This window comes from Oncorhynchus keta, chromosome 24 (genome assembly GCF_023373465.1).
Source record: "Oncorhynchus keta strain PuntledgeMale-10-30-2019 chromosome 24, Oket_V2, whole genome shotgun sequence".
In the NCBI taxonomy this organism is placed as follows: domain Eukaryota; kingdom Metazoa; phylum Chordata; class Actinopteri; order Salmoniformes; family Salmonidae; genus Oncorhynchus; species Oncorhynchus keta.
In genome coordinates this window covers 1,996,655-2,068,743 of record NC_068444.1, presented here as the reverse complement: position 1 = coordinate 2,068,743, position 72,089 = coordinate 1,996,655, and the positions used below count along the sequence as shown (strand labels likewise).

General features: G+C 46.2%; 2 protein-coding genes across 2 annotated transcripts; one reads left to right on the top strand and one right to left on the bottom strand.

The window, feature by feature from the left end:
* Nucleotides 1–22,166: 22,166 nt before the first annotated feature.
* LOC118381767 (BTB/POZ domain-containing protein 3-like) lies at nucleotides 22,167–37,196 on the bottom strand. The gene is made up of 6 exons (XM_052477452.1): nucleotides 36,863–37,196; nucleotides 34,256–34,346; nucleotides 32,769–32,887; nucleotides 31,856–32,057; nucleotides 25,305–25,499; nucleotides 22,167–23,249 (listed from the first exon to the last, which is right to left on the bottom strand). The coding sequence occupies exons 1-6, from the start codon at nucleotides 37,183–37,185 to the stop codon at nucleotides 22,614–22,616; spliced, it is 1,566 nt and encodes a 521-aa protein (XP_052333412.1). The 5' UTR covers nucleotides 37,186–37,196; the 3' UTR covers nucleotides 22,167–22,613.
* Nucleotides 37,197–37,290: 94 nt separating this feature from the next.
* LOC127911257 (uncharacterized) lies at nucleotides 37,291–39,051 on the top strand. The gene has a single exon (XM_052477420.1). The coding sequence runs from the start codon at nucleotides 37,291–37,293 to the stop codon at nucleotides 39,049–39,051; it is 1,761 nt and encodes a 586-aa protein (XP_052333380.1).
* The last annotated feature ends 33,038 nt before the right edge of the window (nucleotides 39,052–72,089 follow it).

Sequence of the window (72,089 nt, the reverse complement as noted above, 5' to 3'; positions counted from 1 at the left end):
CTTTCATTTACCAGGACCCAATTCTTCAATCACATTAAACACTACCAGGACCCACTGGATTCTTCAATTACATTAAAGACTACCAGAACCCACTGGATTCTCCAATTACATTAAACACTACCAGGACCCACTGGATTCTCCAATTACATTAAACACTACCAGAACCCACTGGATTCTTCAATCACATTAAACACTACCAGGACCCACTGGATTCTTCACCATTACCCATTAAACACTACCAGAACCCACTGGATTCTTCAATCACATTAAACACTACATGGACCCACTGGATTCTCCAATTACATTAAACACTACCAGAACCCACTGGATTCTTCCAATTACATTAAACACTACCAGAACCCACTGGATTCTTCCATTACATTAAACACTACCAGAACCCACTGGATTCTTCCATTACATTAAACACTACCAGGACCCACTGGATTCTCCAATTACATTAAACACTACCAGAACCCACTGGATTCTTCAATCACATTAAACACTACATGGACCCACTGGATTCTCCAATTACATTAAACACTACCAGAACCCACTGGATTCTCCAATTACATTAAACACTACCAGGACCCACTGGATTCTCCAATTACATTAAACACTACCAGAACCCACTGGATTCTCCAATTACATTAAACACTACCAGGACCCACTGGATTCTCCAATCACATTAAACACTACCAGGACCCACTGGATTCTCCATTACATTAAACAGGACCCACTGGATTCTCCAATTACATTAAACACTACCAGAACCCACTGGATTCTTCATTACATTAAACACTACCAGAACCCACTGGATTCTTCAATTACATTAAACACTACCAGAACCCACTGGATTCTTACCAGGACCCAATTCTTCAATCACATTAAACACTGGATTCTTCAATTACATTAAAGACTACCAGAACCCACTGGATTCTCCAATTACATTAAACACTACCAGGACCCACTGGATTCTCCAATTACATTAAACACTACCAGAACCCACTGGATTCTTCAATCACATTAAACACTACCAGGACCCACTGGATTCTTCAATCACATTAAACACTACCAGGACCCACTGGATTCTTCAATTACATTAAACACTACCAGAACCCACTGGATTCTCCAATTACATTAAACACTACCAGGACCCACTGGATTCTCCAATTACATTAAACACTACCAGAACCCACTGGATTCTTCAATCACATTAAACACTACCAGGACCCACTGGATTCTTCAATCACATTAAACACTACCAGGACCCACTGGATTCTTCAATTACATTAAACACTACCAGAACCCACTGGATTCTTCAATTACATTAAACACTACCAGGACCCACTGGATTCTCCAATTACATTAAACACTACCAGAACCCACTGGATTCTTCAATCACATTAAACACTACCAGGACCCACTGGATTCTCCAATTACATTAAACACTACCAGAACCCACTGGATTCTTCAATCACATTAAACACTACCAGAACCCACTGGATTCTTCAATTACATTAAACACTACCAGAACCCACTGGATTCTTCCATCACATTAAACACTACCAGGACCCACTGGATTCTTCAATTACATTAAACACTACCAGGACCCACTGGATTCTTCAATTACATTAAACACTACCAGAACCCACTGGATTCTCCAATTACATTAAACACTACCAGGACCCACTGGATTCTCCAATTACATTAAACACTACCAGAACCCACTGGATTCTCCAATTACATTAAACACTACCAGGACCCACTGGATTCTCCAATTACATTAAACACTACCAGAACCCACTGGATTCTTCAATTACATTAAACACTACCAGGACCCACTGGATTCTCCAATTACATTAAACACTACCAGGACCCACTGGATTCTCCAATTACATTAAACACTACCAGAACCCACTGGATTCTTCAATTACATTAAACACTACCAGGACCCACTGGATTCTCCAATTACATTAAACACTACCAGGACCCACTGGATTCTCCAATTACATTAAACACTACCAGGACCCACTGGATTCTCCAATTACATTAAACACTACCAGAACCCACTGGATTCTCCAATTACATTAAACACTACCAGAACCCACTGGATTCTCCAATTACATTAAACACTACCAGAACCCACTGGATTCTCCAATTACATTAAACACTACCAGAACCCACTGGATTCTCCAATTACATTAAACACTACCAGGACCCACTGGATTCTTCCATTACATTAAACACTACCAGAACCCACTGGATTCTTCAATTACATTAAACACTACCAGAACCCACTGGATTCTTCAATTACATTAAACACTACCAGGACCCACTGGATTCTTCAATCACATTAAACACTACCAGGACCCACTGGATTCTTCCATTACATTAAACACTACCAGAACCCACTGGATTCTTCAATTACATTAAACACTACCAGGACCCACTGGATTCTTCAATTACATTAAACACTACCAGGACCCACTGGATTCTTCAATTACATTAAACACTACCAGAACCCACTGGATTCTTCAATCACATTAAACACTACCAGGACCCACTGGATTCTCCAATTACATTAAACACTACCAGAACCCACTGGATTCTTCAATTACATTAAACACTACCAGGACCCACTGGATTCTCCAATTACATTAAACACTACCAGGACCCACTGGATTCTCCAATTACATTAAACACTACCAGGACCCACTGGATTCTCCAATTACATTAAACACTACCAGAACCCACTGGATTCTCCAATTACATTAAACACTACCAGAACCCACTGGATTCTTCAATTACATTAAACACTACCAGAACCCACTGGATTCTCCAATTACATTAAACACTACCAGGACCCACTGGATTCTTCAATTACATTAAACACTACCAGGACCCACTGGATTCTTCAATTACATTAAACACTACCAGGACCCACTGGATTCTCCAATTACATTAAACACTACCAGAACCCACTGGATTCTTCCATTACATTAAACACTACCAGAACCCACTGGATTCTTCAATTACATTAAACACTACCAGAACCCACTGGATTCTCCAATTACATTAAACACTACCAGAACCCACTGGATTCTTCAATCACATTAAACACTACCAGAACCCACTGGATTCTCCAATTACATTAAACACTACCAGGACCCACTGGATTCTCCAATCACATTAAACACTACCAGGACCCACTGGATTCTCCCATTACATTAAACACTACCAGAACCCACTGGATTCTCCAATTACATTAAACACTACCAGGACCCACTGGATTCTCCAATTACATTAAACACTACCAGGACCCACTGGATTCTTCAATTACATTAAACACTACCAGGACCCACTGGATTCTCCAATTACATTAAACACTACCAGAACCCACTGGATTCTCCAATTACATTAAACACTACCAGAACCCACTGGATTCTCCAATTACATTAAACACTACCAGGACCCACTGGATTCTCCAATTACATTAAACACTACCAGGACCCACTGGATTCTCCAATTACATTAAACACTACCAGGACCCACTGGATTCTCCAATTACATTAAACACTACCAGAACCCACTGGATTCTCCAATTACATTAAACACTACCAGGACCCACTGGATTCTTCCATTACATTAAACACTACCAGGACCCACTGGATTCTCCAATTACATTAAACACTACCAGGACCCACTGGATTCTTCAATTACATTAAACACTACCAGAACCCACTGGATTCTCCAATTACATTAAACACTACCAGGACCCACTGGATTCTCCAATTACATTAAACACTACCAGAACCCACTGGATTCTTCAATTACATTAAACACTACCAGGACCCACTGGATTCTTCAATTACATTAAACACTACCAGGACCCACTGGATTCTTCAATTACATTAAACACTACCAGGACCCACTGGATTCTCCAATGACATTGAATGAACTACAGGGCAAAATAAAAACCCTCCAACCCAAAAATGCCTGTGGTGTTGATGGTATCCTCATTGAAATTATAAAATGTACAGATCACAAATTCCAAATGGCTATACTAAAACTCTTTATCATCATCTTCAGATCTGGCACCTTCCCCAATATTTGGAACCAAGGACTGATCACCCCAATTCACAAAAGTGACCCCAATAACTACCGTGGGATATGAGTCAACAGCAACCTTGGGAAAATCCTCTGTATTATCATTAACAGCAGACGCGTACATTTCCTCAGTAAAAACAATGTACTGAGCAAATGTCAAAATGGCTTTTTACCAAATTACCAAACTACAGACACCCTGCATTCACCCTGCATTCACCCTGCACACCATCATTGACAAACAAACCAAAACAAAGGTTAAGTCTTCTCATGCTTTGTTTTTTTAGAAATGAAAAACTGCCCACCCTAATCACACCCTGACCTAACCAAATAGAGAAATAAAAAAGGCTCTCTAAGCCTTAGACATCCTTTAAGTGAGGATCACCACTTTATTTAAAGAATGTGAAGTGTCAGAAGTAGAGAGAATTATTTATTTCAGGTTTTATTTATTTCATCACATTCCCAGTGGGTCAGAAGTTTACATTCACTCAATTAGTATTTGGTAGCATTGCCTTTAAATTGTTTAACTTGGGTCAAACATTTCGGGTTGCCTTCCACAAGCTTCCCACAATAAGTTGTGTAAATGTTGGCCAATTCCTCCTGACAGAGCTGGTGTAACTGAGTCAGGTTTGTAGGCCTCCTTGCTCGCACACGCTTTTTCAGTTCTGCCCACAAATTTTCTTTAGGATTGAGGTCAGGGCTTTGTGATGGCCACTCCAATACTTTGTTGTCCTTAGTAAGACATTTTGCCACAACTTTGGAAGTGTGCTTGGGGTCATTGTCCATTTGGAAGACCCATTTACGACCAAGCTTTAATTTCCTGACTGATGTCTTGAGATGTTGCTTCAATATATCCATTTTCCACTCTCATGATGCCATCTATTTTGTGAAGTGCACCAGTCCCTCCTGCAGCAAAGCACCCCCAGAACATGATGCTGCCACCCCCGTGCTTCACGGTTGGGATGGTGTTCTTCAGCTTGCAAGCCTCCCACTTTTTACTCCAAACATAACAAGGGTCATTATGGCCAAACAGTTCTATTTTTGTTTCATCAGACCAGAGGACAATTCTAAAGAAAAAAATATATTTGTCCCCATGTGCAGTTGCAAACTGTAGTCTGGCTTTTTTATGACGGTTTTGGAGCAATGGCTTCTTTCTTGCTGAGAGGCCTTTCAGGTTATGTCGATATAGGACTTGTTTTACTGTGGATATAGATAATTTTGTACCTGTTTCCTCCAGCATCTTCACAAGGTCCTTCGCTGTTGTTCTGGGATTGATTTGCACTTTTCACACCAAAGTACGTTCATCTCTAGGAGACAGAATGCGTCTCCTTCCTGAGCGGTATGATGGCTGCGTGGTCCCATGGTGTTTATACTTGCGTACTATTGTTTTTACAGATGAACGTGGTACCTTCAGGCGTTTGGAAATTGCTCCCAAGGATGAACCAGACTTGTGGAGGTCTACAATTTTATTCTGAGGTCTTGGTTGATTTCTTTTGATTTTCCCATGATGTCAAGCAGAAGCTTCTAAGCTTTGACATAATTTTCTGGAATTTTCCGAGCTGTTTAAAGGCACAGTCAAGGCTCCGTCCCTTCCTTTCTCCCTCCCTTTCTCCTCCCTTCCTACCTCCCTCCCTACCTCCCTCCCTGCCCACCTCCCTCCCTCCCTACCTCCCTCCCCCCTCCCTACCTCCCTTCCTCCCTCCCTCCCTCCCTTTCGCTCTCCCTTCCTTCCTCCTTCCCTCCCTTTCTCCCTCCCTTTCTCCCTCCCTCCCTCCCTTTCGCTCTCCCTTCCTTCCTCCTTCCCTCCCTTTCTCCCTCCCTCCCTCCCTCCCTCCCTACCTCCCTTTCGCTCTCCCTTCCTTCCTCCTTCCTCCTTCCCTCCCTTTCTCCCTCCCTCCCTCCCTCCCTCCCTCCCTCCCTCCCTCCCTTTCGCTCTCCCTTCCTTCCTCCTTCCCTACCTCCCTCCCTGCCCACCTCCCTCCCTCCCTCCCTCCCTTCCTACCTCCCTTTCGCTCTCCCTTCCTTCCTCCTTCCCTCCCTTTCTCCCTCCCTCCCTCCCTCCCTCCCTTTCGCTCTCCCTTCCTTCCTCCTTCCCTACCTCCCTCCCTGCCCACCTCCCTCCCTCCCTCCCTTCCTACCTCCCTTTTGCTCTCCCTTCCTTCCTCCTTCCCTACCTCCCTCCCTGCCCACCTCCCTCCCTCCCTCCATTCCTCCCTCCCTCCATTTCCATGGAGGTCTCCATGTGGTCTCCATGTGGTCTCCATGTGGTCTCCATGTGGTTTCCATGTGGTCTCCATGTGGTTTCCATGTGGTCTCCAGGTAGCCTGCATGTGGTCTCCATGTTGTTTCCATGTGGTTTCCATGTGGTCTCCATGTTGTTTCCATGTGGTCTCCATGTTGTTTCCATGTTGTCTCCATGTGGTCTCCATGTGGTCTCCATGTTGTCTCCATGTGGTCTCCATGTAGTCTCCATGTGGTCTCCATGTGGTCTCCATGTTGTTTCCATGTGGTCTCCATGTGGTCTCCATGTGGTCTCCATGTTGTTTCCATGTGGTCTCCATGTGGTCTCCATGTTGTTTCCATGTGGTCTCCATGTGGTCTCCAGGTAGCCTCCATGTGGTCTCCATGTTGTCTCCATGTTGTTTCCATGTGGTCTCCATGTGGTCTCCATGTGGTCTCCATGTGGTCTCCATGTAGTCTCCATGTTGTTTCCATGTGGTCTCCATGTGGTCTCCATGTGGTCTCCATGTGGTCTCCATGTTGTTTCCATGTGGTCTCCATGTGGTTTCCATGTGGTCTCCATGTGGTCTCCATGTGGTTTCCATGTGGTCTCCATGTGGTCTCCATGTGGTTTCCATGTGGTCTCCATGTGGTCTCCATGTGGTCTCCATGTGGTTTCCATGTGGTCTCCATGTGGTCTCCATGTGGTCTCCATGTGGTTTCCATGTGGTCTCCATGTGGTCTCCATGTGGTTTCCATGTGGTCTCCATGTGGTCTCCATGTGGTCTCCATGTGGTCTCCATGTGGTCTCCATGTGGTCTCCATGTTGTTTCCATGTGGTCTCCATGTTGTCTCCATGTGGTCTCCATGTTGTCTCCATGTGGTCTCCATGTGGTCTCCATGTGGTCTCCATGTGGTTGATACCATTCCATTGACTCCATTCCAGCCATTATCGTGAGCTGTCCTCCCCCTCAGCAGCCTCCACAAAACAGACAACCTTGACTTATGTGGAATATTACCTATTCAGTTTAAACAACATTTCTTTTAAGAAATGCCTTACAGTACAGTTTCTACACCACTGCAGTTGATGACATGTACAGCTCACATTATTCACGAGTTGAATGGAGTCAAGCTGTCATAGCTGTTTTCCAGCATAATAGTAGTTGTAATACTGCCTGGTTCCCCATCTTCATTCATCAGTATCTCCTCAATGATCGTATAATCTAGTAGTTGGAGTCTACTCATCAATAGAAGCATTATCCAATAAGCCATTTGGTTTTGTCTCCTTTAGAGAGAAATGCCAGCTCGACAGGGAGTCAGCACAGTTCTCACAAAGCTGCTGCGGTGATGGTCTTTCCTGAGTCTCTGATACACCCAGAAACACAAAGACTTTTCTTCAGAGGAGAATTGTCTCTGTGGTTTCTGGAGAAATACATGGAGTATTCAGGTGTAAATGTGTCCTTTGTGTATCGCCCCAGGTGGTGTAGTCTAGTTTTGCTAACGTGTTCCCTCGCCTCTCGAGCCTCTCCGTGGTGCAACATATAGCTGCTTTACTTGCCAACCTGCTTTAATGACCTTCCTTCCCCTCCCTACTGGTTCTCCCTTTGACTGTATAGCCTGTTTTCTGCAAGGACAATGAGTACATTACAGGGTTGTACCCTGCTCTCACAGTGTGTGAGACTAATATTACTTACCTATACAATGGCTGTATGTCCAACAAACATGGGACGTCCTGAGGACATTTGGCGTTCCCATTAGTTCCTTTAAGGGTTTTGTTGCGACATTATCCAAATCAAATCAAATCAAATCAAATTTATTTATATAGCCCTTCGTACATCAGCTGATATCTCAAAGTGCTGTACAGAAACCCAGCCTAAAACCCCAAACAGCAAACAATGCAGGTGTAAAAGCAGGTGTATCCCACTGATGTTCTGAGAACGTTTTAAGAAAGTTATATCACGATCCCAAGGGACTGTTCTCTGGGGGTCCTTTGTCTAGATCCCTGTACATCACTTAGGTTCTGAGGACTTTCATTTTATTATTCCTTAGGATGTTGTGTCATGGTCCTCTGGAGGTTTTGTCTACTTACCGGTTTGTCCCAAGGACGTTTTGAAGAGGTTCTTAGGACGTTGTGTCATGGTCCTCTGGAGGTTTTGTCTAGTTCCCGGGTTTGTCCCAAGGACGTTTTTAGGAAGTTCTTGGGGCGTTGTGTCATGGTCCTCTGGAGGTTTTGTCTAGTTCCCGGGTTTGTCCCAAGGACGTTTTTAGGAAGTTCTTGGGGCGTTGTGTCATGGTCTCCTGAACGTTCTTGGGGAGTTTTGTCGTAGTACCTGAAGGTCTCCTGAACGTTCTTGGGGAGTTTTGTCGTAGTACCGTGAAGGTCTCCTGAACGTTCTTGGGGAGTTTTGTCGTAGTACCCTGAAGGTCTCCTGAACGTTCTTGGGGAGTTTTGTCGTAGTAACCTGAAGGTTTTTGTTCATGGCTGGAGTGGAATGACTGCAATGGTATCCAGCACATGTGTTTGATACTATTCCATTCACTCCATTATTATGAGCTGTCCTCCACTGGTCAAATATATAGATATTTTTTCATGAACCTCTATTTAACTAGGCAAGTCAGTTAAGAATTTATTCTTATTTACAATGACAGCCTACCGGGGAACAGTGGGTTAACTGCCTATTTTTAACAGATTTTTACCCTGTCAGCTCGGGATTCAACCCAGCAACCTTTTGGTTACTTTTCTTTTTTTTTTGCTCTAACGACTAGGACACCTGCCGCCCCCATATGTTACTCTGGAATCACTATGATAAATATAATAGTTTTTCTTCAGTGTATTTTTAACCGAGATGAGTTACTTTGAAGTGCAAAGTAGGCCTTTCAGGTTAAATCATTGATACAGACACGGTGGTGTAGCAAGAGGTTGTGAGTTCAAATCCCAGGTGAATGAAATACACCATGTAATCATGTACTGTTTGTAGGTCAAATATGTAAGTTAAACGTATAAATGTTATGTGTGTGTGGTTGACCCTAGCATAGCCTAAAGACAAAGAGCTGCGACTGGACAAGTGGTTCACCAATCAGGGCCTTGATGGTTTTTGCAACAGTAACAAGGGGTGATGTGGAATGAAACAGCAGTAGCACAAATGCCTTCTCGGCTACGTTTGCCATATTGTACATTGTTCTTCGATATTTTTTTGTTGTTGTAATGTCATTAGCACAGTATACAGTTGAAAGTCGGAAGTTAACATACACCTTAGCCAAATACATTTTAAACTGAGTTTTTCCACAATTCCTGACATTTAATCCTAGTAAAAATTCCCTGTCTTAGGTCAGTGAGAATCACCGCTTTATTTAAAGCATGTGAAATGTCAGAATAATAGTAGAGAGAATGCTTTAGTATTTGGTAGCATTGCCTTTAAATTGTTTAACTTGGGTCAAATATTTTGGGTAACCTTCCCATTGTCTGGTATGAGAACGGTAGCCGCTATTTGCAAAAGCAGGTTGTCTGCGGAAAGCTGAGTATCTTGGCTATTGATCGATACCTTCAAAATCTTGCTTTTTGGCAAAAGATTTTCGGCGAAAGCATAAGAAGCTATTATCTGATGTTAGCACAACAGTAAACAAAGAGGGTAGCATATTTCAACCCTGCAGGCGCTACACAAATACAGAAATAAAATATAAAACATGCCTTACCTTTGATGAGCTTCTTTTGTTGGCACTCCAATATGTCCCATAAACATCACAATTGGTCATTTTGTTCGATTAATTCCGTCCATATATATCCAAAATGTCAATTTATTTGGCGCGTTTGATCTAGAAAAAAACAGCTTCCATAATGCCCAACGTCACTACAAAATATTTCAAAAGTTGCCTATCAACTTTGCCAAAATATTTCAAACTACTTTTTAAATGTTAATAATTGATCAAATTGAAGACGGGTCTATCTGTGTTCAATACAGGAACTGTAACGGCATTCTAGGTGTGGTGAAGGAGAGTCGGACCAAACTGCAGCGTGTAAATTGCGATCTATGTTTAATGAAAACACAAACGTAAATACTAATAAACACAAAACACTACAAAACAATAAAGGTAATGAAAACCGAAACAGCCTATACTTGTCAACTAAATACAGCGACAGGAACAAAGACACTAAGGACAATCACCCACGACAAACTCAAAGAATATGGCTGCCTAAATATGGTTCCCAATCAGAGACAACGATAAGCACCTGCCTCTGATTGAGAACCAGTCCAGACAGCCATAGACTTTGCTAGATAACCCCACTAGCTATAATCCCAAATACATACACACCAAAACCCCAAGACAAAACACACCACAATACAAAAACTCCATGCCACACCCTGGCCTGACCCAATACATGAAGAAGAACACAAAATACTTAGACCAGGGCGTGACAGAACCCCCCCCCCCTAAGGTGCGGACTCCCGAACGCACCTCAAAACAATAGGGAGGGTCCGGGTGGGCGTCTGTCCATGGTGGCGGCTCCGGCGCGGGACGTGGAACCCACTCAGTCATTGTCTTAGTCCGCTCTCCTCGCGTCCCTGGATAGACCACCCTCGCCGCCGACCATGGCCTAGTAGTCCTCACCCAGAACCCCACTGGACTGAGGAGCAGATCGGGACTGAAGGACAGCTCGGGACTGAGGCAGCTCGGGACTGAGGGGAAGCTCGGGAGTGAGAGAAAGCTCGAGAGTGAGAGAAAGCTTGAGAGTGAGAGAAAGCTCGGGAGTGAGAGAAAGCTCAGGAGTGAGAGAAAGCTCAGGAGTGAGAGGAAGCTCAGGAGTGAGAGAAAGCTCAGGAGTGAGAGGAAGCTCAGGAGTGAGAGGAAGCTCAGGCAGGTTGATGGATCTACCAGATCCTGGCAGTGTGGCGGTTCCGGCAGATCCTGGCTGACTGGCGGATCCTGGCTGACTAGCAGATCCTGGCTGACTGGCGGATCCTGGCTGACTGGCGGATCCTGGCTGACTGGCGGATCCTGGCCGACTGGCGGATCCTGGCTGACTGGCGGATCCTGGCTGACTGGCGGATCCTGGCTGACTGGCAGATCCTGGCTGACTGGCGGATCCTGGCTGACTGGCAGATCCTGGCTGACTGGCAGATCCTGGCCGACTGGCAGATCCTGGCCGACTGGCACTTCTGGCGGATCCTGGCTGACTGGCGGATCCTGGCCGACTGGCGGATCCTGGCCGACTGGCGGATCCTGGCCGACTGGCAGATCCTGGCCGACTGGCAGATCCTGGCCGACTGGCACTTCTGGCGGATCCTGGCTGACTAGCAGATCTGACAAATCCTGGCTGACTGGTGGATCCTGGCTGACTGGCGGATCCTGGCTGGGCAGACTGGCGACGCTGGGCAGACATCGCTATTATTAAAATCATCATCATCATCATTATTGATACCAGCATTATCATTAATACTACCATCATCACCATCATCATCATTATTACTACCATCATCATCATCATTATTATTCAAATCATCATCATCATCATCATCATCATCAGTATCATCATCATCATCATTATTATTACTACCATCATCATCATCATTATTATTCAAATCATCATCTTCATCATCAGTATCATCATCATCATCGTTATTATCAAAATCATCATCATCATCATAATCATTACTGCCATCATCATAATTATCATTATTACTACCACCATCATCACCATTATTAGCACCATTATATCATTATTATTACTACCGTTATCAGCATCATTATTACTACTATTACCATCATCATCATTATTATTAAAATCATCATCATCATCATCAGTATCATCATAATCATCGTTATTATTAAAATCATCATCATCATCATCATCATCATCATCATCATCATCGTTATTATTAAAATCATCATCATCATCATTACTACCATCATCATCATTATCATTATTACTACCACCATCATCACCATTATTACCACCATTATATCATTATTATTACTACCGTTATCAGCATCATTATTACTACTATTACCATCATCATCATTATTATTAAAATCATCATCATCATCATCATTACTACCACCATCATCATCATCATTACTACATCTTCATCATCATTATTGTTACATCTTCATCATCATTTTTGTTATTACCATCACCATCATCATCATCATTATTATTATTACTGCCATCTTCATTATTACCATCATCATCAGTCTTTTTCCTCCCAGTAACATCATCAGTAGTCCTTTTCCTCCCTGTAACATCATCACCAGTCCTTTTCCTCCCAGTAACATCATCACCAGTCCTTTTCCTCCCAGTAACATCATCACCAGTCCTTTTCCTCCCAGTAACATCATCACCAGTCCTTTTCCTCCCAGTAACATCATCACCAGTCCTTTTCCTCCCTGTAACATCATCACCAGTCCTTTTCCTCCCAGTAACATCATCACCAGTCTTTTTCCTCCCAGTAACATCATCACCAGTCCTTTTCCTCCCAGTAACATCATCACCAGTCCTTTTCCTCCCAGTAACATCATCACCAGTCCTTTTCCTCCCAGTAACATCATCACCAGTCCTTTTCCTCCCAGTAACATCATCACCAGTCCTTTTCCTCCCAGTAACATCATCACCAGTCCTTTTCCTCCCAGTAACATCATCACCAGTCCTTTTCCTCCCAGTAACATCATCACCAGTCCTTTTCCTCCCAGTAACATCATCACCAGTCCTTTTCCTCCCAGTAACATCATCACCAGTCCTTTTCCTCCCTGTAACATCATCACCAGTCCTTTTCCTCCCTGTAACATCATCACCAGTCCTTTTCCTCCCTGTAACATCATCACCAGTCCTTTTCCTCCCTGTAACATCATCACCAGTCCTTTTCCTCCCAGTAACATCATCACCAGTCCTTTTCCTCCCAGTAACATCATCACCAGTCCTTTTCCTCCCAGTAACATCATCACCAGTCCTTTTCCTCCCAGTAACATCATCACCAGTCCTTTTCCTCCCAGTAACATCATCACCAGTCCTTTTCCTCCCAGTAACATCATCACCAGTCCTTTTCCTCCCAGTAACATCATCAGTCCTTTTCCTCCCAGTAACATCATCACCAGTCCTTTCCTCCTGTAACATCATCAGTAGTCCTTTCCTCCCAGTAACATCATCACCAGTCCTTTTCCTCCCAGTAACATCATCACCAGTCCTTTTCCTCCCTGTAACATCATCACCAGTCCTTTTCCTCCCAGTAACATCATCACCAGTCCTTTTCCTCCCAGTAACATCATCACCAGTCCTTTTCCTCCTGTAACAGTAACTTTTCCTCCCTGTAACATCATCACCAGTCCTTTTCCTCCCAGTAACATCATCACCAGTCCTTTTCCTCCCAGTAACATCATCACCAGTCCTTTTCCTCCCAGTAACATCATCAGTAGTCGTAAACCTCCCTGTAACATCATCAGTAGTCCTCCTCCCAGTAACATCATCAGTAGTCCTTTTCCTCCCAGTAACATCATCACCAGTCCTTTTCCTCCCTGTAACATCATCACCAGTCCTTTTCCTCCCAGTAACATCATCAGTGGGCGAAACCCTCCCCTGTAACATCCAGTGGGCTTTTCCTCCCAGTAACATCATCACCAGTCGTAAACCCTCCCTGTAACATCATCACCAGTCCTTTTCCTCCCAGTAACATCATCACCAGTCCTTTTCCTCCCAGTAACATCATCAGTAGTCCTTTTCCTCCCTGTAACATCATCAGTAGTGGGCGTCCTTTTCCTCCCAGTAACATCATCACCAGTCCTTTTCCTCCCTGTAACATCATCAGTGGGCGTAAACCCTCCCAGTAACATCATCACCAGTGGGCCCCTCCCAGTAACATCATCAGTAGTGGGCGTAAACCCTCCCTGTAACATCATCACCAGTCCTTTTCCTCCCTGTAACATCATCAGTAGTGGGCCTAAACCCTCCCTGTAACATCATCAGTAGTGGGCCTTTTCCTCCCTGTAACATCATCAGTAGTGGGCATAAACCCTCCCTGTAACATCATCAGTAGTCCTCCCTGTAACATCCAGTAGTCCCTCCCTGTCATCAGTAGTGGGCCTAAACCCTCCCATCATCATCAGTGGGCGTAAACCTCCCTGTAACATCATCAGTAGTCTTTTAAACCCTCCCAGTAACATCATCAGTAGTGGGCGTAAACCCTCCCTGTAACATCATCCTAGTGGGCGTAAACCCTCCCTGTAACATCATCACCAGTGGTAAAACCCTCCCTGTAACATCATCAGTAGTGGGCCTTTTCCTCCCTGTAACATCATCAGTAGTGGGCGAAACCCTCCCTGTAACATCATCAGTAGTGGGCGTAAACTCCCTGTAACATCATCAGTAGTGGGCAAACCCTCCCAGTAACATCATCAGTAGTGGGCCTAAACCCTCCCTGTAACATCATCACCAGTCCTTTTCCTCCCAGTAACATCATGGGTCCTTTTCCTCCCTGTAACCTCCTCCTTTTCCTCCCTGTAACATCATCAGTAGTCGTAAACCCTCCCTGTAACATCATCAGTAGTCTTTTTCCTCCCTGTAACATCATCAGTAGTGGGCGTAAACCCTCCCTGTAACATCATCAGTAGTGGTCGTTTTCCTCCCTGTAAACATCACCAGTCTTTTCCTCCCAGTAACATCACCAGTCCTTTTCCTCCCAGTAACATCATCATCAGTCCTTTTCCTCCCAGTAACATCATCAGTAGTCCTTTTCCTCCCAGTAACATCATCAGTAGTCCTTTTCCTCCCAGTAACATCATCACCAGTCCTTTTCCTCCCAGTAACATCATCACCAGTCCAGTAACATCATTTTCCTCCCAGTCCTTAACATCAGTAACATCATCACCAGTCCTTTTCCTCCCAGTAACATCATCACCAGTCCTTTTCCTAAGGGTAATCATCACCAGCCTTTTGTTAATTTAACATCATCACCAGTCCTTTTCCCAGTAACATCATCACCAGTTTTCCTCCCAGTAACAACAAAGTAGTCCTTTTCCTCCCAGTAACATCATCACCAGTCCTTTTGCTCCCTGATTTTTCATCCCAGGCCCCAGAGGTAACATGAAGTGTGGTTTTATTAGTAAAAACCTTTTTCCTCCCAGTAACATCATCATGCATGTCAATTTTGTTTTCCTCCCAGTAACATCATCAGTAGTCCTTTTCCTCCCAGTAACATCATCACCTAAACTTTTCCTCCCAGTAACATCATCACCAGTCCTTTTCCTAGAAGTAACATCATCAGTAGTCTTTTCCTCCCAGTAACATCATCACCAGTCCTTTTCCCTAGAACGTAACATCATCGCTATATCATTAGTGTAGTTTTCCTCCCAGTAACATCATCACCAGATCCTTTTCCTCCCAGTAACATCATCAGTAGTCCTTTTCCTCCCAGTAACATCATCAGTAGTCCTTTTCCTCCCAGTAACATCATCACCAGTGGTGTAGTTTCCTATAGTAACATCATCAGAGATCCTTTTCCTCCCAGTAACATCATCAGTAGTCCTTTTCCTATAGTAACATCATCACCAGTCCTTTTCCTTTTCAACCTCCCAGTAACATCATCAGTAGTCCTTTTCCTCCCAGTAACATCATCACCAGTCCTTTTCCTCCCAGTAACCATCAGTAGTCCCTCCCAGTAACATCATCACCAGTCCTTTTCCTAGTAACATCATCAGTAGTCCTTTTCCTCCCAGTAATCATTAGTGTTTATCCTCATAACATCATATCAGTCTTTTCCTCCCAGTAACATCATCATCATTAGTCTTTTTCCTCCCATAACATCATCACCAGTCCTTTTCCTCCCAGTAACATCATCACCAGTCCTTTTCCTCCCAGTAACATCATCACCAGTCCTTTTCCTCCCAGTAACATCATCACCAGTCCTTTTCCTCCCTGTAACATCATCACCAGTCCTTTTCCTCCCAGTAACATCATCACCAGTCTTTTTCCTCCCAGTAACATCATCACCAGTCCTTTTCCTCCCAGTAACATCATCACCAGTCCTTTTCCTCCCAGTAACATCATCACCAGTCCTTTTCCTCCCAGTAACATCATCAGTAGTCCTTTTCCTCCCAGTAACATCATCACCAGTCCTTTTCCTCCCAGTAACATCATCAGCAGTCCTTTTCCTCCCAGTAACATCATCAGTAGTCCTTTTCCTCCCAGTAACATCATCACCAGTCTTTTTCCTCCCAGTAACATCATCACCAGTCCTTTTCCTCCCTGTAACATCATCACCAGTCCTTTTCCTCCCTGTAACATCATCACCAGTCCTTTTCCTCCCTGTAACATCATCAGTAGTCCTTTTCCTCCCTGTAACATCATCAGTAGTCCTTTTCCTCCCTGTAACATCATCACCAGTCCTTTTCCTCCCTGTAACATCATCACCAGTCCTTTTCCTCCCAGTAACATCATCACCAGTCCTTTTCCTCCCAGTAACATCATCACCAGTCTTTTTCCTCCATGTAACATCATCAGTAGTGGGCGTAAACCCTCCCTGTAACATCATCAGTAGTCCTTTTCCTCCCAGTAACATCATCACCAGTCCTTTTCCTCCCAGTAACATCATCACCAGTCCCTTTCCTCCCTGTAACATCATCAGTAGTCCTTTTCCTCCCTGTAACATCATCAGTAGTCCTTTTCCTCCCTGTAACATCATCAGTAGTGGGCGTAAACCCTCCCTGTAACATCATCAGTAGTGGGCGTAAACCCTCCCTGTAACATCATCAGTAGTGGGCGTAAACCCTCCCTGTAACATCATCAGTAGTGGGCGTAAACCCTCCCTGTAACATCATCAGTAGTGGGCGTAAACCCTCCCTGTAACATCATCAGTAGTGGGCGTAAACCCTCCCTGTAACATCATCAGTAGTGGGTGTAAACCCTCCCTGTAACATCATCAGTAGTTAACATCATCGTAGTGGGCATAAACCCTCCCTGTAACATCATCAGTAGTGGGCATAAACCCTCCCTGTAACATCATCAGTAGTGGGCTAAACCCTCCCTGTAACATCATCAGTAGTGGGCATTTAAACCCTCCCTGTAACATCATCAGTAGTGGGCGTAAACCCTCCCTGTAACATCATCAGTAGGGGCGTAAACCCTCCCTTAACATCATCAATAGTGGGCGTAAACCCTCCCTGTAACATCATCAGTAGTGGGCATAAACCCTCCCTGTAACATCATCAGTAGTGGGCGTAAACCCTCCCTGTAACATCATCAATAGTGGGCGTAAACCCTCCCTGTAACATCATCAGTAGTGGGCGTAAACCCTCCCTGTAACATCATCAGTAGTGGGCGTAAACCCTCCCTGTAACATCATCAGTAGTGGGCGTAAACCCTCCCTGTAACATCATCAGTAGTGGGCGTAAACCCTCCCTGTAACATCATCAGTAGTGGGCGTAAACCCTCCCTGTAACATCATCAGTAGTGGGCGTAAACCCTCCCTGTAACATCATCAGTAGTGGGCGTAAACCCTCCCTGTAAAAATCATCAGTAGTGGGCGTAAACCCTCCCTGTAACATCATCAAAGTGGGCGTAAACCTTCCCTGTAACATCATCAGTAGTGAACGTAAACCCTCCCTGTAACGTCATCAGAGTGGCGTAAACCCTCCCTGTAACATTTCAGTAGTGGGCTAAACCCTCCCTGTAACATCATCAGTAGTGGGCGTAAACCCTCCCTGTAACATCATCAGTAGTGGGCGTAAACCCTCCCTGTAACATCATCAGTAGTGGGCGTAAACCCTCCCTGTAACATCATCAGTAGTGGGCGTAAAACCTCCCTGTAACATCATCAGTAGTGGGCGTCAAGCCCTCCCTGTAACATCATCAGTAGTGGGCGTAAACCCTCCCTGTAACATCATCAGTAGTGGGCGTAAACCCTCCCTGTAACATCATCAGTAGTGAGCGTAAACCCTCCCTGTAACATCATCAGTAGTGGGCGTAAACCCTCCCTGTAACATCATCAGTAGTGGGCGTAAACCCTCCCTGTAACATCATCAGTAGTGGGCGTAAACCCTCCCTGTAACATCATCAGTAGTGGGCGTAAACCCTCCCTGTAACATCATCAGTAGTGGGCGTAAAACCTCCCTGTAACATCATCAGTAGTGGGCGTAAACCCTCCCTGTAACATCATCAGTAGTGGGCGTAAACCCTCCCTGTAACATCATCAGTAGTGGGCGTAAACCCTCCCTGTAACATCATCAGTAGTGGGCGTAAACCCTCCCTGTAACATCATCAGTAGTGGGCGTAAACATAATAACGATCATCTTCTTTGTCACCGTTAACGGGTCAGTTGGAAATCATGCAGCGCCTTGTGTCACATCGCAGATTTTAGATAAACAACAAATGTCGGTTCAAATAAGGGTATTATATTGGTTGAAAGCCTAAATTCTTGTTAATTTAAATGCACTGTCCAATTTACAGTAGACATTACTGTGAAAAAATGCCATGCTATTGTTTGAGGAGAGCTCCTAACAACAAAACCCTTTTTTCACCGCTATAGGTTTGATAAATTCACCTCTGAAGGTGAAACATTGTGATATCTTGCTCTGATTTTTCATCCAAAGGGCCCCAGAGGTAAAATGAAGTGTGGTTTTATTAGATAAAAACCTTTTTCATATTCTAAAAAGATCTTTATATAGCATGCATGATCAATTTTGTATTTCCACTCCTTCAATTTGCAAAGAAAGATATCTGTGAAAATCTCACCCTAAACATTGTTTCAACCAGTCAAATGATGTCCGTATGTATTCCTCAGAGATCCTAGAACGCAACCAGACTTCGCTATATCATTAGGGGTGTAGTATATCCTATAGGACACCATATCAGAGATCCTAGAACGTAACCAGACTTCGCTATATCATTAGGGGTGTAGTATATCCTATAGGACACCATATCAGAGATCCTAGAACGTAACCAGACTTTGCTATATCATTAGGGGTGTAGTATATCCTATAGGACACCATATCAGAGATCCTAGAACGTAACCAGACTTCGCTATATCATTAGGGGTGTAGTATATCCTATAGGACACCATATCAGAGATCCTAGAACGTAACCAGACTTCGCTATATCATTAGGGGTGTAGTATATCCTATAGGACACCATATCAGAGATCCTAGAACGTAACCAGACTTCGCTATATCATTAGGGGTGTAGTATATCCTATAGGACACCATATCAGAGATCCTAGAACGTAACCAGACTTCGCTACATCATTAGGGGTGTAGTATATCCTATAGGACACCATATCAGAGATCCTAGAACGTAACCAGACTTCACTATATCATTAGGGGTGTAGTATATCCTATAGGACACCATATCAGAGATCCTAGAACGTAACCAGACTTCGCTATATCATTAGGGGTGTAGTATATCCTATAGGACACCATATCAGAGATCCTAGAACGTAACCAGACTTCACTACATCATTAGGGGTGTAGTATATCCTATAGGACACGATATCAGAGATCCTAGAACGTAACCAGACTTCACTATATCATTAGGGGTGTAGTATATCCTATAGGACACCATATCAGAGATCCTAGAACGTAACCAGACTTCGCTATATCATTAGGGGTGTAGTATATCCTATAGGACACCATATTTGGTTAGAGAGTGACGCCTTCATGGCACACCGACGACGTGGGCGGTCTTCACTTGAACCAATCGGGGTCAAACAAAGCTAGCTAGATAGCCAATGGGCTGTGATTTACGGGAGTATCCGGAAACCATGTGTCTGTCGTAAAATGTAGCTACTAACCTTGTACGACAGCATGCCTTTTCCTTTTGGACAAACATTATAAGGATATTCAGAGTTATGAAGTTATAAAAACTGGTTGTTTTGCAAATGCTGATCTTATAATATGGCCACTAATACTGGAAAAGCTGAATCAAAGTCCAAGTACACAGATTTGACTATATTGTTATAGAAAAGTGTAATATGAATGCAAATGTCTGCTTCACAATTTGCCCAAATGTAACCTGGGTGAATTCACGCTAAAATCTCATGTAGTGCGCTCATACTTCAAGTCATCCGTCTGAAACTTTGCACATACACGGCTGCCATCTTGTGGACACCATTGGAATTACAACCAGAGTGATGGCTGTTCTGCTGCATTTCAAAGAAGGTGGTTGGTTTTTTTCTTTGTATTTTCTTCTCCCAGATCTATTGTGTTATATTCTCCTACATTTAATTCACATTATTCTCCTACATTCAATTCACAAACTTCAAAGTGTTTCATTTCAAATGGTACCAAGTATACAAATTTCCTTGCTTCAGGGCCTGAGCTACAGGCCAGTTAGATTTGGGTTTGTCATTTAGCTGAACATTTAATAAATGGTGCTACAGGCCAGTTAGATTTGGGTTTGTCATTTAGCTGAACATGTAATAAATGGGGCTACAGGCCAGTTAGATTTGGGCTTGTCATTTAGCTGAACATTTAATAAATGGGGCTACAGGCCAGTTAGATTTGGGTTTGTCATTTAGCTGAACATGTAATAAATTGGGCTACAGGCCAGTTAGATTTGGGCTTGTCATTTAGCTGAACATGTAATAAATGGGGCTACAGGCCAGTTAGATTTGGGCTTGTCATTTAGCTGAACATTTAATAAATGGGGCTACAGGCCAGTTAGATTTGGGCTTGTCATTTAGCTGAACATTTAATAAATGGGGCTACAGGCCAGTTAGATTTGGGTTTGTCATTTAGCTGAACATTTAATAAATGGGGCTACAGGCCAGTTAGATTTGGGTTTGTCATTTAGCTGAACATGTAATAAATGGGGCTACAGGCCAGTTAGATTTGGGCTTGTCATTTAGCTGAACATGTAATAAATGGGGCTACAGGCCAGTTAGATTTGGGCTTGTCATTTAGCTGAACATGTAATAAATGGGGCTACAGGCCAGTTAGATTTGGGCTTGTCATTTAGCTGAACATGTAATAAATGGGGCTACAGGCCAGTTAGATTTGGGCTTGTCATTTAGCTGAACATTTAATAAATGGGGCTACAGGCCAGTTAGATTTGGGTTTGTCATTTAGCTGAACATGTAATAAATGGGGCTACAGGCCAGTTAGATTTGGGCTTGTCATTTAGCTGAACATGTAATAAATGGGGCTACAGGCCAGTTAGATTTGGGTTTGTCATTTAGCTGAACATTTAATAAATGGGGCTACAGGCCAGTTAGATTTGGGCTTGTCATTTAGCTGAACATGTAATAAATGGGGCTACAGGCCAGTTAGATTTGGGCTTGTCATTTAGCTGAACATGTAATAAATGGGGCTACAGGCCAGTTAGATTTGGGCTTGTCATTTAGCTGAACATTTAATAAATGGGGCTACAGGCCAGTTAGATTTGGGTTTGTCATTTAGCTGAACATGTAATAAATGGGGCTACAGGCCAGTTAGATTTGGGCTTGTCATTTAGCTGAACATTTAATAAATCTCTCTGTACATGTTATGATATTTAATCCGATGACCCTCTTCAGTTTATGCTCTGATGAGATGTTAGAGACTATTTTTTAAGATTAAGAACTAATTGGCACAGAGTGGGAGACCATCTAACAGCACCAAAACAGAATCCTCAATTACGTGTTTTCAAATTCCCAAATTAGATATCTGTTGTTTCGCACGTACAGAAAGAGAGAAGTCCAAATAATATTGACACAATGTACAAAGAAAATATCTGTTGAAGACAGTAATGAGTCCACTATCCTAAAGACTTCCAGCACCTGCAAATAAATTATCACCTAGAAACGAAATCCATTCTCAGACACCATGGACACATTTTGACCATCCAACCATAAGACGCTTTAGTACGGTGAGCTAAAACAGGGTCACACAGAGTATTTATTGGTAGCAGTAAACACATCTACGAAGGTATACACCTCACACACATAGTTATGGGCTGAAAAAAGACACCTGTATCATGTCAGACATCGAGTTGAAATGTATTACATTTTGAGTTTGCATCCCAATATTACAATTGATACACGTCACAGAAGACTGAAATATCACAAAACCACTTGACAATTATGCAATTAAAAAAATATTCATTACATTCCACCCATGAGGCCACTAGGTCATTTTACTGCCAAACTAATGGTATGGTCCATAACTCATACCTTCCTCTTCCGCACTAAAGGCCAATCAAACCAAATATTGCAATATTGAACGTTCCCCTCCCGTCCGCACATCTTCATGGGATACTTTTCCAAGGAGGTGAGTGGACGCGGAACCAGACATGTGGATGGTCACAGAAGGTACACATTAGGCATTGGGTTCATTTATGTGTAGAAGATGAGTTCAGGTATCTGTCCCCCCTGGACTCCGGTTCCGTTGGTACTGTCTGACGAACACTGGAACTGAAACGTCACCTTCCCACACTGCACCTCAGTCATGCCTTCCTGTCCAAAGTAACTCAACTCGCTCCCATCCAGCACCACGCTGGCCGTGTAGAACATATCCGGTTCTATCTGCACAGGGTACTCAAACCACACAGGGAACGTGTTGCTGGAACCATCAGAGAAGTATTTACTCAGCTTCTGTCCGAGGAGAAGGCCCTGGCGTTTGAGCTCAATCTTAGCCAAGTACTCCGTCGATCCGCAGCTGGAGCCATAGAGGCCAAACCCAGCGATGAAGATGCGTCGGTCCACTGTGAACTGAATGCTGTCGCAGCGTCCCCGGTAGCGCCACTGGTTGCTCCGGTAGGCACAGGACTGGAAACGGTGGCATTGCTGAGGAGACAGGCCCTTCCGTGGTTGGCTGGCGAACAGGAGGTCTGGTTTCTTGGCTGCGGTGTACCACAGGAAGATGTCGTTGGTTTCGTTCAGGGTCAGGACGCCTGATTGAGCGACACCATTGGCAAAGTCATCCAATGTCATGGTGGGGATGCGAATGAGGAATACGGCCTTGCCCAGCACCTACAAAAGAAAGAGGGTTGATTCATTCATTTATTCCAAAAAATATATACAGTTGAAGTCGGAAGTTTATATACACCTTAACCAACTACATTTAAACTCTGTTTTTCACAATTCCTGACATTTATTGCTAGTTAAAAATCCCTGTCTTAGGTCAGTTAGGATCACCCCTGTATTTTAAGAATGTGAAATATTAGAATTATAGTAGAGATAATAATTTATTTCAGCTTTAATTTCTTTCATCACATTCCCAGTGGGTCAGAAGTTTACATGAGTATTTGGTAGCATTGCCTTTAAATTGTTTAACTTGGGTCAAATATTTTGGGTAGCCTTCCACAAGCTTCCCACATAAGTTTGGTGAATTTTGGCCCATTCCTCCTGACAGAGCTGGTGTAACAGAGTCAGGTTTGTAGGCCTCCTTGCTCGCATACGCTTTCTCAGTTCTGCCCACAAAAAATTGTTTGTACAGATGAACGTGGTACCTTCAGGCATTTGGAAATTGCCCCCAAGGATGAACCAGACTTGTGGAGGTCTAAAATAAATTCTGATGTCTATGCGGATTTCTTTTGATTTTCCCATGATGTCAAGCAGAGAGGCACTGGGTTTGAAGGTAGGCCTTGAAATGCATCCACAGGTACGCTCCAATTGACTCAAATGATGTCAATTAGCCTATCAGAAGCTTCTAAAGCCATGACATCATTTTCTGGAATGTTCCTTGCTGTTTAAAGGCACAGTCAACTTAGTGTATGTAAACTTCTGACCCACTGGAATTGTAATGCAATGAATTATAAGTGAAATAATCTGCCTGTAAACAATTGTTGGGGGAAAAAAAGTAGATGTCCTAACCGACTTGCCAAAACTACAATTTGTTAAGAAGAAATTTGTGGAGTGGTTGAAAAACGAGTTTTAATGACTCCAACCAAAGTGTATGTAAACTTCTGACTTCAACTGCATATATTAAAACCACACCTGGTAAAACCCAAATACTTAACACACTAGAAACTGAGGAGCCATACAAAGTACTGCTAAACATATATCAGTATAAGATATCATGAATAATTACATTCATAAGAGAATGTAGTGACCTTCACCCAACACTCATGCTGCCAAAAATAAAACTGACCATCCTACCTGTCCTCGACTTCGGCGATCTCATCTATAAAATAGCCTCCAACACTGCTCAACAAATTGGATGCAGTCTATCACAGTGCCATCCATTTTGTCACCAAAGCCCCATACACTACCCACCACTGCGACCTGTACACTCTCGTTGGTTGACCCTCCCTTCATACTCGTCGCCACTGGCTACAGGTTATCTACAAGTCTCTGCTAGGTAAAGCCCCGCCTTATCTCAGCTCACTGGCAACCCCACTCGTAGCACGCACTCCAGCAGGTATATCTCACTGGTCATCCCCAAAGCCAATTCCTCATTTGGTCGCCTTTCCTTCAGTTCTCTGCTGCCAATGACTGGAACGAACTGCAAAAATCTCTGAAGCTGGAGACTCACATCTCCCTCAGTAGCTTTAAGCACCAGCTGTCAGAGCAGCTCACAGATCACTGCACCTGTACAAAGCCCATCTGTAAAACAAAAAATCCTACCTCATCCCCATACTGTATTTATTTATTTATCGTGCTCCTTTGCACCCCAGTATCTCTACTTGCACATTCATCTTCTGCACATCTACCATTCCAGTGTTTAATTTCTACCTAATCTAATTGCCACTATGGCCTATTTATTGCCTTAACTCCCTTATCTTACCTCATTTGCACTCACTGTATATAGACTTTTTGTTTTCTTTTTTTCTACAGTATTATTGACTGTTTGTTTTGTTTATTCCATGTGTAACTCTGCTGTTATATATGTCGAATTGCTACGCTTTGTCTTGGCCAGGTCGCAGTTGTAAATGAGAACTTGTTCTCAACTAGCCTCTCTGGTTAAATACAGGTGAAATAAACATTTGAAAAAACACCTAGCAACCTCGTCAACCTCTTGCCATAATGGCTAAAATGTTGGGTTGCTAGTTACTGTCATTGTTGCTGTAATCTAGTTAGTAATACCTTTCGTTTGTTGTCGATGGAGGTGGTGAGGTCCTGTCTCTGACACTCTGCCTCGGCCCAGCTCAGAGCTGCCTCAAACACCACCTCCTCTTTGGCATTGAGGGTCTCTCTCTGGAGGATACTCTCTAGTGTCTGGGAGTCGATGTCAGTGAAACCCTCCGACCGCAGGGCCAGCTCTGCCTGGGCATCAATCACCTGGTGGGATGAGGACGGACAGCGTGAATAATCTGTAGGCTGCATCCTTCTTCAGCATGCAGAGACAACACACTGGTCAAATTGAAGATAACAGACAACATCAATGATAAACGCATTTCAGCCCAAAATATACTAATCAAAAATATAAACACAACATGTAAAGTGTTGATCCCATGTTTCATGAGATGAAATAAAAGATACGCACAAAAAGCTTATTTTTCTAAAATGTGCACAAATTTGTTTACATCCCTGTTATAGGTAGCATTTCTCCTTTGCCAAGATAAACCTTCCACCTGACATGTGGCATATCAAAAAGCGGATTAACCCCCTAAGGTCGATGTTTGCACCCCCGAGGAAATCTAATTTGCATATTAAGCTAGATGCTTCTCTGTTCACTGGATCAGTCTGAAAGGTTAAAGAGATAGAGGTCTTTTAGGTGTTTATCAGACCATGAGTCCCTAAAAACGGCCTTCTCACAAAATCGTCTGTAGCATCCGAACAGTTCGTTCTCCATTTTGCCCTACGACCCCAACAAGAGTCTTGGGACTCGTCTGAAGTCAGTACAGCCAATCCGCCAACTTCTGTCTGTAGCATTCAAACAGTTGGTTCTCCATTTTGCCCTACGACCCCAACAAGAGTCTTGGGACTCGTCTGAAGTCAGTACAGCCAATCCGCCAACTTCTGTCTGTAGCGTTCAAACAGTTCGTTCTCCATTTTGCCCTACGACCCCAACAAGAGTCTTGGGACTCGTCTGAAGTCAGTACAGCCAATCCGCCAACTTCTGTCTGTAGCATCCAAACAGTTTGGGATACACACTAACATGACCCCTCTGTGGAAAGATGAGACTCTCACAACCACCCACATAATGTTGTTTTGCTCTAGGATGCCCACAGGCCTCACAACCACCCACATAATGTTGTTTTACTGTAGGACGCCCACAGGCCTCACAACCACCCACATAATGTTGTTTTACTGTAGGACTCCCACAGGCCTCACAACCACCCACATAATGTTGTTTTACTGTAGGACTCCCACAGGCCTCACAACCACCCACATAATGTTGTTTTACTGTTAGGACTCCCACAGGCCTCACAACCACCCACATAATGTTGTTTTGCTGTAGGACTCCCACAGGCCTCACAACCACCCACATAATGTTGTTTTACTGTAGGATGCCCACAGGCCTCACAACCACCCACATAATGTTGTTTTGCTGTAGGACTCCCACAGGCCTCACAACCACCCACATAATGTTGTTTTGCTGTAGGACTCCCACAGGCCTCACAACCACCCACATAATGTTGTTTTGCTGTAGGACTCCCACAGGCCTCACAACCACCCACATAATGTTGTTTTACTGTAGGACTCCCACAGGCCTCACAACCACCCACATAATGTTGTTTTACTGTTAGGACTCCCACAGGCCTCACAACCACCCACATAATGTTGTTTTACTGTTAGGACTCCCACAGGCCTCACAACCACCCACATAATGTTGTTTTACTGTTAGGACTCCCACAGGCCTCACAACCACCCACATAATGTTGTTTTACTGTTAGGACTCCCACAGGCCTCACAACCACCCACATAATGTTGTTTTGCTGTAGGACTCCCACAGGCCTCACAACCACCCACATAATGTTGTTTTACTGTTAGGACTCCCACAGTCCTCACAAAACTCGTCTGAAGGTCCCCCGGTACCAGTTGAAAACATTTACATTTACATTTACATTTAAGTCATTTAGCAGACGCTCTTATCCAGAGCGACTTACAAATTGGTGCATTCACCTTATGACATCCAGTGGAACAGCCACTTTACAATAGTGCATCTAAATCTTTTAGGGGGGTGAGAAGGATTACTTATCCTATCCTAGGTATTCCTTAAAGAGGTGGGGTTTCAGGTGTCTCCGGAAGGTGGTGATTGACTCCGCTGTCCTGGCGTCGTGAGGGAGTTTGTTCCACCATTGGGGAGCCAGAGCAGCGAACAGTTTTGACTGGGATGAGCGGGAACTGTACTTCCTCAGTGGTAGGGAGGCGAGAAAACATGTATGGAAGTATATCTGGAGACTGTTTAGAACCAACAATCAGGGGTTAAATACACTGTTTCCGGATGTTTCTTCTATTTCTCAGAGAGGACAGACGCGTCAAGGGGGACTCTGTGTTGTTCTATGGAGTGAATATGTAATGATATTTTGAGGGGGACTCTGTGTTGTTCTATGGAGTGAATATGTAATGACATTTTGAGGGGGACTCTGTGTTGTTCTATGGAGTGAATATGTAATGATATTTTGAGGGGGACTCTGTGTTGTTCTATGGAGTGAATATGTAATGACATTTTGAGGGGGACTCTGTGTTGTTCTATGGAGTGAATATGTAATGATATTTTGCATTTAATGCATGTTTTTGATACTTCAATGGGTCTTAAAATTCTAAATCAAGTAGCAATCAAGTGGCCTTAATAAAACAATTAATTATATCTTAGTAGAAGGCATCCCCCTCACCCACCTCCATCGGCTTGGAAAGGGCTTAGACTCACAGTGCCACAGATTTTTCAAGTTTTGAGGGAGCATGCAATTGGCATGCTGACTGTTGGAGTGTCCACCAGAGCTGTTGCCAGCTACCTCCAACGTAGTTTTAGAGAATTTGCCAGAAAGACCAACTTGCCTCACAAACGCAAGACCACGTGAAACTTTGTTAGCCCAGGACCTCCACATCCAGCTTCTTCACCTGCGAGATCGCCTGAGACCGTCCACCCGGAGACAGCTGATGAATCTGTGGTTTTGCACAACCAAATCATTTGTCTACAAACTGTCAGTAACTGTTTTCAACCATCTCTGTGGCTCATCATCCTGTGACCTGACTGCAGTTCGGTTTTGTAACCGACGTCAGTGTGGAAATGCTCACCTGCAATGCTGGAGAAGTTTAACAGAAGCTTTGTAGCGACCAGAGCAGGGCACAGAGTGCTTTGCTCCCTGCGGCGCAAAACAAGTGTACCAGCAGGCTCCGGGGACCAAGGATCACAGTGCTGGCCTTCTTCAACGCAGCTGGGGAGGACACCCCCCCCGTTTATCATCTACCCCAAGTGTTTCCCCGGTGACGCACTTCAAGAAGCTCTTCACAACTGGCAGACAGCGTGTATGGCGTCGTGTTGTCGAGCGGTTTGCTGATGTCAACGTTGTGAACAGAGTTCCTCATGGTGGTAGTGGTGTTATGCTATTGGCAGGCATAAGCTATGGACAACGAACACAATGGCATTTTATCTATGGCAATTTGAATGCACAGAGATACCATGTCGAGGTCCTGAGGCCCATTGTCGTGCCATTCAGCCACCCCCAACACCTCATGTTTCAGAATGATGATGCACGGCCCCATGTCGCAAGGATCTGTACACATTTCCTGGAAGCTGAAAACGTCCCACTTCTTCCAAGGCCTTCATACTCAGACATGTCACTGATTGAGCATGTTTGGGATGCTCTGGATCGACGTGTACGACAGCGTGTTCTAGTTCCCGTCAATATCCAACAACTTCACACAGCCATTGAAGAGGAACGGGACGACATTCCACTATCAACAGCCTGATCAACTCTATGAGAAGGAGATGTGTTGCACTGCATGAGGCAAATGGTGGAACCAGATACTGACTGGTTTTCTGATCCACAGCAGATACTGACTGGTTTTCTGATCAACACCAGATACTGACTGGTTTTCTGATCCACACCAGATACTGACTGGTTTTCTGATCCACACCAGATACTGACTGGTTTTCTGATCCACACCAGATACTGACTGGTTTTCTGATCCACACCAGATACTGACTGGTTTTCTGATCCACACCAGATACTGACTGGTTTTCTGATCCACACCAGATACTGACTGGTTTTCTGATCCACACCAGATACTGACTGGTTTTCTGATCCACACCAGATACTGACTGGTTTTCTGATCCACACCAGATACTGACTGGTTTTCTGATCCACGCCAGATACTGACTGGTTTTCTGATCCACGCCAGATACTGACTGGTTTTCTGATCCACACCAGATACTGACTGGTTTTCTGATCCACACCAGATACTGACTGGTTTTCTGATCCACACCAGATACTGACTGGTTTTCTGATCCACACCAGATACTGACTGGTTTTCTGATCCACACCAGATACTGACTGGTTTTCTGATCCACGCCAGATACTGACTGGTTTTCTGATCCACGCCAGATACTGACTGGTTTTCTGATCCACACCAGATACTGACTGGTTTTCTGATCCACACCAGATACTGACTGGTTTTCTGATCCACACCAGATACTGACTGGTTTTCTGATCCACACCAGATACTGACTGGTTTTCTGATCCACACCAGATACTGACTGGTTTTCTGATCCACAGCAGATACGGACTGGTTTTCTGATCCACAGCAGATACTGACTGGTTTTCTGATCCACACCAGATACTGACTGGTTTTCTGATCCACACAAGATACTGACTGGTTTTCTGATCCACACCAGATACTGACTGGTTTTCTGATCCACACCAGATACTGACTGGTTTTCTGATCCACGCCAGATACTGACTGGTTTTCTGATCCACACCAGATACTGACTGGTTTTCTGATCCACACCAGATACTGACTGGTTTTCTGATCCACAGCAGATACTGACTGGTTTTCTGATCCACGCCAGATACTGACTGGTTTTCTGATCCACGCCAGATACTGACTGGTTTTCTGATCCACACCAGATACTGACTGGTTTTCTGATCCACGCCAGATACTGACTGGTTTTCTGATCCACGCCAGATACTGACTGGTTTTCTGATCCACGCCAGATACTGACTGGTTTTCTGATCCACGCCAGATACTGACTGGTTTTCTGATCCACGCCAGATACTGACTGGTTTTCTGATCCACGCCAGATACTGACTGGTTTTCTGATCCACGCCAGATACTGACTGGTTTTCTGATCCACGCCAGATACTGACTGGTTTTCTGATCCACACCAGATACTGACTGGTTTTCTGATCCACACCAGATACTGACTGGTTTTCTGATCCACACCAGATACTGACTGGTTTTCTGATCCACAGCAGATACTGACTGGTTTTCTGATCTACACCAGATACTGACTGGTTTTCTGATCCACACCAGATACTGACTGGTTTTCTGATCCACACCATATACTGACTGGTTTCTGATCCACACCAGATACTGACTGGTTTTCTGATCCACACCAGATACTGACTGGTTTTCTGATCCACACCAGATACTGACTGGTTTTCTGATCCACACCAGATACTGACTGGTTTTCTGATCCACACCAGATACTGACTGGTTTTCTGATCCACACCAGATACTGACTGGTTTTCTGATCCACAGCAGATACTGACTGGTTTTCTGATCCACACCAGATACTGACTGGTTTTCTGATCCACACCAGATACTGACTGGTTTTCTGATCCACACCAGATACTGACTGGTTTTCTGATCCACACCAGATACTGACTGGTTTTCTGATCCACACCAGATACTGACTGGTTTTCTGATCCACACCAGATACTGACTGGTTTTCTGATCCACACCAGATACTGACTGGTTTTCTGATCCACACCAGATACTGACTGGTTTTCTGATCCACGCCAGATACTGACTGGTTTTCTGATCCACGCCAGATACTGACTGGTTTTCTGATCCACGCCAGATACTGACTGGTTTTCTGATCCACACCAGATACTGACTGGTTTTCTGATCCACGCCACCACCAACAGATGCATATCTGTATTCCCAGTCATATATCCATAGATTTTGTCCTCATTTATTTATTTAAATTGACTGATTTCTTTATATAAACTGTAACTCAAGTCAGCTTTAAAATTGTTGCATTTTTATATTTTTGTGTTGCGTATATTTGTAGCATTATATACGGCAGTACCCATAATGCCCTATCCCTATGTTACATATTCTGTTCCATCTCAGGAAAGATGTTCCTGAACCTATTATAGTGACCCATCTTCTTTCCAATAAATGCTGTCAGAAGTAAAACTACCTCCTTATCAAAACACTATTCACAAAAGTTTCCCACTGGCTCCTTGTCAGTACAATATTCACAAAAAGGTTTCCCATTGTCTCCTTGTCAGTACAATATTCACAAAAAGGTTTCCCACTGTCTCCTTGTCAGTACAATATTCACAAAAAGGTTTCCCACTGTCTCCTTGTCAGTACAATATTCACAAAAAGGTTTCCCACTGTCTCCTTGTCAGTACAATATTCACAAAAGTTTCCCACTGGCTCCTTGTCAGTACAATATTCACAAAAAGGTTTCCCATTGTCTCCTTGTCAGTACAATATTCACAAAGGTTTCTCACCTCCCAGCATCGCTGCGTCAACTTAGGCTCCTCAAACAAACAGCTCTGTGACAGCAGGACGCAGACGTTCTTGGCTGAAAGGCTCGTCTCCAGAAAGTTAACACAGGCTCTGGCCAGGTGGGGCACGATGTACTTCTTAGCAGTGTAGAGCGTGGCCAGCACCGTGTCAGCACTCAGGTCTATCTCGTCACAATATATGTACCTGGGGATAGGTGCAGGTAGAGGGGTGGTTATTAGAAGAAGAATTATAATTATAGTTTTTTTTATCAGTTATTTTTGATTTGACTCTTATTATTGATGATTGATTAATGTAGTGCTATAAAAAAAAGGTGTGTGAAATATTAGGTGTAGAATCTAGTATCTTTTCTTGTACTGAATTTATTCTCGACTGACCTCACCACCTCCATCCCATGGCCTATAACATTATCAATGTACATTTCAACACTGTGTCTGTGTTCCTTTCATATCGCACTATATTTGATACGCGAGATAAGAGAGAGAGAGAGCGAGAGAGAGAGAGCGAGAGAGAGAAAGAGAGAGAGAGAGAGAGAGAGAGAAAAAGAGAGAGAGAGAGAAAGAGAAAGAGAAAAAGAGAGAGAGAGAGAGAGAAAGAGAAAGAGAAAGAGAAAGAGAAAGAGAGAGAGAGAGAGAGAGAGAGAGAGAGAGAGAGAGAGAGAGAGAGAGAGAGAGAGAGAGAGAAAGAGAAAGAGAAAGAGAAAGAGAAAGAGAAAGAGAGAGAGAGAGAGAGAGAGAGAGAGAAAGAAATAATGAAAGAGAGAGAGAGAAAGAAATAAATAAAGAAAGAAAGATGATAACAATAATGAGAGAGAAATGTTACATTTGGAGTTCAGAAATAGAGGGAGTTGAAGAGGAGAAAAATGGAGGTAAGAAAACGAGAGGACTTCTTCCTTACTTCAACATTGCCAGGAATGCAGCCGGCTCCATGTCCGGAATCCGGATTTCATCCTTGTTTTCCGCAAGCTCTCCATAAAACATGGCATGGAACACTGAACTGCCAACAGCGAGAACATACTGTTGGAGAGAGAGCATAGATGGTGAGACAGAACATACTGTTGGAGAGAGAGCATAGATGGTGAGACAGAGCATACTGTTGGAGAGAGAGCATAGATGGTGAGACAGAACATACTGTTGGAGAGAGAGCATAGATGGTGAGACAGAACATACTGTTGGAGAGAGAGCATAGATGGTGAGACAGAACATACTGTTGGAGAGAGAGCATAGATGGTGAGACAGAACATACTGTTGGAGAGAGAGCATAGATGGTGAGAGAGAGAACTGGAAGATAAAAGTTTTAAGTACAGTTAGATAAAAGCCTAATGTAGTGGAGGACAGTTAGATAAAAGCCTTATGTAGTGGAGGACAGTTAGATAAAAGCCTTATGTAGTGGAGGACAGTTAGATAAAAGTCTTATGTAGTGGAGGACAGTTAGATAAAAGTCTTATGTAGTGGAGGACAGTTAGATAAAAGCCTTATGTAGTGGAGGACAGTTAGATAAAAGTCTTATGTAGTGGAGGACAGTTAGATAAAAGCCTTATGTAGTGGAGGACAGTTAGATAAAAGCCTTATGTAGTGGAGGACAGTTAGATAAAAGCCTTATGTAGTGGAGGACAGTTAGATAAAAGCCTTATGTAGTGGAGGACAGTTAGATAAAAGCCTTATGTAGTGGAGGACAGTTAGATAAAAGCCTACTGTAGTGGAGGACAGTTAGATAAAAGCCTTATGTAGTAGAGGACAGTTAGATAAAAGCCTTATGTAGTGGAGGACAGTTAGATAAAAGCCTTATGTAGTGGAGGACAGTTAGATAAAAGTCTTATGTAGTGGAGGACAGTTAGATAAAAGCCTTATGTAGTGGAGGACAGTTAGATAAAAGCCTTATGTAGTGGAGGACAGTTAGATAAAAGCCTTATGTAGTGGAGGACAGTTAGATAAAAGTCTTATGTAGTGGAGGACAGTTAGATAAAAGCCTAATGTAGTGGAGGACAGTTAGATAAAAGCCTTATGTAGTGGAGGACAGTTAGATAAAAGCCTTATGTAGTGGAGGACAGTTAGATAAAAGCCTTATGTAGTGGAGGACAGTTAGATAAAAGCCTTATGTAGTGGAGGACAGTTAGATAAAAGTCTTATGTAGTGGAGGACAGTTAGATAGAAGCCTTATGTAGTGGAGGACAGTTAGATAAAAGCCTTATGTAGTGGAGGACAGTTAGATAAAAGTCTTATGTAGTGGAGGACAGTTAGATAAAAGCCTTATGTCGCAGAGGTTATTTGAAATCATGCTCTAGTGATAAATGATCCCTACCTTAATCTCAAATATCACCCTTGGACCATCCTGATCAGGAGAAGGGTTCAACCCCCCCCCCCCCCCCCGCTGGTTACACTTACCCTGTGTCCTGGAAGTCTCTGAGTCCCTCCTGTCTGTCCCACCACGAAATGAACGTCGGCCATCAACTCATTGTTGAACATCACAGAGTTTCTGAAAAACAGACCAGAGGAAGATCAAAGCCCTTCACCTGTGCTGTATGGTAATAGTAACTCTCATACACTACATGACCAACAGTATGTGGACACCTGCCCGTCCAACATCTCATTTCAAAATCATTGGTATTAATATTGAGTTGATCTGCCCTTTGCAGCTGTAACGGCCTCCACTCTTCTCGGAAGGCTTTCCAATAGGTCACTAGAATTATTTTCAGCCACAAGAGCATTAGTGAGGACAGGCAGCTTCGGTGTTCCAGTTCATACCAAAGTTGAGAAATGGGGTTGAGAAAAGGGCCATCCCAAAACGGTTGCTACAAAGTTGAGAAATGGGGTTGAGAAAAGGGCCATCCCAAAACGGTTGCTACAAAGTTGAGAAATGGGGTTGAGAAAAGGGCCATCCCAAAACGGTTGTTACAAAGTTGAGAAATGGGGTTGAGAAAAGGGCCATCCCAAAACGGTTGCTACAAAGTTGGATGCATAAAATCGTACGGAATGTCATTGTTTACTGTAGCGTTAAAATGTCCCTTCACTGGAACTAAGGGGCCCGAACCATGAAAAACATCCCCAGACCATTATTCCTCCTCCACCAAACTTTACAGTTGGCACTATGCATTGGGGCAGTTAGCGTTGTCTTGGCATCCACCAAACCCATATTAGTCTGTCGGACTGCCAGATGGTGAAGTGTGACTCATCACTCCAGAGAACACATTTCCACTTCTCCAGAGTCCAATGGTGAGCTTTACACCACTCCAGCCAAAACTTGGCATTGTGTATGGTGATCTTAGTTTTGTATGCGGCTTCTCGGCCACGGAAACCTAATGCATGAAGCTCCCGACGAACAGTTATTGTACTGACGTTGCTTCCAGATGCAGTTTGGGACTCGGTAGTGAGTGTTGAGGACAGACGATTTTTACAAGCTACGCGCTTCAGCACTCGGCAGTCCCATTCTGTGAGCTTGTGTGGCCTACCACTTCGTGGCTGAGCCGTTGTTGGTCCTAGACATTTTCACTTCACAATGACAGCACTTACAGTTGACCGGGGCAGCTCTAGCAGGGCAGAACTTTGACAAACTGGAAACTGGAAAGGTGGCATCCTATGACGTTGCCGCAAAATGGAGACCACATTCTCAGAGGCAGTGTTCATTGTTGCGGGGGACAACAAAAGATATTTGAGAACCATGTTCCCAAATTATTACCAACACATCAACTGTTTAACTCGTAGAAAATCTACCCTTGACCACTGCTCCACACCTTTTCAACATGGGTATAAGCCCCTCTCCCGTCCTCCTTTCGGAAAATCTGACCACGACTCCATCTTGCTTCTCCCCGCCTACAAACAAAGACTAAAGGGGGAGGTTCCAGTGATCAAGTCTGTACAGAATTGGTCCAACCAATCAGAATTCACGCCCCAAAACTGTTTTGATCACGTGGACGGGAATATGTTCTGTGTCGCCTCTGAAGGTCGATGAATATGTCGACTCAGTAACCGGACTCATGTACAAATTAATAGATGACGTGATACTGATAGTATCTTTCAAAACATACCCAAACCAAAAAACGTGGATTGATAGCAGCCTTGTAGAAAAACTGCAGGAGTAGTTATTTAGTGTCACCTACCTCTCTAGTTAGTTAGTGTCACCTACCTCTCTAGTTAGTTAGTGTCACCTACCTCTCTAGTTAGTTAGTGTCACCTACCTCTCTAGTTAGTTAGTGTCACCTACCTCTCTAGTTAGTTAGTGTCACCTACCTCTCTAGTTAGTTAGTGTCACCTACCTCTCTAGTTAGTTAGTGTCACCTACCTCTCTAGTTAGTTAGTGTCACCTACCTCTAGTTAGTTAGTGTCACCTACCTCTCTAGTATATTAGTTAGTTAGTTAGTTAGTTAGTTAGTTAGTTAGTTAGTTTCACCTACCTCTCTATTCTATTAGTTAGTTAGTGACACATAACTCTCTAGTATATTAGTTAGTTAGTGTCACTTACCTCTCTAGTTAGTTAGTGTCACCTACCTCTCTAGTATAGTAGTTAGTTAGTTAGTGTCACCTACCTCTCTAGTTAGTTATTGTCACCTACTTCTCTAGTTAGTTAGTTAGTTAGTTAGTTAGTTAGTTAGTTAGTTAGTTAGTTAGTTAGTTAGTGTCACCTAACTCTCTAGTTAGTTAGTGTCTCCTACCTCTCTAGTTTGTTAGTGTCATCTACCTCTCTGGTATATGAGTTAGTTGGTGTCACCTACCTCTCTAGTATATTAGTTAGTTAGTGTCACCTACCCCTCTAGTATAGTAGTTAGTTAGTGTTACCTACCTCTCTAGTATATTAGTTAGTTAGTGTCACCTACCTCTCTGGTATATTAGTTAGTTAGTGTCACCCACCTCTCTAGTATATTAGTTAGTTAGGGTCACCTACCTCTCTAGTTAGTTAGTTAGTGTCACAACTTCTCTGGTATATGAGTTAGTTGGTGTCACCTTCCTCTCTAGTAGATTAGTTAGTTAGTATATGGGTTAGTTAGTGTCACCTACCTCTCTCGTATAGTAGAGTACAGCCCCTGCCAGTTACAGTCCTGAATGGTACTGTTGTTATTCAGGTTCTGTTGTTGGTTCTCCTGCACCGTGGTGGTGGACGACCCTTCACCCTGCTTCTTAGGGAAAATATCTGCCATCTTCTTTTTCTTCTTGTTCTTCAGGGTAATGATCTCGTAACACACCGGAGGCAGCTTGGACCCGCTGCTGCTGTTTGCTGTCTTTTTGGAGCTCCTCGAGCTCAGTGACTTGCTCTTGACTGACTCTGGGAGCATCAAGAGGAAGGTCAGACATTTCATGTTCCGGCCCTTTGCATCCACCATGAGTGAGTTGTCCCGCCGAGCAGTGGGAGAGTATGGAGAGGTGGGGGGGGCCGCCGAGCAGTGGGAGAGTATGGAGAGGTGGGGGGCGCCGAGCAGTGGGAGTGTATGGAGAGGTGGGGGGCGCCGAGCAGTGGGAGTGTATGGAGAGGTGGGGGGGGCCGCCGAGCAGTGGGAGTGTATGGAGAGGTGGGGGGCCGCCGAGCAGTGGGACAGTATGGAGAGGTGGGGGGCCGCCGAGCAGTGGGAGTGTATGGAGAGGTGGGGGGCGCCGAGCAGTGGGAGTGTATGGAGAGGTGGGGGGCGCCGAGCAGTGGGAGTGTATGGAGAGGTGGGGGGCGCCGAGCAGTGGGAGTGTATGGAGAGGTGGGGGGCCGCCGAGCAGTGGGAGAGTATGGAGAGGTGGGGGCCGCCGAGCAGTGGGAGTGTATGGAGAGGTGGGGGGGGCCGCCGAGCAGTGGGGGTGTATGGAGAGGTGGGGGGCCGCCGAGCAGTGGGAGTGTATGGAGAGGTGGGGGGCGCCGAGCAGTGGGAGAGTATGGAGAGGTGGGGGGCGCCGAGCAGTGGGAGTGTATGGAGAGGTGGGGGGGGCCGCCGAGCAGTGGGAGTGTATGGAGAGGTGGGGGGCCGCCGAGCAGTGGGAGTGTATGGAGAGGTGGGGGGGGCCGAGCAGTGGGAGAGTATGGAGAGGTGGGGGGCGCCGAGCAGTGGGGGTGTATGGAGAGGTGGGGGGGGCCGCCGAGCAGTGGGGGTGTATGGAGAGGTGGGGGGGGCCGCCGAGCAGTGGGAGTGTATGGAGAGGTGGGGGGCCGCCGAGCAGTGGGGGTGTATGGAGAGGTGGGGGGCCGCCGAGCAGTGGGGGTGTATGGAGAGGTGGGGGGCCGCCGAGCAGTGGGGGTGTATGGAGAGGTGGGGGGCCGCCGAGCAGTGGGGGTGTATGGAGAGGTGGGGGGCCGCCGAGCAGTGGGGGTGTATGGAGAGGTGGGGGGCCGCCGAGCAGTGGGGGTGTATGGAGAGGTGGCGGGGCCGCCGAGCAGTGGGGGTGTATGGAGAGGTGGGGGGCGCCGAGCAGTGGGGGTGTATGGAGAGGTGGGGGGCCGCCGAGCAGTGGGGGTGTATGGAGAGGTGGGGGGCCGCCGAGCAGTGGGGGTGTATGGAGAGGTGGGGGGCCGCCGAGCAGTGGGGGTGTATGGAGAGGTGGGGGCCGCCGAGCAGTGGGGGTGTATGGAGAGGTGGGGGGGCCGCCGAGCAGTGGGAGTGTATGGAGAGGTGGGGGGCCGCCGAGCAGTGGGGGTGTATGGAGAGGTGGGGGGCCGCCGAGCAGTGGGGGTGTATGGAGAGGTGGGGGGCCGCCGAGCAGTGGGGGTGTATGGAGAGGTGGGGGGGGCCGCCGAGCAGTGGGGGTGTATGGAGAGGTGGGGGGCCGCCGAGCAGTGGGGGTGTATGGAGAGGTGGGGGGCCGCCGAGCAGTGGGGGTGTATGGAGAAGTGGGGGGCTGCCGAGCAGTGGGGGTGTATGGAGAAGTGGGGGGCCGCCGAGCAGTGGGGGTGTATGGAGAAGTGGGGGGGGCCGCCGAGCAGTGGGGGTGTATGGAGAAGTGGGGGGGGCCGCCGAGCAGTGGGGGTGTATGGAGAAGTGGGGGGGCCGCCGAGCAGTGGGGGTGTATGGAGAAGTGGGGGGCCGCCGAGCAGTGGGGGTGTATGGAGAAGTGGGGGGCCGCCGAGCAGTGGGGGGTGTATGGAGAAGTGGGGGCCGCCGAGCAGTGGGGGTGTATGGAGAAGTGGGGGGCCGCCGAGCAGTGGGAGAGTATGGAGAGGTGGGGGGACAGGACAGGACAGGACAGGACAGTGGAGAGCAAAGGGCAAATAGTTAGTCAGTCAGAAATCCTCCTTCTACTGTACCGTCGGTTCATCTTTCAGGAAACAGTCATAAGGTTATCCTGCACTTTCTCTCTTCTCCTTCACTTTACTCAAGAAAACAGAAAGGTAGAATCTAATGCTTTTTCTGGAGAAGATAGACAGGAGCAATCCAAAGGAACTTTTCTTTTCCTCCAGTTTTCCTTTTTAAGTTTGATCTGGTGACAGACGGTCTTGTTGGGTACCCATCGCTATTTGTCCCAGATACCGTACCAATGAAATCCTTAGTGAAATCACTCTCCTCTCTCTTCCATCTTCTATCTCCTCTCTCCTCCGGTGAGTGCTGGCGTGACAGCCAAGATATTTAGTGCAGCTGCAGTAGTCCTAAGGCAGACAGCCTGCTTTCTCTCTCTTTCTTTTTCTCTCTCTTTCTCTCTGTATCTCTATCCGTTCTTTCTCTCTCTGCTTATCTCTTTCTCTTTCTCTCTCTGTTTCTCCCTCTCTTTCTCTCCTGTTATCTCTCTCCTTCTCCGGCTCTGTAACTCAGGTCCTGTCTCTCCTGCAGGATGCTCTGTGTTAGCAGCTCCGGTGTCTGTGCTACACTCTGCTCCCTTCCTCCTGTATTCTGCTGACTACAGCAGATGAAAGGATCAGGATGGAAAAGAAGGGAGAGAGAGAGAATGAGATAAACCCCACCACCACCACCATCAAGCAGCACAAGGCATCCTCAGCAATGTCAGCCAATAGGCATACTCAGGATCCCTGATTGGCTGTTGCAGTTGAGTGCAGTACAGTGCCTACAAGGATATGCTAAGTCAACTCCTTCTATTAAAGTGACAGCCGTGGACCCCTGAGAATGATATATGGCTGCACCCTATTCACTTTTTAGTGCACTACTTTGGACAGAGGTCTCTGGACAAAACTAGCGCACTTGTGTAGGGAATAGGGTGCCATTTGGGATGTCACTCCTAAAAATATGATAAATATTGTAAATACTACTAAGACAGGGAATTTTTACTAGGATTAAATGTCAGGAATTGTGAAACACAGAGTTTAAATGTATTTGGCTAAGGTGTATGTAAACTTCCGACTTCAACTGTACCTATGATTTGTTATGTTGTAAATATTGTAAATACTAAAGGGCAATTCTGATCTAAGAGGCCTTTGTATGGTCAGAATTTACCTAATTTTCAGTTATATTTTTTCACAACAAAATTGTAGTTTATAATATGATGCTGAACTGAATGTATAAAGAGCCGTCTTTACATTGTTGCTTTTATTGGACTTTAATAACAGGGTCATTAAGGCTTTCGTTGAATTTAAGGTATCATATTTATATATATATATATTTATATATTGAAAGTATATTTACATAGTCATTTATGGACATGTGGAGAGAGGACATTCAAATGTTTTAATATCTGTCATTTATGATTCATCTGTATTTAGAATCTCTCCAGGAGAAAACACAGAAGGCTCTATAAAACACCTGTCTTTCGGATTATATCTACAAACTAAGGGCAACCATGGCCTCCATGACAGAGAGGGAGAAGCGTTCATCCATGTAAACGGGTAAGAGAGTCTAGCTACATTTTCAGATATTATATGTTTTCATTGCAAGTTAAAGTGTACTATTAGCTAGCTAGCTAACGTTAACTGGCAGGCTTGCTAGCTAACGTTATGTGTATGATCTGTGTAGTAATATTTTTAAGATCTCAGAAAACTATTTGCACCACTAGTTAACATTATACCTATTTGGTTAACTTTAATTATCTGCAGATTCATGCATGGTAGTACCGTTGGGATTATGGTTCATTGTTTCGCAAGTGAGCTAGCTAGCGACAAACGACTCTACTATGCAAGTAACAATTTCACTGTACTGTTTATGCCTATATCCTGTGCATGTGATGAATAAACTTAACTTAAACTTAATTTACTAGAGACGGTAGTGTGAAGAACAACATGACCTGCACCAATGTAAAATTAGGATTTAACGTTAGGCCAACGAGACAGTGTCCACTTTATAAGATTCTCTGGTAGAATGCCCCGCTTTCATTTGTCACACTCACAAACATGAGCTATTTTTTTGTAATTATCTCACCGTTAACCTGTTACTCCTACCCCTACTTTTTTGAACAATCTGTTAAAAATCGCGCAACATTTCAGCGCCCTGCTACTCATGCCAGGAATATAGTATATGCATATGATTAGTATGTGTGGATAGAAAACACTCAGACGTTTATAAAACTGGTTAAATCACGGCTGTGACTATAACAGAACGTGCGTTTCACCGAAAAGCGCAGGAAAATCTGATCACTGAAAATGGAAATATATATCCATCCGCCACTTCAACCCATTGATAAAGGCGAACCACAATAAATGGGGCTGAGGTTGCAATACCTACAGCTTCCACACGATGTCAACAGTCTTGTCATTTGCCTAGGCTTTGTTTCTTGGTCAAACGAAGAAGAGACAAGCCATTTGTTCAAGCCTCCGACCGGATATTTTGGGTGAGATTTACCCGGACATTATTTCCAGACGGACAGCTAAAGAATATACTTCGCCTCGTGATCAATTTGATCGCTTATTAACATTTACTAATACCTAAAGTTGCATTACAAAAGTATTTCGAAGTGTTTTGTGAAAGTTTATCGTCAACTTTTTTAATTTTAAAAAATGACGTTACGTTATAAGACACAATTTTTTTCTGTTTATCACACAGTCTTCTTCATAGATCGATATCTAGGCTATATATGGACCGATTTAATCGGAAAAAAAATACCCAATAGTGATTATGGGACATCTAGGAGTGCCAACAAAGAAGATGGTCAAAGGTAATGAATGTTTTATATTTTATTTGTGCGGTTTGTGTAGCGACGACTATGCTAATTATTTTGTTTACGTCCCCTGCGGGTCTTTTGGGGTGTTACATGCTATCAGATAATAGCTTCTCATGCTTTCGCCGAAAAGCATTTTAAAAATCTGACTTGTTGCCTGGATTCACAACGAGTGTAGCTTTAATTCAATACCCTGCATGTATATTTTAATGAATGTTTGAGTTTTAACTAAGTACTATTAGCATTTAGCGTAGCGCATTTGCATTTCCAGATGTCTAGATGGGACGCCTGCGTGTCAGGTAGGAGCAAGAGGTTAACTTGTAAATAATGATCTTGTGTTGAGTTTACTGTCCTGTAATAATGAATATAAATTAGCTAAAGTTAAGATGTTGTCAGCTATGGTAATTATTTGAACTGCTAAACAGCTAACTTAAAACTTGTTGAGGATTGGGGGCAGTATACTTGACTAATAAGCTAGAAACAAACCAAAACATTGTTTAGTGGCCTGGTTTGCTAGATTGACATATCCTAAATTCACATTTAAATGGATGGGTTAGTTCAAATCAAATCAAATTTATTTATATAGCCCTTCGTACATCAGCTGATATCTCAAAGTGCTGTACAGAAACCCAGCCTAAAACCCCAAACAGCAAACAATGCAGGTGTAAAAGCACGGTGGCTAGGAAAAACTCCCTAGAAAGGCCAAAACCTAGGAAGAAACCTAGAGAGGAACCGGGCTATGTGGGGTGGCCAGTCCTCTTCTGGCTGTGCCGGGTAGAGATTATAACAGAACATGACCAAGATGTTCAAATGTTCATAAATGACCAGCATGGTCGAATAATAATAAGGCAGAACAGTTGAAACTGGAGCAGCAGCACAGTCAGGTGGACTGGGGACAGCAAGGAGCCATCATGTCAGGTAGTCCTGGGGCACGGTCCTAGGGCTCAGGTCCTCCGAGAGAGAGAAAGAAAGAGAGAATTAGAGAGAGCATATGTGGGGTGGCCAGTCCTCTTCTGGCTGTGCCGGGTGGAGATTATAACAGAACGTGGCCAAGATGTTCAAATGTTCATAAATGACCAGCATGGTTGAATAATAGTAAGGCAGAACAATTGAAACTGGAGCAGCAGCATGGCCAGGTGGACTGGGGACAGCAAGGAGTCATCATGTCAGGTAGTCCTGGGACATGGTCCTAGGGCCCAGGCCAGTTGAAACTGGAGCAGCAGCATGGCCAGGTGGACTGGGGACAGCAAGGAGTCATCATGTCAGGTAGTCCTGGGGCATGGTCCTAGGGCTCAGGTCCTCCGAGAGAGAGAAAGAAAGAGAGAAGGAGAGAATTAGAGAACGCACACTTAGATTCACACAGGACACCGAATAGGACAGGAGAAGTACTCCAGATATAACAAACTGACCCTAGCCCCCCGACACATAAACTACTGCAGCATAAATACTGGAGGCTGAGACAGGAGGGGTCAGGAGACACTGTGGCCCCATCCGAGGACACCCCGGACAGGGCCAAACAGGAAGGATATAACCCCACCCACTTTGCCAAAGCACAGCCCCCACACCACTAGAGGGATATCTTCAACCACCAACTTACCATCCTGAGACAAGGCCGAGTATAGCCCACAAAGATCTCCGCCACGGTACAACCCAAGGGGGGCGCCAACCGACCACAACAGTGAATCAACCCACCCAGGTGACGCACCCCCAGGGACGGCACGAGAGAGCCCCAGCAAGCCAGTGACTCAGCCCCGTAACAGGGTTAGAGGCAGAGAATCCCAGTGGAAAGAGGGGAACCGGCCAGGCAGAGACAGCAAGGGCGGTTCGTTGCTCCAGAGCCTTTCCGTTCACCTTCCCACTCCTGGGCCAGACTACACTCAATCATATGACCCACTGAAGAGATGAGTCTTCAGTAAAGACTTAAAGGTTGAGACCGAGTTTGCGTCTCTGACATGGGTAAGCAGACCGTTCCATAAAAATGGAGCTCTATAGGAGAAAGCCCTGCCTCCAGCTGTTTGCTTAGAAATTCTAGGGACAATTAGGAGGCCTGCGTCTTGTGACCGTAGCGTACGTGTAGGTATGTACGGCAGGACCAAATCAGAGAGGTAGGTAGGAGCAAGCCCATGTAATGCTTTGTAGGTTAGCAGTAAAACCTTGAAATCAGCCCTTGCTTTGACAGGAAGCCAGTGTAGAGAGGCTAGCACTGGAGTAATATGATCAAATTTTTTGGTTCTAGTCAGGATTCTAGCAGCCGTATTTACATTTACATTTAAGTCATTTAGCAGACGCTCTTATCCAGAGCGACTTACAAATTGGACTGAAGTTTATTTAGTGCTTTATCCGGGTAGCCGGAAAATAGAGCATTGCAGTAGTCTAACCTAGAAGTGACAAAAGCATGGATTAATTTTTCTGCATCATTTTTGGACAGAAAGTTTCTGATTTTTGCAATGTTACGTAGATGGAAAAAAGCTGTCCTCGAAATGGTCTTGATATGTTCTTCAAAAGAGAGATCAGGGTCCAGAGTAACGCCGAGGTCCTTCACAGTTTTATTTGAGACGACTGTACAACCATTAAGATTAATTGTCAGATTCAACAGAAGATCTCTTTGTTTCTTGGGACCTAGAACAAGCATCTCTGTTTTGTCCGAGTTTAATAGTAGAAAGTTTGCAGCCATCCACTTCCTTATGTCTGAAACACATGCTTCTAGCGAGGGCAATTTTGGGGCTTCACCATGTTTCATTGAAATGTACAGCTGTGTGTCATCCGCATAGCAGTGAAAGTTTACATTATGTTTTCGAATAACATCCCCAAGAGGTAAAATATATAGTGAAAACAATAGTGGTCCTAAAACAGAACCTTGAGGAACACCGAAATTTACAGTTGATTTGTCAGAGGACAAACCATTCACAGAGACAAACTGATATCTTTCCGACAGATAAGACCTAAACCAGGCCAGAACATGTCCGTGTAGACCAATTTGGGTTTCCAATCTCTCCAAAAGAATGTGGTGATCGATGGTATCAAAAGCAGCACTAAGGTCTAGGAGCACGAGGACAGATGCAGAGCCTCGGTCCGATGCCATTAAAATGTCATTTACCACCTTCACAAGTGCCGTCTCAGTGCTATGATGGGGTCTAAAACCAGACTGAAGCATTTCGTATACATTGTTTGTCTTCAGGAAGGCAGTGAGTTGCTGCACAACAGCCTTCTCTAAAATCTTTGAGAGGAATGGAAGATTCGATATAGGCCGATAGTTTTTTATATTTTCTGGGTCAAGGTTTGGCTTTTTCAAGAGAGGCTTTATTACTGCCACTTTTAGTGAGTTTGGTACACATCCAGTGGATAGAGAGCCGTTTATTATGTTCAACATAGGAGGGCCAAGCACAGGAAGCAGCTCTTTCAGTAGTTTAGTTGGAATAGGGTCCAGTATACAGCTTGAAGGTTTAGAGGCCATGATTATTTTCATCATTGTGTCAAGAGATATAGTACTAAAACACTTGAGCGTCTCTCTTGATCCTAGGTCCTGGCAGAGTTGTGCAGACTCAGGACAACTGAGGTTTGGAGGAATACGCAGGTTTAAAGAGGAGTCCGTAATTTGCTTTCTAATAATCATAATCTTTTCCTCAAAGAAGTTCATGAATTTATCACTGCTAAAGTGAAAGTCATCCCTCTTGGGGAATGCTGCTTTTTAGTTAGCTTTGCCACAGTATCAAAAAGCAATTTCGGATTGTTCTTATTTTCCTCAATTAAGTTAGAAAAATAGGACGATCGAGCAGCAGTAAGGGCTCTTCGGTACTGCACGGTACCGTCCTTCCAAGCTAGTCGGAAGACTTCCAGTTTGGTGTGGCGCCATTTCCGTTCCAATTTTCTGGAAGCTTGCTTCAGAGCTCGGGTATTTTCTGTGTACCAGGGAGCTAGTTTCTTATGAGACATTTTTTTAGTTTTTAGGGGTGCAACTGCATCTAGGGTATTGCGCAAGGTTAAATTGAGATCCTCAGTTAGGTGGTTAACGGATTTTTGTCCTCTGGCGTCCTTGGGTAGGCAGAGGGAGTCTGGAAGGGCATCAAGGAATCTTTGTGTTGTCTGTGAATTTATAGCACGACTTTTGATGTTCCTTGGTTGGGGTCTGAGCAGATTATTTGTTGCAATTGCAAACGTAATAAAATGGTGGTCCGATAGTCCAGGATTATGAGGAAAAACATTAAGATCCTCAACATTTATTCCATGGGACAAAACTAGGTCCAGCGTATGACTGTGACAGTGAGTGGGTCCAGAGACATGTTGGACAAAACCCACTGAGTCGATGATGGCTCCAAAAGCCTTTTGGAGTGGGTCTGTGGACTTTTCCATGTGAATATTAAAGTCACCAAAGATTAGAATATTATCTGCAAAGACTACAAGGTCTGATAGGAATTCAGGGAACTCAGTGAGAAACGCTGTATATGGCCCAGGAGGCCTGTAAACAGTAGCTATAAAAAGTGATTGAGTAGGCTGCATAGATTTCATGACTAGAAGCTCAAAAGACGAAAACGTCATCATTTTTTTTTTTTTTAAATTGAAATTTGCTATCGTAAATGTTAGCAACACCTCCGCCTTTGCGGGATGCACGGGGATATGGTCACTAGTGTAGCCAGGAGGTGAGGCCTCATTTAACACAGTAAATTCATCAGGCTTAAGCCATGTTTCAGTCAGGCCAATCACATCAAGATTATGATCAGTGATTAGTTCATTGACTATAATTGCCTTTGAAGTAAGGGATCTAACATTAAGTAGCCCTATTTTGAGATGTGAGGTATCATGATCTCTTTCAGTAATGACAGGAATGGAGGTGGTCTTTATCCTAGTGAGATTGCTAAGGCGAACACCGCCATGTTTAGTTTTGCCCAACCTAGGTCGAGGCACAGACACGGTCTCAATGGTGATAGCTGAGCTGACTACACTGACTATGCTAGTGGCAGACTCCACTATGCTGGCAGGCTGGCTAATAGCCTGCTGCCTGGCCTGCACCCTATTTCATTGTGGAGCTAGAGGAGTTAGAGCCCTGTCTATGTTGGCAGATAAGATGAGAGCACCCCTCCAGCTAGGATGGAGTCCGTCACTCCTCTGCAGGTCAGGCCTGTTTGTGGGTGAGTCCCAGAAAGAGGGCCAATTATCTACAAATTCTATCTTTTGGGAGGGGCGGAAAACAGTTTTCAACCAGCGATTGAGTTGTGAGACTCTGCTGTAGAGCTCATCACTCCCCCTAACTGGGAGGGGGCCAGAGACAATTACTCGATGCCGACACATCTTTCTAGCTGATATGCACGCAGAAGCTATGTTGCGCTTGGTGATCTCTGACTGTTTCATCCTAACATCGTTGGTGCCGACGTGGATAACAATATCTCTATACTCTCTACACTCGCCAGTTTTAGCTTTAGCCAGCACCATCTTCAGATTAGCCTTAACGTCGGTAGCCCTGCCCCCGGGTAAACAGTGTATGATCGCTGGATGATTCGCTTTAAGTCTAATACTGCGGGTAATGGAGTCGCCAATGACTAGAGTTTTCAATTTGTCAGAGCTAATGGTGGGAAGCTTCGGCGTCTCAGACCCCGTAACGGGAGGAGTAGAGACCAGAGAAGACTCGGCCTCTGACACTGACCAAACCGGTTGAAAGTTTCTGTCGGCTGATTGAGCGACACCGGTTGAGCGTTCCTACAGCATTTCCTTCCAGAAAGCGTGAGAAAGTTGTCCGGCTGCGGGGACTGTGCCAGGGGATTTATACTACTATCTGTACTTACTGGCTCCAACTCCAAAAAGTTCTGGGACACTGTGAAGTCCATGGAGAACAAGAGCACCTCCTCCCAGCTGCCCACTGCACTGAGGCTAGGAAACACGGTCTCCACCGATAAATCCATGATTATCGAAAACTTCAATAAGCACTTCTCAACGGCTGGCCATGCCTTCCGCCTGGCTACTCCAACCTCGGCCAACAGCTCCGCCCCCCGTAGTTCCTCACCCAAGCCTCTCCAGGTTCTCCTTTACCCAAATCCAGATAGCAGATGTTCTGAAAGAGCTGCAAAACCTTGACCCGTACAAATCAGCTGGGCTTGACAATCTGGACCCGCTATTTCTGAAACTATCTGCCGCCATTGTCGCAACCCCTATTACCAGCCTGTTCAACCTCTCTTTCATATCGTCTGAGATCCCCAAGGATTGAAAGCTGCCGCAGTCATCCCCTCTTCAAAGGGGAGACACCCTGGACCCAAACTGCTATAGACCTATATCCATCCTGCCCTGCCTATCTAAGGTCTTCGAAAGCCAAGTCAACAAACAGGTCACTGACCATCTCGAATCCCACCGTACCTTCTCCGCTGTGCAATCTGGTTTCCGAGCCGGTCACGGGTGCACCTCAGCCACACTCAAGGTACTAAATGATATCATAACCGCCATCGATAAAAGACAGTACTGTGCAGCCGTCTTCATCGACCTCGCCAAGGCTTTCGACTCTGTCAATCACCAAATTCTTATCGGCAGACTCAACAGCCTCGGTTTTTCGGATGACTGCCTTGCCTGGTTCACCAATTACTTTGCAGACAGAGTTCAGTGTGTCAAATCGGAGGGCATGCTGTCCGGTCCTCTGGCAGTCTCTATGGGGTGCCACAGGGTTCAATTCTCGGGCCGACTCTTTTCTCTGTATATATCAATGATGTTGCTCTTGCTGCGGGCGATTCCCTGATCCACCTCTACGCAGACGACACCATTCTATATACTTTCGGCCCGTCATTGGACACTGTGCTATCCAACCTCCAAACGAGCTTCAATGCCATACAGCACTCCTTCCGTGGCCTCCAACTGCTCTTAAACGCGAGTAAAACCAAATGCATGCTTTTCAACCGATCGCTGCCTGCACCCGCATGCCCGACTAGCATCACCACCCTGGATGGTTCCAACCTTGAATATGTGGACATCTATAAGTACCTAGGTGTCTGGCTAGACTGCAAACTCTCCTTCCAGACTCACATCAAACATCTCCAATCAAAAATCAAATCCAGAGTCGGCTTTCTATTCCGCAACAAAGCCTCCTTCACCCACGCTGCCAAGCTTACCCTAGTAAAACTGACTATCCTACCGATCCTCGACTTCGGCGATGTCATCTACAAAATGGCTTCCAACACTCTACTCAGCAAACTGGATGCAGTCTATCACAGTGCCATCCGTTTTGTCACTAAAGCACCTTATACCACCCACCACTGCGACTTGTATGCTCTAGTCGGCTGGCCCTCACTACATATTCGTCGCCAGACCCACTGGCTCCAGGTCATCTACAAGTCCATGCTAGGTAAAGCTCCGCCTTATCTCAGTTCACTGGTCACGATGGCAACACCCATCCGTAGCACGCGCTCCAGCAGGTGTATCTCACTGATCATCCCTAAAGCCAACACCTCATTTGGCCGCCTTTCGTTCCAGTACTCTGCTGCCTGTGACTGGAACGAATTGCAAAAATCGCTGAAGTTGGAGACTTTTATCTCCCTCACCAACTTCAAACATCAGCTATCCGAGCAGCTAACCGATCGCTGCAGCTGTACATAGTCTATTGGTAAATAGCTCACCCTTTTCACCTACCTCATTCCCATACTGTTTTTATACTGTTTTTATTTATTTACTTTTCTGCTCTTTTGCACACCAATATCTCTACCTGTACATGCCCATCTGATCATTTATCACTCCAGTGTTAATCTGCAAAATTGTATTATTCGCCTACCTCCTCATGCCTTTTGCACACATTGTATATAGACTGCCCATTTTTTTTTCTACTGTGTTATTGACTTGCTAATTGTTTACTCCATGTGTAACTCTGTGTTGTCTGTTCACACTGCTATGCTTTATCTTGGCCAGGTCGCAGTTGCAAATGAGAACTTGTTCTCAACTAGCCTACCTGGTTAAATAAAGGTGAAATAAAAAATAAAAAAATCCTTTCCTACACTGAAATTACCCTTGCCTAACGATTGCGTCTGAAGCTGGGCTTGCAGTACAGCTATCCTCGCCGTAAGGCGAGCACAGCGGCTGCAATTAGAAGGCATCATGTTAATGTTACTACTTAGCTTTGGCTGTTGGAGGTCCTGACGAATCGTGTCCAGATAAAGCGTCCGGAGTGAAAAAGTTGAGGAAAAAAATAAATAAATATATGAACGGTAATTAAAAAGTGAAACCCGTAAAGTTGTCAGGTAGCAAAATAGGTTGGCAACAAAACGCACAGCAATTCGAAAACAAGCCTGCAAGTTGTGACCGGAAATGACGTGATGCTCCAGTAGTTGGTGTTAAAATACACCAAGGATAGGCATTCTGCTAGCGGGATAAATGCCGACGATATTTCGGAAAGTATAGGAAAGGAACATTAGTACGCGCGCACCCTTTCCCCTAGCGCGGCGAAAGACTGATATTGTTCCCTGTGAAAAAAAAGACTGTTGACATCTAGTGGAAGCCAATCTGGAATTGCAATCCGGGAGACGGATTTACATTATTTACATTACCCATTATAAGGAAGCTCAAAAATATATATTTTACTGTTGGATTTTATTAGGATTTTTGCCTGCCATATCAATTCTGTTATAGTCTTTAAGTTTTAGAAATTTTAGCATTCTATCCAATGCTACCAATTATATGCATATCCTGGCTTCTGGGCCTGAGTAACAGGCAGTTTACTTTGGGCACGTCAGTTAGGTGGAAATTCAGGATAATAGACCCTGTCCCTAACAAAATGTATACTCCGTGCTTAATTTCTAAGTCGGGAGATCCCGGGAACACAAGGGGGGTGTCATCCAGGGGGCTCTGAGGGGGGTGTATCTGAGGTACCGGAACACTTGAGGAAAAAAAAGAGACCAACACAGTGTAGCAGACAGAGTAAACAGCCGTGTAGCCTACTGTCTCCTAGGTGCTGCAAAGCAGTTTAGACATTACTACAGAACAACCACCATACGTGTAGCCTACTGTCTCCTAGGTGCTGCAAAGCAGTTTAGACATTACTACATTACTACAGAACAACCACCATACGTGTAGCCTACTGTCTCCTAGGTGCTGCAAAGCAGTTTAGACATTACTACATTACTGCAGAACAACCACCATACGTGTAGCCTACTGTCTCCTAGGTGCTGCAAAGCAGTTTAGACATTACTACATTACTGCAGAACAACCACCATACGTGTAGCCTACTGTCTCCTAGGTGCTGCAAAGCAGTTTAGACATTACTACATTACTACAGAACAACCACCATACGTGTAGCCTACTGTCTCCTAGGTGCCGCAAAGCAGTTTAGACATTACTACATTACTACAGAACAACCACCGTACGTGTAGCCTACTGTCTCCTAGGTGCTGCAAAGCAGTTTAGACATTACTACATTACTGCAGAACAACCACCATACGTGTAGCCTACTGTCTCCTAGGTGCTGCAAAGCAGTTTAGACATTACTACATTACTGCAGAACAACCACCATACGTGTAGCCTACTGTCTCCTAGGTGCTGCAAAGCAGTTTAGACATTACTACAGAACAACCACCATACGTGTAGCCTACTGTCTCCTAGGTGCTGCAAAGCAGTTTAGACATTACTACATTACTACAGAACAACCACCATACGTGTAGCCTACTGTCTCCTAGGTGCTGCAAAGCAGTTTAGACATTACTACAGAACAACCACCATACGTGTAGCCTACTGTCTCCTAGGTGCTGCAAAGCAGTTTAGACATTACTACATTACTGCAGAACAACCACCGTACGTGTAGCCTACTGTCTCCTAGGTGCTGCAAAGCAGTTTAGACATTACTACATTACTGCAGAACAACCACCATACGTGTAGCCTACTGTCTCCTAGGTGCTGCAAAGCAGTTTAGACATTACTACATTACTGCAGAACAACCACCATACGTGTAGCCTACTGTCTCCTAGGTGCTGCAAAGCAGTTTAGACATTACTACATTACTGCAGAACAACCACCATACGTGTAGCCTACTGTCTCCTAGGTGCTGCAAAGCAGTTTAGACATTACTACATTACTGCAGAACAACCACCATACGTGTAGCCTACTGTCTCCTAGGTGCTGCAAAGCAGTTTAGACATTACTACATTACTACAGAACAACCACCATACGTGTAGCCTACTGTCTCCTAGGTGCCGCAAAGCAGTTTAGACATTACTACATTACTACAGAACAACCACCGTACGTGTAGCCTACTGTCTCCTAGGTGCTGCAAAGCAGTTTAGACATTACTACATTACTGCAGAACAACCACCATACGTGTAGCCTACTGTCTCCTAGGGGCTGCAAAGCAGTTTAGACATTACTACATTACTACAGAACAACCACCATACGTGTAGCCTACTGTCTCCTAGGTGCTGCAAAGCAGTTTAGACATTACTACATTACTGCAGAACAACCACCGTACGTGTAGCCTACTGTCTCCTAGGTGCTGCAAAGCAGTTTAGACATTACTACATTACTGCAGAACAACCACCGTACGTGTAGCCTACTGTCTCCTAGGTGCTGCAAAGCAGTTTAGACATTACTACAGAACAACCACCGTACGTGTAGCCTACTGTCTCCTAGGTGCTGCAAAGCAGTTTAGACATTACTACATTACTGCAGAACAACCACCATACGTGTAGCCTACTGTCTCCTAGGTGCTGCAAAGCAGTTTAGACATTACTACATTACTGCAGAACAACCACCATACGTGTAGCCTACTGTCTCCTAGGTGCTGCAAAGCAGTTTAGACATTACTACATTACTACAGAACAACCACCATACGTGTAGCCTACTGTCTCCTAGGTGCTGCAAAGCAGTTTAGACATTACTACATTACTACAGAACAACCACCATACGTGTAGCCTACTGTCTCCTAGGTGCTGCAAAGCAGTTTAGACATTACTACATTACTACAGAACAACCACCATACGTGTAGCCTACTGTCTCCTAGGTGCTGCAAAGCAGTTTAGACATTACTACATTACTACAGAACAACCACCATACGTGTAGCCTACTGTCTCCTAGGTGCTGCAAAGCAGTTTAGACATTACTACATTACTACAGAACAACCACCATACGTGTAGCCTACTGTCTCCTAGGTGCTGCAAAGCAGTTTAGACATTACTACAGAACAACCACCGTACGTGTAGCCTACTGTCTCCTAGGTGCTGCAAAGCAGTTTAGACATTACTACATTACTGCAGAACAATCACCATACGTGTAGCCTACTGTCTCCTAGGTGCTGCAAAGCAGTTTAGACATTACTACATTACTACAGAACAACCACCGTACGTGTAGCCTACTGTCTCCTAGGTGCTGCAAAGCAGTTTAGACATTACTACATTACTGCAGAACAATCACCATACGTGTAGCCTACTGTCTCCTAGGTGCTGCAAAGCAGTTTAGACATTACTACATTACTGCAGAACAACCACCATACGTGTAGCCTACTGTCTCCTAGGTGCTGCAAAGCAGTTTAGACATTACTACATTACTGCAGAACAACCACCATACGTGTAGCCTACTGTCTCCTAGGTGCTGCAAAGCAGTTTAGACATTACTACATTACTGCAGAACAACCACCATACGTGTAGCCTACTGTCTCCTAGGTGCTGCAAAGCAGTTTAGACATTACTACATTACTGCAGAACAACCACCGTACGTGTAGCCTACTGTCTCCTAGGTGCTGCAAAGCAGTTTAGACATTACTACATTACTGCAGAACAACCACCATACGTGTAGCCTACTGTCTCCTAGGTGCTGCAAAGCAGTTTAGACATTACTACATTACTGCAGAACAACCACCATACGTGTAGCCTACTGTCTCCTAGGTGCTGCAAAGCAGTTTAGACATTACTACATTACTGCAGAACAACCACCGTACGTGTAGCCTACTGTCTCCTAGGTGCTGCAAAGCAGTTTAGACATTACTACATTACTACAGAACAACCACCATACGTGTAGCCTACTGTCTCCTAGGTGCTGCAAAGCAGTTTAGACATTACTACAGAACAACCACCATACGTGTAGCCTACTGTCTCCTAGGTGCTGCAAAGCAGTTTAGACATTACTACATTACTGCAGAACAACCACCGTACGTGTAGCCTACTGTCTCCTAGGTGCTGCAAAGCAGTTTAGACATTACTACATTACTGCAGAACAACCACCATACGTGTAGCCTACTGTCTCCTAGGTGCTGCAAAGCAGTTTAGACATTACTACATTACTACAGAACAACCACCATACGTGTAGCCTACTGTCTCCTAGGTGCTGCAAAGCAGTTTAGACATTACTACATTACTACAGAACAACCACCATACGTGTAGCCTACTGTCTCCTAGGTGCTGCAAAGCAGTTTAGACATTACTACATTACTACAGAACAACCACCATACGTGTAGCCTACTGTCTCCTAGGTGCTGCAAAGCAGTTTAGACATTACTACATTACTACAGAACAACCACCATACGTGTAGCCTACTGTCTCCTAGGTGCTGCAAAGCAGTTTAGACATTACTACATTACTACAGAACAACCACCATACGTGTAGCCTACTGTCTCCTAGGTGCTGCAAAGCAGTTTAGACATTACTACAGAACAACCACCATACGTGTAGCCTACTGTCTCCTAGGTGCCGCAAAGCAGTTTAGACATTACTACATTACTGCAGAACAACCACCATACGTGTAGCCTACTGTCTCCTAGGTGCTGCAAAGCAGTTTAGACATTACTACATTACTGCAGAACAACCACCATACGTGTAGCCTACTGTCTCCTAGGTGCTGCAAAGCAGTTTAGACATTACTACATTACTACAGAACAACCACCATACGTGTAGCCTACTGTCTCCTAGGTGCTGCAAAGCAGTTTAGACATTACTACATTACTGCAGAACAACCACCGTACGTGTAGCCTACTGTCTCCTAGGTGCTGCAAAGCAGTTTAGACATTACTACATTACTGCAGAACAACCACCATACGTGTAGCCTACTGTCTCCTAGGTGCTGCAAAGCAGTTTAGACATTACTACATTACTACAGAACAACCACCATACGTGTAGCCTACTGTCTCCTAGGTGCTGCAAAGCAGTTTAGACATTACTACATTACTACAGAACAACCACCATACGTGTAGCCTACTGTCTCCTAGGTGCTGCAAAGCAGTTTAGACATTACTACATTACTGCAGAACAACCACCGTACGTGTAGCCTACTGTCTCCTAGGTGCTGCAAAGCAGTTTAGACATTACTACATTACTGCAGAACAACCACCGTACGTGTAGCCTACTGTCTCCTAGGTGCTGCAAAGCAGTTTAGACATTACTACATTACTGCAGAACAACCACCGTACGTGTAGCCTACTGTCTCCTAGGTGCTGCAAAGCAGTTTAGACATTACTACATTACTGCAGAACAACCACCATACGTGTAGCCTACTGTCTCCTAGGTGCTGCAAAGCAGTTTAGACATTACTACATTACTACAGAACAACCACCATACGTGTAGCCTACTGTCTCCTAGGTGCTGCAAAGCAGTTTAGACATTACTACATTACTGCAGAACAACCACCATACGTGTAGCCTACTGTCTCCTAGGTGCTGCAAAGCAGTTTAGACATTACTACATTACTACATAACAACCACCATACGTGTAGCCTACTGTCTCCTAGGTGCTGCAAAGCAGTTTAGACATTACTACATTACTGCAGAACAACCACCGTACGTGTAGCCTACTGTCTCCTAGGTGCTGCAAAGCAGTTTAGACATTACTACATTACTACAGAACAACCACCATACGTGTAGCCTACTGTCTCCTAGGTGCTGCAAAGCAGTTTAGACATTACTACATTACTACAGAACAACCACCATACGTGTAGCCAACTGTCTCCTAGGTGCTGCAAAGCAGTTTAGACATTACTACATTACTACAGAACAACCACCATACGTGTAGCCTACTGTCTCCTAGGTGCTGCAAAGCAGTTTAGACATTACTACAGAACAACCACCGTACGTGTAGCCTACTGTCTCCTAGGTGCTGCAAAGCAGTTTAGACATTACTACATTACTGCAGAACAACCACCACCACCGTGTAGCCTACTGTCTCCTAGGTGCTGCAAAGCAGTTTAGACATTACTACATTACTACAGAACAACCACCATACGTGTAGCCTACTGTCTCCTAGGTGCTGCAAAGCAGTTTAGACATTACTACATTACTGCAGAACAACCACCGTACGTGTAGCCTACTGTCTCCTAGGTGCTGCAAAGCAGTTTAGACATTACTACATTACTGCAGAACAACCACCATACGTGTAGCCTACTGTCTCCTAGGTGCTGCAAAGCAGTTTAGACATTACTACATTACTACAGAACAACCACCATACGTGTAGCCTACTGTCTCCTAGGTGCTGCAAAGCAGTTTAGACATTACTACATTACTACAGAACAACCACCATACGTGTAGCCTACTGTCTCCTAGGTGCTGCAAAGCAGTTTAGACATTACTACATTACTGCAGAACAACCACCGTACGTGTAGCCTACTGTCTCCTAGGTGCTGCAAAGCAGTTTAGACATTACTACATTACTGCAGAACAACCACCATACGTGTAGCCTACTGTCTCCTAGGTGCTGCAAAGCAGTTTAGACATTACTACATTACTGCAGAACAACCACCGTACGTGTAGCCTACTGTCTCCTAGGTGCTGCAAAGCAGTTTAGACATTACTACATTACTGCAGAACAACCACCATACGTGTAGCCTACTGTCTCCTAGGTGCTGCAAAGCAGTTTAGACATTACTACATTACTACAGAACAACCACCATACGTGTAGCCTACTGTCTCCTAGGTGCTGCAAAGCAGTTTAGACATTACTACATTACTGCAGAACAACCACCATACGTGTAGCCTACTGTCTCCTAGGTGCTGCAAAGCAGTTTAGACATTACTACATTACTACATAACAACCACCATACGTGTAGCCTACTGTCTCCTAGGTGCTGCAAAGCAGTTTAGACATTACTACATTACTGCAGAACAACCACCGTACGTGTAGCCTACTGTCTCCTAGGTGCTGCAAAGCAGTTTAGACATTACTACAGAACAACCACCGTACGTGTAGCCTACTGTCTCCTAGGTGCTGCAAAGCAGTTTAGACATTACTACATTACTGCAGAACAACCACCGTACGTGTAGCCTACTGTCTCCTAGGTGCTGCAAAGCAGTTTAGACATTACTACAGAACAACCACCATACGTGTAGCCTACTGTCTCCTAGGTGCTGCAAAGCAGTTTAGACATTACTACATTACTGCAGAACAACCACCGTACGTGTAGCCTACTGTCTCCTAGGTGCTGCAAAGCAGTTTAGACATTACTACATTACTACAGAACAACCACCATACGTGTAGCCTACTGTCTCCTAGGTGCTGCAAAGCAGTTTAGACATTACTACATTACTGCAGAACAACCACCATACGTGTAGCCTACTGTCTCCTAGGTGCTGCAAAGCAGTTTAGACATTACTACATTACTACAGAACAACCACCATACGTGTAGCCTACTGTCTCCTAGGTGCTGCAAAGCAGTTTAGACATTACTACATTACTACATAACAACCACCATACGTGTAGCCTACTGTCTCCTAGGTGCTGCAAAGCAGTTTAGACATTACTACATTACTGCAGAACAACCACCGTACGTGTAGCCTACTGTCTCCTAGGTGCTGCAAAGCAGTTTAGACATTACTGCAGAACAACCACCGTACGTGTAGCCTACTGTCTCCTAGGTGCTGCAAAGCAGTTTAGACATTACTACATTACTGCAGAACAACCACCGTACGTGTAGCCTACTGTCTCCTAGGTGCTGCAAAGCAGTTTAGACATTACTACATTACTACAGAACAACCACCGTACGTGTAGCCTACTGTCTCCTAGGTGCTGCAAAGCAGTTTAGACATTACTACATTACTGCAGAACAACCACCGTACGTGTAGCCTACTGTCTCCTAGGTGCTGCAAAGCAGTTTAGACATTACTACATTACTGCAGAACAACCACCGTACGTGTAGCCTACTGTCTCCTAGGTGCTGCAAAGCAGTTTAGACATTACTACATTACTGCAGAACAACCACCGTACGTGTAGCCTACTGTCTCCTAGGTGCTGCAAAGCAGTTTAGACATTACTACATTACTGCAGAATAGCCTATAGTATGCCCACATACAGTGGTTCCTCCTTTAAAAGTGAGACTTAGAGGCACCCAGTGTCATGGCTTCATGCTCCAGACCACCACAAGGGGGAGCTAGAGGTACCCAGCATCACGGTTAGAGCACTCATTAAGCATTTGGGTCCCAAGGTTTTTATATGACCAATCATATCGAGTGGTTCCAATGACGAGTTTTGACGAGAGCCAACCTTTTTTTTTAATAATGTCCTAGTAACATGCTCCATAACACTAAACAGGAAAAGACCATAAACGAAGACCCGTCGCACCCCTATACAACAAACAACACTACACTGTAGCTAGCTACAGTATGTAGCCGGTCTGTGTGTCTATGGATGTGTAGCTAGCTACAGTATGTAGCCGGTCTGTGTGTCTATGGATGTGTAGCTAGCTACAGTATGTAGCCGGTCTGTGTGTCTATGGATGTGTAGCTAGCTACAGTATGTAGCCGGTCTGTGTGTCTATGGATGTGTAGCTAGCTACAGTATGTAGCCGGTCTTAATGCCTATGGATGTGTAGCTAGCTACAGTATGTAGCCGGTCTGTGTGTCTATGGATGTGTAGCTAGCTACAGTATGTAGCCGGTCTGTGTGTCTATGGATGTGTAGCTAGCTACAGTATGTAGCCGGTCTGTGTGTCTATGGATGTGTAGCTAGCTACAGTATGTAGCCGGTCTGTGTGTCTATGGATGTGTAGCTAGCTACAGTATGTAGCCGGTCTGTGTGTCTATGGATGTGTAGCTAGCTACAGTATGTAGCCGGTCTGTGTGTCTATGGATGTGTAGCTAGCTACAGTATGTAGCCGGTCTGTGTGTCTATGGATGTGTAGCTAGCTACAGTATGTAGCCGGTCTGTGTGTCTATGGATGTGTAGCTAGCTACAGTATGTAGCCGGTCTGTGTGTCTATGGATGTGTAGCTAGCTACAGTATGTAGCCGGTCTGTGTGTCTATGGATGTGTAGCTAGCTACAGTATGTAGCCGGTCTGTGTGTCTATGGATGTGTAGCTAGCTACAGTATGTAGCCGGTCTGTGTGTCTATGGATGTGTAGCTAGCTACAGTATGTAGCCGGTCTGTGTGTCTATGGATGTGTAGCTAGCTACAGTATGTAGCCGGTCTGTGTGTCTATGGATGTGTAGCTAGCTACAGTATGTAGCCGGTCTGTGTGTCTATGGATGTGTAGCTAGCTACAGTATGTAGCCGGTCTGTGTGTCTATGGATGTGTAGCTAGCTACAGTATGTAGCCGGTCTTAATGCCTATGGATGTGTAGCTAGCTACAGTATGTAGCCGGTCTTAATGCCTATGGATGTGTAGCTAGCTACAGTATGTAGCCGGTCTGTGTGTCTATGGATGTGTAGCTAGCTACAGTATGTAGCCGGTCTGTGTGTCTATGGATGTGTAGCTAGCTACAGTATGTAGCCGGTCTTAATGACACTGACAATAAACAATCTCTGACAAAGACATGAGGGGAAACAGAGGGTTAAATACACAACAGGTAATGAATGGGATTGAAAACAGGTGTGTGGGAAGACAAGACAAAACCAATGGAAAATGAAAAATGGATCAATGATGGCTAGAAGACCGGTGACGTCGAACGCCGAGCACCGCCCGAACAAGGAGAGGCAATGACTTCGGCAGAAGTCGTGACAAGGGACTCCTGAGAAAACCAGCAAACCAGGCTATCGTTTTGTGAAACAGTGGATGTAAGGAATCTAGCTAGCTAAAGCATTTACTGCAAACTGAATGTACTATTATTGTGTAAGCCAGCCTTGCAATGCAGCTGAAGTAGCATAGCTAGCTAACTATTTACTTGCTTATTGTGTATTGGAGGAGAAAAAATAACTGTATACCTATGGATGTGTAGCTAGCTACAGTGTGTAGCCGGTCTTAATGCCTATGGATGTGTAGCTAGCTACAGTATGTAGCCGGTCTGTGTGTCTATGGATGTGTAGCTAGCTACAGTATGTAGCCAATCGGTGTATGGACCCTAAAATGTTAGATTCTGTTCCCTGCTCTCTGTTCCCTGCTCTCTGTTCCCTGCTCTCTGTTCCCTGCTCTCTGTTCCCTGCTCTCTGTTCCCTGCTCTCTGTTCCCTGCTCTCTGTTCCCTGCTCTCTGTTCCCTGCTCTCTGTTCCCTGCTCTCTGTTCCCTGCTCTCTGTTCCCTGTTCTCTGTTCTCTGTTCCCTGTTCCCTGCTCTCTGTTCCCTGCTCTCTGTTCCCTGCTCTCTGTTCCCTGCTCTCTGTTCCCTGCTCTCTGTTCCCTGCTCTCTGTTCTCTGTTCCCTGCTCTCTGTTCCCTGCTCTCTGTTCCCTGCTCTCTGCTCTCTGTTCCCTGCTCTCTGTTCCCTGTTCCCTGCTCTCTGTTCCCTGCTCTCTGTTCCCTGCTCTCTGTTCCCTGCTCCCTGCTCTCTGTTCCCTGCTCTCTGTTCCCTGCTCTCTGTTCCTGCTCTCTGTTCCCTGCTCTCTGTTCCCTGCTCTCTGTTCCCTGCTCTCTGTTCCCTGCTCTCTGCTCTCTGTTCCCTGTTCCCTGTTCCCTGTTCCCTGTTCTCTGTTCCCTGCTCTCTGTTCTCTGTTCCCTGTTCCTGCTCTCTGTTCTCTGTTCTCTGTTCTCTGTTCCCTGTTCTCTGTTCCCTGCTCTCTGTTCTCTGTTCTCTGTTCTCTGTTCTCTGCTCTCTGTTCCCTGCTCTCTGTTCCTGCTCTCTGTTCCCTGCTCTCTGTTCCCTGTTCTCTGTTCCCTGTTCTCTGTTCCCTGCTCTCTGTTCCCTGCTCTCTGTTCCTGCTCTCTGTTCCCTGCTCTCTGTTCCCTGCTCTCTGTTCCCTGTTCTCTGTTCCCTGTTCTCTGTTCTCTGTTCTCTGTTCCCTGCTCTCTGTTCCCTGCTCTCTGTTCCCTGCTGTCAGTTCCCTGCTGTCAGTTCCCTGCTCTCTGTTCTCTGTAACCTGCTCTCTGTTCCCTGCTCTCTGTTCCCTGCTCTCTGTTCCCTGCTCTCTGTTCTCTGCTCTCTGTTCCCTGCTCTCTCTTCCCTGCTCTCTCTTCCCTGCTCTCTGTTCCCTGTTCTCTGTTCCCTGTTCTCTGTTCCCTGCTCTCTGTTCCCTGCTCTCTGTTCCCTGCTCTCTGTTCCCTGTTCTCTGTTCTCTGTTCCCTGCTCTCTCTTCCCTGCTCTCTCTTCCCTGCTCTCTGTTCCCTGCTCTCTGTTCCCTGTTCCCTGTTCTCTGTTCTCTGTTCCCTGTTCTCTGTTCCCTGCTCTCTGTTCCCTGCTCTCTGTTCCCTGCTCTCTGTTCCCTGCTCTCTGTTCCCTGCCCTCTGTTCCCTGCCCTCTGTTCCCTGCCCTCTGTTCCCTGCCCTCTGTTCCCTGCTCTCTGTTCCCTGCTCTCTGTTCCCTGCCCTCTGTTCCCTGCTCTCTGTTCCCTGCTCTCTGTTCCCTGCTCTCTGTTCCCTGCCCTCTGTTCCCTGCCCTCTGTTCCTGCCCTCTGTTCCCTGCTCTCTGTTCCCTGCTCTCTGTTCCCTGCTCTCTGTTCCCTGTTCCCTGCCCTCTGTTCCCTGCCCTCTGTTCCCTGCCCTCTGTTCCCTGCCCTCTGTTCCCTGCTCTCTGTTCCCTGCTCTCTGTTCCCTGCTCTCTGTTCCCTGCTCTCTGTTCCCTGCTCTCTGTTCCCTGCTCTCTGTTCCCTGCTCTCTGTTCCCTGTTCTCTGTTCCCTGTTCCCTGCTCTCTGTTCCCTGCTCTCTGTTCCCTGTTCTCTGTTCTCTGCTCTCTGTTCTCTGCTCTCTGTTCCCTGTTCCCTGCTCTCTGTTCCCTGCTCTCTGTTCCCTGCTCTCTGTTCCCTGCCCTCTGTTCCCTGCCCTCTGTTCCCTGCCCTCTGTTCCCTGCCCTCTGTTCCCTGCCCTCTGTTCCCTGCCCTCTGTTCCCTGCCCTCTGTTCCCTGCCCTCTGTTCCCTGCCCTCTGTTCCCTGCCCTCTGTTCCCTGCCCTCTGTTCCCTGCTCTCTGTTCCCTGCTCTCTGTTCCCTGCTCTCTGTTCCCTGCTCTCTGTTCTCTGTTCCCTGTTCTCTGTTCCCTGTTCCCTGTTCCCTGTTCCCTGTTCCCTGTTCCCTGTTCCCTGTTCCCTGTTCCCTGTTCCCTGTTCCTGTTCCTGTTCCCTGTTCCCTGTTCCCTGTTCCCTGTTCTCTGTTCCCTGTTCTCTGTTCCCTGTTCTCTGTTCCCTGTTCCCTGTTCCCTGTTCCCTGTTCCCTGTTCCCTGTTCCCTGTTCCTGCTCTCTGTTCCTGCTCTCTGTTCTCTGTTCCTGTTATCTGTTCCCTGTTCCTGTTCCCTGCTCTCTGTTCCTGCTCTCTGTTCTCTGTTCCTCTTCCCTGCTCTCTGTTCCCTGCTCTCTGTTCCCTGCTCTCTGTTCCCTGCTCTCTGTTCCCTGTTCTCTGCTCCTGTTCTCTGCTCCCTGTTCTCTGCTCCCTGCTCTCTGTTCCCTGCTCTCTGTTCTCTGCTCTCTGTTCTCTGCTCTCTGTTCTCTGTTCTCTGCTCTCTGTTCCCTGCTCTCTGTTCCCTGCTCTCTGTTCCCTGCTCTCTGTTCCCTGCTCTCTGTTCTCTGCTCTCTGTTCTCTGTTCCCTGTTCTCTGTTCCCTGTTCTCTGTTCCCTGCTCTCTCTTCCTGCTCTCTGTTCCCTGCTCTCTGTTCCTGTTCCCTGCTCTCTGTTCCCTGTTCCCTGTTCCTGTTCCTGTTCTCTGTTCCCTGTTCCCTGCTCTCTGTTCCCTGCTCTCTGTTCCCTGCTCTCTGTTCCCTGCTCTCTGTTCCCTGTTCCCTGCTCTCTGTTCCCTGCTCTCTGTTCCCTGTTCCCTGTTCCCTGTTCTCTGTTCCCTGCTCTCTGTTCCCTGCTCTCTGTTCCCTGCTCTCTGTTCCCTGCTCTCTGTTCCCTGCTCTCTGTTCCCTGCTCTCTGTTCCCTGCTCTCTGTTCCCTGCTCTCTGCTCTCTGTTCCCTGCTCTCTGTTCCCTGCTCTCTGTTCCCTGTTCCTGTTCCCTGTTCCCTGCTCTCTGTTCCCTGCTCTCTGTTCCCTGCTCTCTGTTCCTGCTCTCTGCTCTCTGTTCCCTGCTCTCTGTTCCCTGCTCTCTGTTCCCTGCTCTCTGTTCCCTGCTCTCTGTTCCCTGTTCCCTGCTCTCTGTTCCCTGCTCTCTGTTCCCTGCTCTCTGTTCCCTGCTCTCTGTTCCCTGCTCTCTGTTCCCTGTTCCCTGTTCCCTGTTCCCTGTTCCCTGTTCCCTGCTCTCTGTTCCCTGCTCTCTGTTCCTGCTCTCTGTTCCCTGCTCTCTGTTCCCTGCTCTCTGTTCCCTGCTCTCTGTTCCCTGCTCTCTGTTCCCTGCTCTCTGTTCCCTGCTCTCTGTTCCCTGCTCTCTGTTCCCTGCTCTCTGTTCCCTGCTCTCTGTTCCCTGCTCTCTGTTCCCTGTTCCCTGTTCTCTGTTCCCTGTTCCCTGCTCCCTGTTCCCTGCTCTCTGTTCCTGCTCTCTGTTCCCTGCTCTCTGTTCCCTGCTCTCTGTTCCCTGCTCTCTGTTCCCTGCTCTCTGTTCCCTGCTCTCTGTTCCCTGCTCTCTGTTCCTGCTCTCTGTTCCTGTTCTCTGCTCTCTGTTCCCTGCTCTGTTCTGTTCCTGCTCTCTGTTCCTGCTCTCTGTTCCCTGCTCTCTGTTCTCTGCTCTCTGCTCTCTGCTCTCTGTTCCCTGTTCTCTGTTCCCTGCTCTCTGTTCCCTGCTCTCTGTTCCCTGCTCTCTGTTCCCTGCTCTCTGTTCCCTGCTCTCTGTTCCCTGCTCTCTGTTCCCTGTTCCCTGTTCCCTGTTCTCTGTTCTCTGTTCCCTGCTCTCTGTTCCCTGTTCCCTGTTCCCTGTTCCCTGTTCCCTGTTCCCTGTTCCCTGTTCCCTGCTCTCTGCTCTCTGTTCCCTGCTCTCTGCTCTCTGCTCTCTGCTCTCTGCTCCTGCTCTCTGCTCTCTGTTCCCTGCTCTCTGTTCCCTGCTCTCTGTTCCCTGCTCTCTGTTCCTGCTCTCTGTTCCCTGCTCTCTGTTCCTGCTCCTGTTCCCTGCTCCCTGTTCCCTGTTCCTGCTCTCTGTTCCCTGCTCTCTGTTCCCTGCTCTCTGTTCCCTGCTCTCTGTTCCCTGCTCTCTGTTCCCTGTTCCCTGTTCCCTGCTCTCTGTTCCCTGCTCTCTGTTCCCTGCTCTCTGTTCCCTGCTCTCTGTTCCCTGCTCTCTGTTCCCTGCTCTCTGTTCCTGCTCTCTGTTCCCTGCTCTCTGTTCCCTGCTCTCTGTTCCCTGTTCCCTGTTCCCTGCTCTCTGTTCTCTGTTCTCTGTTCCCTGTTCTCTGTTCTCTGTTCCTGCTCTCTGTTCCCTGTTCTCTGTTCTCTGTTCCCTGTTCTCTGTTCCCTGTTCCTGTTCCCTGTTCCCTGTTCCCTGTTCCCTGTTCCCTGTTCTCTGTTCCCTGTTCCCTGTTCCCTGTTCTCTGTTCCCTGTTCCCTGTTCCCTGCTCTCTGTTCCCTGCTCTCTGTTCCTGCTCTGTTCTCTCTGTTCCCTGCCCTCTGTTCCCTGCCCTCTGTTCCCTGCCCTCTGTTCCCTGCCCTCTGTTCCCTGCCCTCTGTTCCTGCCCTCTGTTCCTGCCCTCTGTTCCCTGCCCTCTGTTCCCTGCCCTCTGTTCCCTGCTCTCTGCTCTCTGTTCCCTGCTCTCTGTTCCCTGCTCTCTGCTCCCTGCTCCCTGTTCTCTGCTCCCTGCTCTCTGTTCCCTGTTCCCTGTTCCTGTTCCCTGTTCCTGTTCCCTGTTCCTGTTCCCTGCTCTCTGTTCCTGCTCTCTGTTCCCTGCTCTCTGTTCCCTGCTCCTGCTCCCTGCTCCCTGCTCCCTGCTCCCTGCTCCCTGCTCCCTGCTCCCTGCTCTCTGCTCCTGTTCCTGTTCCTGTTCCCTGTTCCTGTTCCCTGTTCCCTGTTCCTGTTCCCTGTTCTGTTCCCTGTTCCCTGTTCCCCCTGTTCCCTGTTCTCTGTTCCCTGTTCCTGTTCCTGTTCCCTGTTCCCTGTTCCCTGTTTCCTGTTCCCTTCCTCTTCCCTCTTCCCTCTTCCCTGTTCCCTCTTCCCTGTCCCTCCCTGTTCCTGCTCCCTGCTCTCTGTTCCCTGCTCTCTGTTCCTGCTCTCTGTTCCTGCTCTCTGTTCCCTGCTCCCTGCTCCCTGCTCCCTGCTCCCTGCTCCCTGCTCCCTGCTCCCTGCTCTCTGCTCCCTGCTCTCTGCTCTCTGTTCTCTGTTCCCTGCTCTCTGTTCCCTGCTCTCTGTTCCTGCTCTCTGTTCCCTGCTCTCTGTTCCCTGCTCTCTGTTCCCTGCTCTCTGTTCCCTGCTCTCTGTTCCCTGCTCTCTGTTCCCTGCTCTCTGTTCCCTGCTCTCTGCTTCCCTCCCTGTTCCCTGCTCTCTGTTCCCTGCTCTCTGTTCCCTGCTCCCTGCTCTCTGTTCTCTGCTCTCTGTTCCCTGCTCTCTGTTCTCTGCTCTCTGTTCTCTGTTCTCTGTTCTCTGTTCCTGTTCCCTGCTCTCTGTTCCCTGCTCTCTGTTCCCTGCTCTCTGTTCCCTGCTCTCTGTTCCTGCTCTCTGTTCCCTGCTCTCTGTTCCCTGCTCTCTGTTCCCTGCTCTCTGTTCCCTGCTCTCTGTTCCCTGCTCTCTGTTCCCTGCTCTCTGTTCCCTGCTCTCTGTTCCCTGCTCCTGTTCCCTGCTCTCTGTTCCCTGCTCTCTGTTCCCTGCTCCTGCTCTCTGTTCCTGCTCTCTGTTCCTGCTCTCTGTTCCCTGTTCCCTGCTCTCTGTTCCCTGTTCTCTGTTCCCTGCTCTCTGTTCCTGCTCTCTGTTCTCTGCTCTCTGTTCCCTGCTCTCTGTTCCTGCTCTCTGTTCCCTGCTCTCTGTTCCCTGCTCTCTGTTCCCTGCTCTCTGTTCCCTGCTCTCTGTTCCCTGCTCTCTGTTCCCTGCTCTCTGTTCCCTGTTCCCTGCTCTCTGTTCCCTGCTCTCTGTTCCCTGCTCTCTGTTCCCTGCTCTCTGTTCCCTGCTCTCTGTTCCCTGCTCTCTGTTCCCTGCTCTCTGTTCCCTGCTCTCTGTTCCCTGCTCTCTGTTCCCTGCTCTCTGTTCCCTGCTCTCTGTTCCCTGCTCTCTGTTCCCTGCTCTCTGTTCCCTGCTCTCTGTTCCCTGTTCCTGCTCTCTGTTCCCTGCTCTCTGTTCCCTGCTCTCTGTTCCCTGCTCTCTGTTCCCTGCTCTCTGTTCCCTGTTCCCTGTTCCCTGTTCCCTGCTCTCTGTTCCCTGCTCTCTGCTCTCTGCTCTCTGTTCCCTGTTCCCTGTTCCCTGCTCTCTGCTCTCTGCTCTCTGCTCTCTGCTCTCTGCTCTCTGTTCCCTGCTCTCTGTTCCTGCTCTCTGTTCCCTGCTCTCTGTTCCCTGCTCTCTGTTCCCTGCTCTCTGTTCCCTGCTCTCTGTTCCCTGCTCTCTGTTCCCTGCTCTCTGTTCCCTGCTCTCTGTTCCCTGCTCTCTGTTCCCTGCTCTCTGTTCCCTGCTCTCTGTTCCCTGCTCTCTGTTCCCTGCTCTCTGTTCCCTGCTCTCTGTTCCCTGCTCTCTGTTCCCTGCTCTCTGTTCCCTGCTCTCTGTTCCCTGTTCCTGCTCTCTGTTCCTGTTCCCTGCTCTCTGTTCCCTGCTCTCTGTTCCCTGCTCTCTGTTCCCTGCTCTCTGTTCCCTGTTCTCTGTTCCCTGTTCCCTGTTCCCTGTTCCCTGTTCCCTGTTCCCTGTTCCCTGTTCCTGTTCCTGTTCTCTGTTCCCTGTTCCCTGCTCTCTGTTCCCTGCTCTCTGCTCTCTGTTCCCTGCTCTCTGTTCCCTGCTCTCTGTTCCCTGCTCTCTGTTCCCTGCTCTCTGTTCCCTGCTCTCTGTTCCCTGTTCCCTGCTCTCTGTTCCCTGCTCTCTGTTCCCTGCTCCCTGCTCCCTGCTCTCTGTTCTCTGTTCTCTGCTCTCTGTTCCCTGTTCTCTGCTCCCTGTTCCCTGTTCCCTGCTCTCTGTTCCCTGCTCTCTGTTCCCTGCTCTCTGTTCCCTGCTCTCTGTTCCCTGCTCTCTGCTCTCTGTTCCCTGCTCTCTGTTCCCTGCTCTCTGTTCCCTGCTCTCTGTTCCCTGCTCTCTGTTCCCTGCTCTCTGTTCTCTGTTCTCTGTTCCCTGCTCTCTGTTCCCTGCTCTCTGTTCCCTGCTCTCTGTTCCCTGCTCTCTGTTCCCTGCTCTCTGTTCCCTGCTCTCTGTTCCCTGCTCTCTGTTCCTGTTCTCTGCTCTCTGTTCCCTGCTCTCTGTTCCCTGCTCTCTGTTCCCTGCTCTCTGTTCCCTGCTCTCTGTTCCCTGCTCTCTGTTCCCTGCTCTCTGTTCCCTGTTCTCTGCTCTCTGTTCCCTGCTCTCTGTTCCCTGCTCTCTGTTCCCTGCTCTCTGTTCCCTGTTCTCTGTTCCCTGTTCCTGTTCCCTGTTCCCTGTTCCCTGTTCCCTGTTCCCTGTTCCCTGTTCCCTGTTCCCTGCTCTCTGTTCCCTGCTCTCTGTTCCCTGCTCTCTGTTCCCTGCTCTCTGTTCCCTGCTCTCTGTTCCCTGCTCTCTGTTCCCTGCTCTCTGTTCCCTGCTCTCTGTTCCCTGCTCTCTGTTCTCTGTTCCCTGCTCTCTGTTCCCTGCTCTCTGTTCCCTGCTCTCTGTTCCCTGCTCTCTGTTCCCTGCTCTCTGTTCCCTGCTCTCTGTTCCTGCTCTCTGTTCCCTGCTCTCTGCTCTCTGTTCCCTGCTCTCTGTTCCCTGCTCTCTGTTCCCTGCTCTCTGTTCCCTGCTCTCTGTTCCCTGCTCTCTGTTCCCTGCTCTCTGTTCCTGCTCTCTGCTCTCTGCTCTCTGCTCTCTGCTCTCTGCTCTCTGCTCTCTGCTCTCTCTCCCTGTTCCCTGTTCCCTGTTCCCTGTTCCCTGTTCCCTGTTCCTGTTCCCTGTTCCCTGTTCCCTGTTCCCTGTTCCCTGTTCCCTGTTCCCTGTTCCCTGCTCTCTGTTCCCTGCTCTCTGTTCCCTGCTCTCTGTTCCCTGTTCCCTGTTCCCTGTTCCCTGTTCCCTGTTCCCTGTTCCCTGTTCCCTGTTCCCTGCTCTCTGTATATGTCCTGGTGACATAGTGTTCTGGAGGGTAGTATCCTATATATGTCCTGGTGACATAGTGTTGTAGAGGGTAGTATCCTGTATATGTCCTGGTGACATAGTGTTGTAGAGGGTGGTATCCTGTATATGTCCTGGTGACATAGTGTTGTAGAGGGTAGTATCCTGTATATGTCCTGGTGACATAGTGTTGTAGAGGGTAGTATCCTGTATATGTCCTGGTGACATAGTGTTGTAGAGGGTAGTATCCTGTATATGTCCTGGTGACATAGTGTTGTAGAGGGTAGTATCCTGTATATGTCCTGGTGACATAGTGTTGTGGAGGGTAGTATCCTGTATGTGTCCTGGTGACATAGTGTTGTAGAGGGTAGTATCCTGTATATGTCCTGGTGACATAGTGTTGTAGAGGGTAGTATCCTGTATGTGTCCTGGTGACATAGTGTTGTGGAGGGTAGTATCCTGTATGTGTCCTGGTGACATAGTGTTGTAGAGGGTAGTATCCTGTATATGTCCTGGTGACATAGTGTTGTGGAGGGTAGTATCCTGTATATGTCCTGGTGACATAGTGTTGTAGAGGGTAGTATCCTGTATATGTCCTGGTGACATAGTGTTGTAGAGGGTAGTATCCTGTATATGTCCTGGTGACATAGTGTTGTAGAGGGTAGTATCCTGTATATGTCCTGGTGACATAGTGTTGTAGAGGGTAGTATCCTGTATATGTCCTGGTGACATAGTGTTGTAGAGGGTAGTATCCTGTATATGTCCTGGTGACATAGTGTTGTAGAGGGTAGTATCCTGTATATGTCCTGGTGACATAGTGTTGTAGAGGGTAGTATCCTGTATATGTCCTGGTGACATAGTGTTGTAGAGGGTAGTATCCTGTATATGTCCTGGTGACATAGTGTTGTAGAGGGTAGTATCCTGTATATGTCCTGGTGACATAGTGTTGTAGAGGGTAGTATCCTGTATATGTCCTGGTGACATAGTGTTGTAGAGGGTAGTATCCTGTATATGTCCTGGTGACATAGTGTTGTAGAGGGTAGTATCCTGTATATGTCCTGGTGACATAGTGTTGTAGAGGGTAGTATCCTGTATATGTCCTGGTGACATAGTGTTGTAGAGGGTAGTATCCTGTATATGTCCTGGTGACATAGTGTTGTAGAGGGTAGTATCCTGTATATGTCCTGGTGACATAGTGTTGTAGAGGGTAGTATCCTGTATATGTCCTGGTGACATAGTGTTGTAGAGGGTAGTATCCTGTATATGTCCTGGTGACATAGTGTTATGGAGGGTAGTATCCTGTATATGTCCTGGTGACATAGTGTTGTAGAGGGTAGTATCCTGTATATATCCTGGTGACATAGTGTTGTAGAGGGTAGTATCCTGTATATGTCCTGGTGACATAGTGTTGTAGAGGGTAGTATCCTGTATATGTCCTGGTGACATAGTGTTGTGGAGGGTGGTATCCTGTATATGTCCTGGTGACATAGTGTTGTAGAGGGTGGTATCCTGTATATGTCCTGGTGACATAGTGTTGTAGAGGGTGGTATCCTGTATATGTCCTGGTGACATAGTGTTGTGGAGGGTAGTATCCTGTATATGTCCTGGTGACATAGTGTTGTGGAGGGTAGTATCCTGTACATGTCCTTGCTGAAAAATCAAAGTTCATTTAACTCTAAATCTATCTTTTTGTAAAAACATGCTGAAAAATGCAGGAGCTCACAGCTCTCTGCATCCTCCCCCAACAGGACAGGTAGCCTTTTCTCATCAGAGAGGTCTTCAATGTAGTGTGCTGCCAACCCACAGCTCTCTGCGTCCTCCCCCAACAGGACGGGTAGCCTTTTCTCATCAGAGAGGTCTTCATTGTAGTGTGCTGCCAACCCACAGCTCTCTGCATCCTCCCCCAACAGGACGGGTAGCCTTTTCTCATCAGGGAGGTCTTCAATATAGTGTGCTGCCAACCCACAGCTCTCTGCGTCCTCCCCAACAGGACAGGTAGCCTTTTCTCATCAGAGAGGTCTTCATTGTAGTGTGCTGCCAACCCACAGCTCTCTGCATCCTCCCCCAACAGGACGGGTAGCCTTTTCTCATCAGAGAGGTCTTCAATGTAGTGTGCTGCCAACCCACAGCTCTCTGCATCCTCCCCAACAGGACAGGTAGCCTTTTCTCATCAGGGAGGTCTTCAATATAGTGTGCTGCCAACCCACAGCTCTCTGCGTCCCCTCCCCCAACAGGACAGGTAGCCTTTTCTCATCAGGGAGGTCTTCAATGTAGTGTGCTGCCAACCCACAGCTCTCTGCGTCCTCCCCCAACAGGACGGGTAGCCTTTTCTCATCAGAGAGGTCTTCAATGTAGTGCGCTGCCAACCCACAGCTCTCTGCGTCCCGCCCCCCCAACAGGACAGGTAGCCTTTTCTCATCAGGGAGGTCTTCAATGTAGTGCGCTGCCAACCCACAGCTCTCTGCATCCTCCCCCAACAGGACAGGTAGCCTTTTCTCATCAGGGAGGTCTTCAATGTAGTGTGCTGCCAACCCACAGCTCTCTGCATCCTCCCCAACAGGACGGGTAGCCTTTTCTCATCAGAGAGGTCTTCAATGTAGTGCGCTGCCAACCCACATCTCTCTGCGTCCTCCCCCAACAGGACAGGTAGCCTTTTCTCATCAGAGAGGTCTTCAATGTAGTGCGCTGCCAACCCACATCTCTCTGCGTCCTCCCCCAACAGGACAGGTAGCCTTTTCTCATCAGAGAGGTCTTCAATGTAGTGCGCTGCCAACCCACAGCTCTCTGCATCCTCCCCCAACAGGACAGGTAGCCTTTTCTCATCAGAGAGGTCTTCAATGTAGTGTGCTGCCAACCCACAGCTCTCTGCGTCCTCCCCCAACAGGACGGGTAGCCTTTTCTCATCAGGTTCTGCTGTTGTACAGTGGTTACACAGCCTTTCCTCTACAGGGAGCCAGGTTTTCCTGTGTCTACCGTTCTCAATGGCAAGGCTGTGCTCACTTTGCCTGTACGTTGTCAAGGTTTTTCTAAGGTTTTGATCAGTAACCCTGGTCAAATATTTAGCCGCGGTGTATTTAGGGCCAGTCATTGGCAGCAGAGAACTGGAAGGAGATGCGGCCAAAGAAAGAATTGGTTTTGGGGGTGACCAGAGAGAGACCTGCTGGAGCGCGTGCTACAGGTGGGAGATGCTATGGTGACCAGAGAGAGACCTGCATCTTAAGGAGAATTATTATTATTATAATTAAGTAACTTGAACTGTCTTTCCATCAACATCCTAATCATCATTAAAAGGGAAGACGGGTCATTGTCTTCTTTATAATTCACCCAGACAGGCCTGGTGTTGAACTTAAAGCTGATATCAAGCCATTAAAAATGTCTGAGACTCTGGTTTCATCCTAAAAGTCTTTACGTTCACCTTTGAATTGGGAGGAGAGTGTTAAAATGTCTCCGCCGGCTCAGTGTCAGAGCTGGAACTAGAGAGAACATGTCTCCCCCTACTCAGTGTCAGAGCTGGGACTAGAGAGAACATGTCTCCCCCTACTCAGTGTCAGAGCTGGGACTAGAGAGAACATGTCTCCCCCTACTCAGTGTCAGAGCTGGGACTAGAGAGAACATGTCTCCCCTACTCAGTGTCAGAGCTGGGACTAGAGAGAACATGTCTCCCCCTACTCAGTGTCAGAGCTGGAACTAGAGAGAACATGTCTCCCCTACTCAGTGTCAGAGCTGGGACTAGAGAGAACATGTCTCCCCTACTCAGTGTCAGAGCTGGGACTAGAGAGAATATGTCCCCTCCTACTCAGTGTCAGAGCTGGGACTAGAGAGAATATGTCTCCTCCTACTCAGTGTCAGAGCTGGGACTAGAGAGAACATGTCTCCCCCTACTCAGTGTCAGAGCTGGGA

Coding starts and splice junctions, on each gene's coding strand:
- LOC127911257 (XM_052477420.1), top strand. CDS start 37,291: ATGGAGAGGTGGGGGGCGCCGAGCAGTGGGAGTGTATGGAGAGGTGGG.
- LOC118381767 (XM_052477452.1), bottom strand. CDS start 37,185: ATGGTGGATGCAAAGGGCCGGAACATGAAATGTCTGACCTTCCTCTTG. Junction 34,347..36,862: donor TACTCTACTATACGAGAGAG/GTAGGTGACACT, acceptor TCTGTTTTTCAG/AAACTCTGTGATGTTCAACA. Junction 23,250..25,304: donor CCATCGACAACAAACGAAAG/GTATTACTAACT, acceptor TTTCTTTTGTAG/GTGCTGGGCAAGGCCGTATT.